The following is a 72089-nucleotide window of genomic DNA, read 5'->3' as shown; positions in this document are numbered from 1 at the left end:
AGTGTATAAACAAATCATGTTCTGCCAAACAGCGGCCAATCAGCTTTATTTTTTACACGAATAGGAGATGTTGATTGGTTTCTATTAATATAAAAACACAAACAGCAATTCCTTTAATGGTTTCATATACAGTATAAAGCTTCAAGTAAAAAAACATAAAGATTTCCCATATCCATTTCCTGTATATTTTGTAATATACTGTAATTTAAGTGTCATCGTGGAAGCATGTAAACTTGTCTTTATATTTGGTTATCAGCCTTTGCAGTGATATCACACTTCAAAAATAAAATATACCCCTCGTTATAACTTCAGTAAATTAGAACATAGATATTTGTACAATGCAAGGTCAGCATTCATACTAACGTTTATCAGTGAAGATAATACACGTCTAAGCTCATAAATGAAACATTTTATCAACCTGGAATTTGTATAATGTGAGAAATAATATGTCCATTCACTATAAACTAGAAATTATTTTTATAAGCTACAAAATGTCCTTTGATCACACAGTCACTCTGACACAATTTGCAGTAATATTGTCCAAAAAATATCTTTAGAAGTTTTAATATGTTAAACTAATGACAATAAGTATGCAGCAGACAAAAAAAGGTAACTTCTACTAAAAATAATTTATGTACACTCACTGTTGCCAGTTTTGCCAATTTTCCTCCCCTACTTGCAAAGTGTCGGTTTTATCCAGATGTTAGGAATACAAACTGGGTGGTCCTACATTCAATGTGGCATACTGAGATCTGACTGCAAGACAAAGCAACACATGTAAACAAATATAATTAAGTAATTAGGTGAATTGAATCAGGCTGTGGTCATTTTTACCTTTTGAAGAAGTTGGCAACACATGGGCAGGCATATTTTAAGAGATAGAACCCAAACAAATTAAATAGCCCTGAAAAAATGTATTAATAGCCAAAAACACTTACAGAAATTGTTCATTCATTAATATCTAGATCAAACAGGTAATTATAGTAAGTATTTTTCTCCAATTTGTCACTCTTACTTCATTTAGTGTACTGTACTATATAAGTTATTGCAAAATGACTAAGAAGGCATTTTCTAAAGTATTTACTGAATTTTTGTTGACCAACTCCCACAGTTCATTTCACTAAGCTCCCCTCAGACGACCAGCTAGTTTATTTTCTTTTTCCACAATAATTTTTCATTTAAAAGTAAAAAAAAGAAAAGGAAACCCTTATTTCTATTGACTCACCGAGTACAAGGTTTGGTATTCCCATAAGCAAAAAGGCCTCCTGCTATGGTAATACATCATATGCCCTTCAGCACAATGCAAGTACCTCAAGCAGGTGTCAGGAATTGTTCTCCTCCTTTCTCAAATAACTAAGCACATTTCTTTACCTGGTTATTTCCAAAATCTGTTAGCCATGAAGGATAGGGGGAAGTCCAGTGGACCCCTTTAAGTCATATATGCTTTGACCCTCTCTTCCCTCCTCCATTGTTCAGCAAATAAAAATAAGAAACAAAACCTGGTATCTCTGGGTACATGTTAGGACTCAGTTCCCTTCCTACCATACAATACTGCTAGTACTTGATAACTGGCTGCTCAGACATCCAGCTCTGTAACAGGGAATGGGCCAACAATCCATAGTCCCGAATAAGCTCCAATTCACAAATAGAAATTTACATGTGATTCCTCTGGAAATGGGACGTTAAACAGTTGATGGAGTACTCCTAGAATGAACCTACTGCTTTAGTCTGCAAAGACAAGGCACAGATTCAATGTAAAAGAGACGTGTGGCCAAAGTTTTTTTGGCCATACTTCCCATGCAGAGATGTATAGTAACGAAGTAGAACTACTTAAGTACTGTACTTAAGTACCGAAATGCGGTATCTGTACTTTCCTAGAGTATAATTTTTTTCTGCTACTTCTACTTTTACTTCACTACATTTTTTCGATGATTTCGATACTTCTACTCAAGTATTTTTTTTTGTGCTGCATAGTTACTCGTTACTTTTAAAAAAAATACCACTGCCAGAACAGTAGATGGCAGGTAAAATGTGTATAATGTCATTTGTAAATCAGCGCATACAAAAATAAAGGCTGTGTATAATAAAAGCTGCTATACCAAATCTTTCCAATAAAAAGAAAATATGAAACAAACAAATAAATTGTGCTACAGCTCTTAAAGTGCATCAAGAAACTACTAACAAACACAACTTGGCTGTGCGAATAAAGTGCCTGTGCAATCGATATAATATCATTGTTGCCCCCAGTGCCCTGCCCACACTCCACACAGTATCAAAAATAAAGTGACATAAATGTGCTAAAGCCTAAATGCAGTGAAAATAATTATTCCCACAATGTAACAGTAAATTCAATTCATATAAAATATGACAATAAATCACAATAAAATAAGTTATGAAATAAGTTAGGTCAGGTGCGTGCAACAAGTTGAAGTGTGTAAACCTATCTATAACGAAAAGTCCATAAATTAATTCCAGTGTGCAAATCTAAAGTGTCACTTCACTTGTCAGATGCTTCCACCTCCTTCAGTGCTCGAGTGACCGACCAACACACTTAATGGTGGTGGCACTGGTGGATAGCGTCTGGGTGGCACTGTGGCACTGACTGCACTGGTTCAAAAAGCCATATATATTTAATTATTTCAATTCTCAATCCCATAGGTCCTCTCCTCATAAGATATTAATAACTTAAGATTAGGTGATGAACTTCTTGGCGGCCCTGGCAGGATGACGGGGACACCCGCCACTTCTGGAGCTGAGCCGCTGTGATTCCCCAACATGTGACAAAGTGACAGCCAGGAGATCTAGTGGCTAGTAGTGCTCAACAATACCGCTTTTATATATAAAAATGAAATAAAATATACTGACTCACAATTTAGTAGTAGGTAGCGTGTAGCAGTAGGCAGCACAACTCAATTCAATCAATCCCACAGCCTCGCTCTCGCCGCGGCCCGCGGAATCACTGTCATGATCATCAAGTTAAGACCGCACTGGAGGAGACATGCTGCCGTCTTCCCGCTCGAGGTCTCCGACTCTAAACGTTTTGTGTGTCACTCAGACTCCACCCCTTAGGGCCCTTACTGAGAGGAGTTGTGACGCGGGCGGCCGGACGTGGGAGCAGGACTCGGAGCATTTTCTTCGTCATCTCATCTTCTTCTCTATGAGGTGAGTAAGGTGGACTGTGGAGAGAGGGCCTAATCCTTGCCATGGCAATGTGCCATTTGAGAAACAAATAATCAATATAAAATATTAATATATTATATACACACGGGTCATGGGTGGCTTTTTTTGAACCAAGAAGAGTGAGACTGACGGCTATGATGATTATCCGACCATCCATGGTCCATGGACCATAAGTGTTGTGTTGTGGTGCGGCCTGTGCTTCCTGCGGCCTGCCTCTGCCTGTGCGGCTGTGCCTGCACTGCAGTGGCCACTGGCAGTGGCACTTGACTTGAGCAAAGCAAATGAGCACTACTAGTGTGAAGGACAGGTGGTGGAAGCATGTTCTGACAAGTTCTTATAATGAAAATAATATAGACAGCTTTTTGAACCAGTGCAGTGCCAGTGCTACTAAGGTGAGAGGCAGAGAGAGAGGCTATCCAGTCCACCACTTTACTTGAGCAGATCACAGAAGAAAGGTGGAAGCATCTGACAGCAAGTGACAAGCACTTCTTAGATTGCACACTGGAATTCAGTTATGGACTTTTCATTATAAAGTTTAGTTTACACGCTTAAACTTGCACCTAACTTATTCACAATCACAACTTATTTTATTGTGGTATTGTCATATATATTTTATATGAATTAAATTTACATTGTGGGAATAATTTGCACTGCATTTAGCACAGACATGTCACTTTATTTTTGATACTGTGGGCGATGATTTTGAATACAAGAAGAATATATATACATATATAAAAGTGCAGGCACTTTATTAGCATTTTTAGCACAGCCACTTTGTTAGTAGTTTTTGATGCATTTTTCACTTTAAGCGTTGTAGGTTTGATGAAGCTGGCCTGGCACATCATCATCAATTGAGCAAATCAAATCAAACCGCGATTAAGAAGACTGCGCATGCTCCTGTTCTGCCTTTTGATCAGCTGAAAAGATGGACGAACCAAAAACACCACCTTCCACCCCTGGCCCTTCAACTTCAAGTGATCTGCCTGGCTGTGAGAGTGAGGAAGCTCAGGAAGGAGACCACCCCTGGCTTTAAAAGGTGGATGCTTTAAAAGGGGAAGGGAGGGACATACTTTATCCGTTTTTTGTTTACAAAAAGTTACAGCCTAAGGAATTGTGATTGTCCTTTAGGTTAATCATTTGAATAAATCATTTGAAATAATAAAAAAACAATATGATGTTCAAACTTTTGACTTCTTTCTTTAATAACTACATAACACAGTACTTGTACTTCTACTTTCAGTACTTGAGTAGAAATTTTTTTTCAAAACTACTGGTACTTTTTACTTTTAGTACTTAAGTAGCAATTTTTTTGAAAAAACTACTTGCAATACTTAAGTAAAAAAAATGTTGAATACTTTAGTACTTCTACTTAAGTAACTTTTTCTGCGAGAACTTCCACTTCTACTCAAGTCACTTTTTGATCGGGCACTTGTACTTTTACTAAAGTAGAAATTTTGAATACTTTATACAAGTCTGTTCCCATGTGGGGCTCCTGTGACCCAGAATCAGCCAACAATGGGCTAAATTCTGCTGTGAGCTGATGCCACATAGCCACTCCAGGCACTAGATTGACAAAAACGTCGGAATCCACCCAGATGCCTTACAGCCTCTGAGTGTGCCGCTGAGTCCAGCCACTCCTGCCCTCTCTCCAGCCTGGGGGCAGAGCAGGGAGCGGTGACAGTCATTGCGCTATGCTCAGAGCGGACCCGAGAACTGAGCGATCAGTGGTATTGTGATCACTCAGTTTTCAGGCTTAGAGCAGGCAGAGAAAAGCTTGTAGCATCAGACCAATGCTGCAGCAGGAACTACTTCTAAGTTTAGTAGGGAAGGACCATGCAAGTTGATTGCAACCACACTTTTTAAGCATCACTGGTGTGAAAGAGATAATTATGTGTTGTTACGAGGAAGGAGTTTTGAGAAAGGGTTTCAAGTTTTTGGGGGTCACCAAACAGCTTTTTTGCAGAGTGTAAATCATGAATCAATAAAGCCACCTTTAGTGTCTGTTCACCAGGTAAAATTTCTCATGTGCTTTATTATTAGTTTCCTTTAAAACTCTCTGCAGCCATTTTACTTACTATTATGGTCTCTGTTGCAGATAATCTTTGTTCTTATTAGGTGTTAGAATGGCAGTAAAATCTTCAGACGCCTGTGCTACGTGCCAGGTCTCCCCCAGGCCACTACATCACTAGGGTGTCCTTTGAGTGTGTCTGGCCCTACAAGAGAGAGAAAGTTCCATTCAGCTGATGTTGCACTAAGTTTATTTACATTTTTTTTTTAAGATTAAAATAGTTTTTTTCTACATTTGATTTGTAAAGTAAATGCGAATGTAAATTGAGAATAATAACACATTAATAAAAAACAAGCAGTGAAAGACATTTACTGGTAATATATATTATCAGTAAATGCCTTTCACTGCTTGTTTTTTATTAATGTGTTATTATTCTCAATTTATTAAACATTTCATAACTGCATGCGTAGCACAGTAAGGGTTAAATGTTTTTAGATCTAGGGAGAGCTGAAGAGGCTGCATTAATTACCGTACCCCTGGGGGCTCGGACACTGTTCTCCTCTCTCTCTCTACGATGTTTCAGGCTGTGTGCGGTCTTTCAATGTCATCACATACAACACAGTGCTTATAACCCCTAAGAGGCTTCCTGGGACCCTCTGTAATGCTGGAGGGACCCAGCTGGAGTGAGAAGTAGGTTAAGCTTTAACCCTTGTTCCTCCACCTATAGGCTGAACGAGCAGCCTATAAGAAGACTATCGTATACGGTATATGCAGACTGACCCTTCAAAACTATTTAAGACTTCAGTCCAGTTTGGAGAGATTATGCACATCAACACCATAGAGCAAGGCAAGAGCCCTGTAGTGTTGCAAAACCACTTAGTAACTCCAGAAGTGTGGAAATATCCCATAGTTTAGATAGGTCAAAGAAATCTGATTAGCTTTTCATCTTGTCAAAGTGAAAGTATATATTTTTAACATATTCATATTTTAGCCAACTCAGTATAACAAAATGTTTGCATGTGTGGCACTACTTAGAGGCCTATCATTGTGTTCTCAATAAAGGAAGCAAGACATCGTATGGTTATGTAAAAGTTAGTGTAATGTTCACATACGCTGAGATGAATAAATATCACTAATAGCCATGTATAAGATACATTGTTTTCTTACATAAACTTTAATACGTGTTCTGAGTGAACCATGGTGAAGAGAAGGGTCATTGTCACAAATTAAAAAACACATTTGAGTTGTTTTATACAATGATTGTTCTAACAAGCTAGTATGATTTTTTTAATACTTATGTTGAACTTTACAAATATGCTTACTTTGATTTCTGTTTTATAGTTTTGATACAATTCTCTAGTGTAGCCCAAAAAAAAGTATTTCCCTCGATATGATGTGTCCTCACGTTTCAATTCCAAACAATTGCCTTCTGAAACATAAACTTCATTTATTAACCACCCCTTAGGACATATTTTTTACTTGCACTTTAAGGCCTTCCTCTCTCAAGAGTACTTTCCCGTGTGATTTAAACAATCCCCTGATGCATTCATCCTAAATGATTTCCCCAAAGCTGTATGCCTTCTATGAATTCAAGCCCTAAAGGAGATCCAGTCATCACTGGGCAGCTACAAAAATCTGAATATTCAGTTTTAACTTCTTAAACCTGGCACACTTACTTAGACGGATTTATGATTGTCTAAATTCAACTAGATTTAAATTGCTTGAATCTGGCATGTCATAAAGAATAATGAGATCTTTGCTGCCAACAGGAGGGCAAGCGGTGATCCATTGAAGTTGTCTCCAGTCCGCAGCAGCAGGAGGAGTTTGGGGCTAGTGATTCCTACCTGGTGACATCCATATCAGTATTTTGGGCGTTTAATGACCCTGGTGGGTCTGATCAGTTGGTAAGAGTATTTAGTTACTCTGCTTGGTGGTGGATCCTCCTCTTTCTACACCTCTTTGGACTGATTTGGACTATAGCTGCACTTGGGACTTATGTTGCTAACTATATTTGGATGCTGTGATTAGCGCGACACCTTTATCTATTTCTAATGTCATAAAGAGCATCTGGGGTCAGAAGTCACCTGAAGTCTGACAATTGGTGCCTTAGTAACTGGTTGACTTCTTACATAATCTTGCTTGTGATTGTACAAAACAATATCACATAATGTAGGCCCAGTACTACTTATATTACTCCTAACTATGGGGCCTTATTATTTAATACTCTAAGTCATGCCTAAAAGATGGCAGTAGCAGTAGGCAAAGTAGTTACAAAGTATAACTACGCATTCACACTGAAGCGGCACGACTTCGGGGGTGACCTGTGAAGTCGCGTGCACCACGACTTCGCTGCGACTTGCACGGACTTCATATAATGAATGTCTATGCAAGTCGCCCCAAAGTACTACAGGACCCTTTTTCTAAGTCGGAGCGACTTGTGTCGCTCCTATTAGAACGGGTCCTGTAGCACTGCATGGACCGCGACTTGTCAGGCTGACAAGTCGCCTGACAAGTCGCGGTAGTGTGAATGGAGACTTAGACCCTCTAGGTGTGCCAGTTACAATAACTTTAGTTGGAATACTGTATGTGGATTTTTCCATAGAATATGTAGATGCTTTAAGGACTGCATTTTCCCTCTCCTTGGTTTCTCTTGTTGACCTCCAGGTCACTAGAGTAGACAATGAGGGGTGTGGAGGTCAGCAAGGGTGAGAGCTCTGGGGGACCCCAGAGATCAATACTCCAAAAAGTATTAGGCAGGCCATAGATGGTACGATTTTCTTGCCTGCATCCACAGTCAGTGCTGATGAGGGAATCCCTCCCGTGGAGCTATTGTGTTCTCCCAGTGGGAGGGGGGTGCGGGAAGCTGTCCCTGCACACTGTAATTATTGCTAGCATTAATTGCATCCTAAAATTTCAACATGCTGGTTGTGCCCAAGTCGATCATCATCATCTTCCATGTCATCAACATCAAAATCAGCCTGCCCACACAAGATTCAGCAGGGATCGGCCAAAATTCAAACTGTCTATAGCTTTAGTTTCCCAGTAGACTTCAGGGGACTATTTCTCATGAATGGATCGGTGTTTGGTGGCATGGACAGGAAGTAAGGCAAGTATACACATTGTTCTTTTACACGCTAAGCTTTGCTGTAAAATTTTACAACAGGGTTTGTTTATTAATTCTCCCATATGAAAAACTTTAAAAAAGTTTTAATTTTACATCACATTATTTTTGGGAATATGTAAATACTTGAATATCTATAGAACTACCACAGGTTCACTGTAAGATATTAGCAGCCAGCAATTATTATGAGATGCTAATCCATTGAAGTAGATGTAAACCCGATAACTAAAATTGTGCATAAACTTTAACATGTTAATTTAATTTCAAAACAAGGTGTTTTCAGTCTGAAGCTTTTAATAAAAATATCCCTGATGATCTTGCTATTAGGGACTTTTTGCAGGCACCTCCTATTATGAGGTGACAACTATCTCAAATTTCTTCACCTACATTTTCACACTGTCTCATGTACCAATTGAAGGGACTATCGGTGGCTGTGACAACACACATTGTGTAGGCATGGACCATTGTTGTCACAAGAGTTGGGCCAAACAGGCCCCTGTTCAGTTCGCACCAGAACTCTCAAACATGTAAAAGGTTCGAACCAGAGCCACAAACTCTTAAAGTCTATAGGCCCGTACACACGTACCGATCGTCGGCCGACGGAACGTCCTACAAATGTTCGCGGCTGGTGTGTTTGTTGTTTGTCTGTTGAAAAGTGCTCCAAACTTGCCCAGGACATTTGTCTTCCGACAGAAAATGACGTCACTACGTTCCACGCACGTTCGCCGCTACAAAAGAGGAAGTGAGTGTTTGGCCGTGACCCTTCTGGGCATCTCGCGCTGATTTCGGTAGCATTTGTTTGGTTGACGACATTTCGCTATTTTCCGAGACATCGTTCGAGAATTTATTATGGCGACCGTGAATTCGTCCGTTGCTGTCGTTAGTGTTGGAGTTTTGGCTCTGAGACGACGTACGAGCAATAGGAAGAAGAAGCGGACCTCCTGGACGAAAAATTGGTTGCTTAACCGTGATCAATTTTCTCATATGTCCTTGCTGAGGGAGCTCCAGGAAAATAATCCTGATGACTTCAGGAATTATTTGAGGATGACGGATCCCATCTTTTACCGTCTTCTTGCCCTGGTGTCCCCCTATATTCTGAAGCAGGATACTTGTATGCGGCTTGCAATTACTCCTGAGCAAAGGTTAATTGCGACGTTGAGGTATCTTGCAACAGGGAGAAGCCTGCAGGATCTGAAGTTCACCACAGGCATCTCCCCCCAAGCTCTTGGAGTCATCATCCCTGAGACCTGCTCTGCCATCATCAAGGTCTTGCAGAAGGACTATATCAAGGTATGTTTAATTTTTTACATTACATTACATGTATTACTAGTTTCACCTGAATTATGATGTTTTTGGATGTACAGCAATTGACACAGGCCATTATTTGTAAACTACCCTCTGTCCGCATGCACATAGTAGTAAAGATGTAGATTATCTTTAACCATTTGTAAAATTACCCACTAACCACCCCACCATTCTCTCCTATGTGTCCCTAAACGCATTGCCTGTTAACAGTATTTTGAATTTGGGTCATTTTATTGCTTTCCCTCAAACAATTATTCCTTGGCCAATGTTTTAGTACCTAGTTAATGATTTATCTAAAATACATCAGTCCATCCATTCCCACCTATGATTCTGTATGTTTATGTAATGATGTTAAAACCTTCACTGACCACAAGCCCTAATTGATGTATAAATGCCCAGTTTTACTTACCCATCCCCCCACCCACATGCTAAATCTCAAAGTCAGCATATACCAAAGCTCAAGTTCAGAGGTCTTCAAACTATGGGCCACCAGTTGTTCACGAACTTCAATTTCCATCATGCCTAGTCATGTCTGTGAATGTCAGAGAATTACAAGGCCTCATGGGATGTGTAGTTCTGCAACAGCTGGATGGCCGTAGTTTGTAAATCTCAGCTCTAGCTGGTGAGTATAATGGGCCATACACACTAGAAGATTGTCAGAACAATTTATCCTTCCGATTTACCAAAACCAAATAATATGAGGTCCAACAAACACTTTCAAATCCTATGCAATCTGGTAGGCCCTTGCACTACATAGAAAAGGTAAATCTGCACGAAAAAGTCTTCAGAGAATCTTCTAGTGTGTATGGCCCTTTACAATATAAGAACAATAGGAGGTTGAAAATAAATGTATGTAGATGTTACATCCCCATATCCAAACCTTTGCCTTCCTGTTGTATATTTTTTTAGCAAGTTGCATAAGCATTTAACAGACAACTGTGTGTGTAATTAATAATGTGATGTGCTCAAGCACTAATTTTATTTTTTTTATTTTTTCCCCACAGTTTCCTTCAAACGCAGAGCAATGGCTGGAGATTTCTGATCAATTTCTGGAGAAGTGGAATTTTCCCAATTGTGGGGGTGCTATTGATGGGAAGCACGTCCGCATTGTCCCCCCTCCGAATTCCGGCACATTTTATTATAATTATAAAGGTTTTTTTAGTATAGTCATGCTAGCCATAGTTAATGCAAACTATGAGTTTATTTTTTTGGATATTGGCAAAAATGGCCGCAATTCGGATGGGGGAGTTATTGATCAGACGGAGTTCGCTCGTCGTCTAAAGAACGGCACTCTGAACCTGCCATCCAGGGAGCAAACTGTTGAGGGTATGAGCTTTGTGTTTATCGCAGATGAGGCTTTTGCGCTTGGGGAGCATCTCATGAAGCCCTACCCTCAGAGGAACCTCACCCCAGACCAAAGGATTTACAACTACCGGTTGTCCAGAGCTCGCAGAGTTGTGGAGAATGCCTTCGGGATAATGGCCAACCGGTTCCGGATATTCCTGACGTCCATAAACCTGGCACTGTACAAAGTGGATAATGTGGTCTTGTGTTGCTGCATTTTGCACAACTTCCTACGCAGGAATGCACAAAATTATGTCTTGCAGCAACTGGATACTGACCCTGCTATGCCAGGTACAAGTGGAGAGGCCCAACCTTCTAACCAAGTGGAGTCCATGACGTCAATGGAAGTTGGACGGTCAGCATTGGCATCACACAGGGCCCGTCAGATCCGCCAGGAATATCTGGACTATTTCGTGGGGAGAGGAGCTGTGTCCTGGCAGCAATCACTGTCACACACCCATTAATCTTGTTAAAGACACACAAGATAAATGTCAGAGATATATTATTTTTCAACACATTAAACAAAAATTGCAATGATTCTGTATTGTGGATTATAATCATTTGGGCACATATGCCAAACACAATTATTTGGGTTAATCATGTGTTATATATGTGTGACTTTGGAAGGGTTAATACATTCATCAGTGTGTTTCTTGACTGTAGTCTCTCACCAGCTGATCCAAAGTGATGATGGCCATGTGTTATTTTTTAGCCAGTGGTGTAAATACAAGGGCCTTCTGCACCCCACAAAATGTACACAAACCCTGTCACATTGAGAACTAGGTCACACCCAAGGTTCATCTAATGTCACCTTACATTGGTGTTCATTGTCCAGAAGTTGCCCATACTATATATTTCATATAATACATTAGGGTATTAACAAAGTACCTACACCTGTTATGTTGTGTTCATTTATGACATCCTTCTCACTGCCCACCAATGTTAGGATATGTCAGTGTTATGTGAAACTTGATCATTGTTCATCTCAAAGTGTTATATATATAGGTAATGGAAAGTGAACTAGAGCAACGAACAAGCAATACACTATAGATTACACTGATCTCCCTACACTGATTGCTACTGGCAATATCAATGCCATATTGAATCCTAGGACTGCTAGTACCTTGAGTGTTGAGTCACACTTATGCGATGCGGGAAGTCTGCGACTTTGCAGCCTTCCAGCATTGCATAAGGGTGACCCGCCACTTACTTTTTCCACAGGATTGTATTCCACAAGTGTTAAGCACTGTGCGATCCAATCCAGATACATCAGAAATAAAGGGTCATGTGCGACTTGTATGCGTGTTCAGTGCGAATGTAGCCATACAAAGTGTATGTCTCAATTCACACTGCACATCTGATGGCATGTAATATCGTAGCGCACTGCTCCTTTATTACATGCGATCAGATGTTCATGCGAAAATCAGCTATACAGTTTGTATGGCTCAATTCGCACTGCACTCGCACAAAAGTCGCACATGATGCATTTATTCAGCCGCATCAGGATAGGATCGCACAATCGTTCAAACTTGTGTGATCCGATCCTGTGTGAAATGTCAGATCGCACTGTGATATGCGTTAAAACTGGGGGTATCTTTAACATTTCATTGACACCTCCAGCAACTCGCATATGGCAGTGACCAAAATGCTTTCATTAACATGTAAATATGGGAATAGGACAGCAATCATACATTTAGTGCTTCTTTACACAGCTTTAGACCTCGACCCCCCAACGAAAGTCTAATAAAGAATTGAACACACATTGTTGAATGTAAAAACGTTTTAGTATCAAACATTCACAGGGTTAGGGTTAGGGTTAGGGTTAGGGTTAGGGTTAGGGTTAGGGTTAGGGTGTTGTAAAGTGCTTTTCCCAAACTTGGGTACACTCTTTAACATCTGAGTGTAATTAAAATGCCCTAAAACATTATAAAAAAATTGTAACATCAGGAACATCCCAATACAAACATTAAAAACGTAGGAAAATTGTGGCTTAAAATTTGCCAATCATGTCCACAAAATTGCGCATTTTGATTTGTAATGCCGTTGCAGTCTCCTTTATTTGTTCCAGGTCTGCGCAGCATTGGAGAGCCTCACGGGTCAATTTGGCTAATGTGCAACTATGTAAAACATGGTCTGTAAAAATTAAAAAAAAATGAGTCAATGTGAATCACCTACATGAGGTCATAATAATAGAGAAACATTTGGTGTCCAGGTAATCTTAAATTCCTCTCGAGTTAATACCTACCCTGTTCTTATGCTCTTTTGCCCTAGGCTCTTCTTCTTCCTCCTGTCCTCCTCCGATGCTGTTGCTGATGATTCTGCCGGTCTCCTGAGCTTACTATATATTCATCATGAACGCATGATGACGTCATTGTGAGGGCATGGTTGTAATGTATATATATTAAGATGCAGAGACCAGAGACGGGCAGAATGCACGGCAACAGCATTGGAGGAGGACAGGAGGAAGAAGAAGAGCCTAGGGCAAAAGAGCAGACAACATAAGAGCAGAAGATTGGACAGCAGAAGAGTGGAGAGGAGAAGATCCAAAGAGCAGAGTGGAGAAGACCGGATGAAGATATTTAAGAACATTTCATAAACGTCTCCTGTCGTTATTCACATACACTTCCATTTATGTGGTTAATGTGTAGGGGTACTATGTACCCCATACCCATTCACATAGTGATTGGGGTCTGGGATCTGGGGGCCACCCTTTGTTAAAGGTTGCTTCCAAAGTCCTAGGAACCCCCTGGCCGCATGACCCCCCAAAACCACCAGACAGAGTTGTGGGGATGAGGCTCTTGTCCTCCTCTACATGGGAGTAAGGTGCTTTTGGGTGTGCGGTGCAGAGGCCCCCTGGCCCAAAGCAACAAAACCCCCCCATGTTGAGGGCATGTGTCCTGCTGTGGTCCAGGGGGTGTTTGGTCCGCTTGCTCGTTCTCTTTCCTGGCCTGACAAGCTGCATGCTTGTATAAGGGTCTGGTAGGGGTTTTGGGGGTAACCCACGCTGTCTTTTTGTTGTGGGCATACCCTCAAACTCAATACCACACACAAAAGGCCTGGTTGTGAACTTGGGGGGACACCCACGGTGGGTTGTTCAATTTTTGGGTGTAGTTCCCCCTCAAAAATCTTCACAACGCAAGTGGCCCCGCAAGTCAGAGCATCCTGATCCGACTTATGGTGCGACTTCCATTCAAATAAAGAGGCTCCCATAGGGAACTAGTGTTGTAAATTGGAGGCTAAAAATAACACTGATAAAAATCATTCTGAAAAAACCTACGTGGGCACACAATTGGCTCTTGGACACTTGGTCCTGGTTCCTCCACAGTTTCGGAACTGGCTTCCATGCTGCTTGGCAAGTTGCCAGGAGATCGGGCTTCTGACCTGGCTGGGGATGCCACATCCTGGCATGATGCAACATCTGCAATGTAAATTTGTAAGGGAATACAAGAATATAAGGTTAAACAATCATTGCAAATACACATATTTCTATGATCCCACTACACAAAAATCTGTGACTACCAACCTTCTTGTTGCTCTGGTGTCTCATCACTTGTTGGCTCCACCAGGATTATTTCCGGAATAAGGTCTTCATCTACATAATACAAAACATTGGCCATATCATAAAAGTCACAAGAGGTACATTTGTTAGGACATGGTGCCCTGCTTGATAGCTCTTTTAGTAACAAATATGAAGACATGTACATGGTTATCTACGAAAAATATGGTACATTAATGTTTGACAGTGCATAGGAACCAATTACCTTTAGTGGAATCTGTGCCACCTTCTGTGCCCATGTCCTCATCTTGTTCGGCAACTGCCGATGGAGCTGCCAGACCTCTCCTCCTCCTTTCCCATAGTTTGGCACGGAGTTTACGTTTTTCTCCTATTTAAAGGTTTGAATAATAATCTGTGATTAATAGGAATGTTTGCTGAGAAGATTCGTGCAGGAAAGAACGTTCGTTGCAACACAATACATATATTTTTAACTATGGCTTCCTGACTTTTAATGTCATATACTAAAACATCAACAATAGATCGATCAAATCACGACATGACAACTAAAATGAGTAATCTAACTTTTTACATAGACATTATAATCTAGACATGTTAATACAACATACACAAAATTATAAAAAACATATTGCATGATTAAAAAAATAAAGAAAAAATAAAACTTACTTTTTTTCAAAATCCGATGGATTTGGGAAAGCTGATCCTGCTCACGGTGTTTGAGGTCAGACCACCGTTTCCGAATCTGATCTTTCGATCGCTCGACACCGAATTTTTTGACCAAACAGGCCACCACCTTGTCCATGATGCCATCTTTCCTGGCATTGGGCCGATCGTAATTTGCCAACTTTCCATCGTAATCCATTTTTTCTAAAATGGAGACCATCTCCACCATTTCTGGCTTTGACATGGGTGTAGCCCTTGATTTTCGGGTGGCCCAATCACTTCGGCCCCCACTAATTGAGCTCCCAGATTGTTGAGACATGGTTCCTAATTAAACAATGATTATTCCACTGCCTCAGGTGTGAGTGTCGCATGTAGGCCTGATCTTCGGCACGTACACACCCCTGCACAAGCCCGCCACTGGAGGAGGAGTTGACGCCTGCGCTGTATTTAAAGGACGCCAGATCGTTCGGCCGACGATTCGCTAGCGGACATATCGAGAGTTGGAGCACGATCGAGCGGCGAATCACGACTTTTCCCCACAAACAAAGGTACGACTCTTTTAATAGAAAGTGTGTGTTTTGGGCCCTATACAGCTTTTATTAGGAATATCTTTATTATGTGCCAAAATACATGCTATTTTAATATGTTTTGTGTTGTTTTGTGTCTTGCAGGCATATACTGTCCTGCAATATGGTGGACAATTTCACCACCCACAACTTTTTAATAAGTTTTATTGATGAGTTCAGGCAACTGCCCTGTTTGTGGCAAGTCAAGTCCGCAGATTATAAAAATCGAAAACTCAGAAAACAGGCCATGGAACATTTGGTGGCCTTCTACAAGCCCGTCTGTCCTGGGGCAAATTTTGATTATATCCGCAAAAAAATAAACAGTATTCGCACTGCCTACAGGCGGGAGTTAAAAAAAATAGAAGATTCCACCCAGTCTGGAGCAGGGGCACGGAATGTATATGTACCACGGCTGTGGTACTATGATAACATGCGGTTCCTGGCAGACACCATGGAATCCAGGCCGTCAATTTCTACACTGCCTTCTACTTCGGCAGAGGGCTCAGTGTCGGTAGATCCAAGCCAGGATGAGGATTTCCTGGAGGAGAGTTTTACTCAGGTATGGCATTTCACAATATATTGTCTGCTAAAATGTAATCATGTAACAAAATTATAAGCTAAACCATAATTGACCCTTTAGGTAAACGGGCATAGCAAGGGGTTGGCATGACAGGCAACCGCCAGGGGCGCAGGCCAAGGGGGGTGGGTCACAAAAACATTGGCATTGTTTTATTGTTTATTTTAACAATCCACTCAGCCTGCACACCCCAGAACCCCCAGTTTGCAGGCGGATTCATGCAGGTGTAAAACATTGAGAGCAGCTTCATGCAGGTGTAAAACATTGAGAGCAGCTTCATGCAGGTGTAAAACATTGAGAGCTGCTTCATGCAGGTGTAAAACATTGAGAGCAGCTGAGCCAAAAGACCAGGAGACTGAGACTGCCTCTCACTGCATCCCCAGCACCCCTCCGGTCTTACAAACACTGCTGCATCCCCAGCACACCTCTGGTCCTAAGAAACACTGCTGTAGCCTCAGCATTCCTCTGGCTCAACCTTTTTTAATACAAAACTAACAGCTCCTGCAAATGATCCATCCATCCTTGCTTCCATGTCTCTGGTCTCTCACTCTGGGTCAGCAAGGCAGGTGGCTTCCTTATTCATGTTTCCCTGCACTGCTTCACCCTCAATGCCCTACATCAAGTCCTCTGCAAGTTCAGGCCCCTCTCTCTCTGCAACCCCCTCCTCTCTCTCTCACACCCCCTCTTTCTCTCCCTCTCTCTATCTCTCAACCCTCTCTTTCTTTTTCACACCTGAGACAATGATTGCCCACTAGAGAGCTCTACACTGGGCAAACAAGGGGCAAATTAGAAACTTTTAATGCCCTTTAATTTTTTTTGGGGGGGGTGGGTTACAGTTTTACATTGATCTTGGGGGGGGGGTTGTTGCCAAATACAGCTCCTCAACAAGGGCACTGGAGACCCTAGATATGCCACTGTATGTAAAGTCTGCTATTTGTTCACAATAATATAACAAACATGCATTTTTATATACACTATAACATTCTAATCAATTGTTCATTTCATCAACAGGGAAGTGTCACTGAGGAGGAGCCAGGTTGCAGCCAGGAGCCTGGGGAGCCTGTGGAGCCTGAGGAGCCTGCGGAACTCTTTCCACCACCACCTCCTCCTGCCAAACGGAGGCAAAAGAGGAAGCACGTGGATGACATCACCGACGAGTTTATCCAGGAGGCCACCATAGCCCTACGTCGGAAACCGGAGGCCAATGAGTCCTTCGGGAATATGACTGCCAAAATCCTGGATAAGGTGGACCTCAGGCAGTGTCAGTATGCCAGAAAAATTATTCTGGATGTGCTGCAAAACGCAGAAAACGGCATACTTACTGAGCACAGCCACGCATGCCAGGAGCACCCGTGCCCTCCACCTCCACCTCCACCTCCACCTCCACAACACCCACCACCTCGCCAAATGCCACATGGCCAGTGGCAATATGGCCAGCAGGATCCAAACCTGCCCTCATGGCAACCTGATTACAGTTACCAGCAACTTTAATTTGTGTAACCCCCTATTATTTATTTTACCCCTGTTTGCCAGTTTCTAGTTTAATTTTGTCCAAATGGACCTTTTTTATGTTTAGTTTATTATACGGAAAGTATTGATGTTTGCTTTGTTTTTTTTTTGCTGAGATCCAAAAAATAAAGAAAATTTAAAATAAAAAATGGCCTATCTGAATTTGTTAACATGTTTAATATTGTGCATAACCTGAAAAATATGTTTTAGACATTAATTCATACAAGAATAAAGGGTCATATCAATAGTTAGATCTTTGGTGTGAAAATACAAAAATAATGGTGAAGAGTTCAAATTATTTAATTCTAAAATTTGATAGAACAGATAGAATAGACAAACATTATCTTCATCATAACAGAACACATGCCTTTTTATTAGAAAAGTATGGCATTATGAGCAGCATCTTCCTTCTTCTCACATTTATCAAGATGAGCATGTGCTCCGCATTTCACCTATTTCTTGGACTTCCGCGAGCCGAAAGTTCTTTCTGAATAAAATGTTGAGTTTACTAGAGAAAATTCTTCCGGGAACTCATTTGGTTTGATCATGCGTGTTGGGATTTGTAGCTGTGTGTCGGCAGAATTGTGTACTGACAGGCGAACAATCGTCCGTTCTGGTGTCGGCATACAAATATTTTCATGTTTGCAAGAAAGACTTTTGTCCGCGGATTGTGCGCAGACATCTGTCGGAGGCACCATACTAACACGCGTACAATCGGCAGATCCTTCGTCCACCGACGTTTGTATGCCGACGATCGGTACGTGTGTACGGGCCTTATGGGACCTGAACTTGAAAAAACGTACAACCCCATTTTGAAGGCTTATATGCAAAGTACTGGCCATAAAAAGAGTATGGGGTCCAGGTACTGCCCTGGGGGACATGCATCAATGCTTTTTTTTTTTTTTGAAAGATCGTTTTTACAGGAGCAGTGATTTTAATAATGCTTAAAGTGAAATTAAAAAAAAGAAATTCCTTTAAACATAGTGCCTGGGGGTCCCCTTAGTCTTCTTTTAAAGTGACGCATTTGTACCATGTAGAGAAACTGCTGCAGCAAAACTGACAATTATAAAGAAAATAAATTACATTTAAATGTTGCCAGCAATACAAAAATGTTTAAAAAAAAGGTGTGGTGGTCCCCCCCAATCCATACCAGGCCCTTTCGGTCTGGTATGGATTTTAATTGGAACCACATGCCGAAATTTAAAAAAAAAATAAAAATGGAGTGAGCGCCCCCCAAAATCTATACCAGACCCTTAACCGAGCATGACATGACATTTAAATGTTACCAGCAATACAAAAATGTTTTAAAAATGCTGCCCCCAATCCATACCAGGCCCTTATCCAAATATGCATCCTAGCAGGTCAGGCCTTACTGAACCATACCAGGTCACATGCCCTTAATATGGGGGGGGGGTGCTTTGTTGATGAGGACAAGGGCCTCTTCCCGACAACCCTGGGCTTTGGTTGTGGGAGTCTGCGGGCAGGGGGCTTATCGGAATCTGGAAGCCACTTTTAACAAGGTGGCCCCAAATCCCAGCCCCCCCTTAATAAATGAGTATGGGGTACTTAGTACCCCTACCCATTCACCTAAAAAGTGTCAAAAAGAAATAAAAACAAACACACACACAGTTTTTGACAATGTCCCCCGATGTAGATCCATTGTTAATTACGACGCCTGCGGCCACCACCCAAAAAAATACTCTGCCCAGGACAAAGGCGAACCACCAACTACCTGCTCCACTGCTTTATAGTTCTTATATAGGTAAGGGGCGGGGCCAGCCGGCAACATCACCTGGTGGCACTGCCCCATGTGACGTCAATGACCAGTGCGTGTTGGGTCAGGGACATCACAAAGGGGCCTTGCCACCAGGTGACATCATAAAGTGGCCCCACCCCTTATCCATACTGTATAAGAGCTGTCAAACGGCAGGGCAAGTAGTCAGCAGTTAGCCTTCATTGCAAGCAGAGCATTTTTTTTTTCTTTTTTCAGGTCCAGCAGTGCAGTGGGCGTCGTGATTGATGATGGATATACATCAGGAGACATTGCTTTTATTTTTATAAAGGAATTGTCAAAAACTGTGCGTTTTTAGTTCTTTTTGATACTTTTTTGGGTGAATGAGTAGGGGTACAATGTACTCCATACTCACTCACATAGGGGGAGGCCAGGATCTTCCAGATTTTGAGAAGTCCCCTGCCTGCAGACTCCCACAACCACAGCCCAGTGTTGTGGGGAAGAGGCCCCCAGGTGCTTTCGGGTGGGGGGGCAGAGGTCAGGTCTGGTTTAGTGGGGGGGCACTCGCTTGTCCCCCCTTTCCTGGCCTGCGAGGCTGCATGCTCGGATAAGGGTCTGGTATGGATTTTGGGGGGACCCCACACCATTTTTTTTTAAATTTAGGCATGGTATTCCCCTTAAAATCCCTACCAGACCCGAAAGGCCTAGTATGGATTGGGGGGACACCAACACTGTTTTTTTAAACATTTTTCTGTTGGGCAATGTTTACTGTACTAATAATACCTGAAAATCACAACTGAATAGATATACATATTTATTTATTACAGGTATTTATAGAGCATCAACAATTTATTCAGCACTTTTATATATATGAGGGATCTTCAAAAAGTTTCCACACTTTTTTATATTTAATAGCGTTAAAAAAAGTGCGGAAACTTTTTGAAGAACCCTTGTATATTGTCCATTCACATCAGTCCCTGCGCTCAAGAAGCTTACAACCCAAGGTCTCTAACTCACATTCATGCATACACATACTAGGGCCAATTTAGACAGGAGCCAATTAACCTACCAGCATGTCTATAAAGTGTGGGAGGAAACCGGAGTACCCAAAGGAAACCCACACAGGCATAGGGAGAAGATGAAAACTCCATGCAAGTACAGGCAAACAATTTACATAGCTCAAAATAAATAAGGGAACACTTTGAAAACACATCAGATCTCAATGAGGAAAAAATACTGCTGAATATCTATTCTGATATGGACAGGGTAATGTGTTAGGAATGAAAGGAAGTCACATCATTTGATGGAAATTAAAATTATCACCCTACAGAGGACTGAATTCAAAGACACCCCGGAAATCAAAGTAAAAAAAGGATGCAGTAGATTAATTAATTTTGCTGAAATTTCATTGCAGCAACTCAGAATGGTACTCAGTAGTTTGGCCCCCACGTGCTTGTATACATGTCTGACAACATCAGGGCGTGCTCCTAATGAGATGACGAATGGTGTCCTGGGAAATTTTCTCTCAGATCTGGATCAGAGCATCACTGAGTTCCTGAACAGACTGAGGTGCAACCTGGCGGTGTCAGATGGACTGAAACATAATGTCCCAGAGGTGTTCTATTGGATTTAGGTCAGTGAGCATGGGGACCATTCAATGGTATCAATTCCTTCATCCTCCAGGAACTGGCTTCATACTCTCTCCACATGAGGCCAGGCATTGTTGTGCACCAGGAGGAACCCAGGACCCACTGCACAAGCATAGGGCCTGACAATGGGTCCAAGGATTTTATCCCAATAACTAATGGCAGTCAGGATGCCATTGGCTAGCCTGTAGAGGTCTGTGCGTTCCTCCATGGATATGCCTCCCCAGACCATCACTGACCCACCACCAAACCAGTCATGCTTAACGATGTTACAGGCAGCATAACGTTCTCCATGGCTTCTCCAGACCCTTTCACATCTGTCACATGTGCTTAGGGTTATCTGTGAAAAGCACAGGGTGCCATTGGCAGACCTGCCAATTCTGGTGTTCAATGGTAAATGGCAATTGAGCGCCACAGTGTTGGGCAGTGAGCACAGGGCCCACTAGAGGACGTCGGGCCCTCAGGCCACCCTCATGAAGTCTGTTTCTGATTGTTTGGTCAGAGACATTCACACCAGTGGCTTGCTAGATTGGTAGTTTTGTTGGGCTCTGGTAGTGCTCATCCTGTTCCTCCTTGCACAAAGGAGCAGATACCAGTCCTGCTGAAGGGTTAAGGAATTTATTTGGCCCCGTCCAGCTCTCCTAGAGTAACTGCCTGTCTCCTGGAATCTCCTCCATGTTCTTGAGACTGTCCTGGGAGACACAGTAATCCTATTGGCAATGGTATGTATTGATGTGCCATCCTGGAGGAGTTGGACAGCCTGTGCAACCTCTATAGGGTCCAGTTATCAGCTCATGCTAACAGTAGTGACACTGCCCCTAGCCAAATGCAAAACTAGTGAAAAAAAGACAGAAAAAACGAGCAGGGAAAAAAAATTGTCAGTGACCATTACCTGTAAAACCATTCTTGTTTGGGGGGTCATCTCATTGTTGCTCATCTAGTGCACTTGTTAATTTCATTAACACCAAAGTAGCTGAAACTGATTAACAACCCCTCTGCTACTTAACTGACCAGATCAATATTCCAGGAGTTTAATTGACTTGATGATATACTCTGATTAAATAGTGTTCCTTTAATTTTTTTGAGCACTGCATATATATATATATATATATTATAACATTATGCACCAGCTCTAGAATGATACAGATGAGAGCATCTGTCTACTAGCAAAGATTTACTTGCCTTGTTAAGGAACTGTTATTCTAAGCCTGCTTATTTCATGACTTCTTCACATAGCAATGCTAACATTTTGGCAGCAGGCCAACAGAAGAGGATGTGGTCTACCAAAGCTCTGACTTGAGACGGTTTGGACCACGTATGATGGCATGACAGGACCAATGTTTTATTTTAGAATCACGCCCTCTGCCATGCCCAATTTCCTGACCTTCTTGGAAACACCTATGTGGTTTCCCTCAGACCAAGGCAAGGCCACTGCTAATCTGGGTGGTAGGGTCTTGTTAAAGAAACTTGCATCAGAAGAGTGACTTCATCTACAAGAATTGGAAACAGAATATTTTAAGGCGTTGACACTTCCGAGGTTATATTTGCTTTTACATCAAAAAAGGGGCTACAGTATGTACTTTTTTATTAATAAACTAGAATTTATTTTGTTCACTTTGGACAAATAAAGGGCTTATGATCCTTACACATCAGTGTTTTTTTTTTCAGCTTTTGATTGGTAAATGCCTCTGAACATTTTGCATTTGTAGTTTCTAGACCCCACAGCTGGGACATTTTTCTGACTCAGTGGAGCAACATAATAAAGAAGGAATGGAACAGTCTATATTCATTTAGGCAGATTATGCATATGTGAGAGAATAGTAACCAAGGCTTTAATCTGAAGCTCTTCTGCAGTGCCTAGTACTGCTTTGGCCTAAAACTCGTAATAAAAGCAGGTCAAAATAGAAACATGGGTGCTGCCTTGTGTATGCTTAAAGGTGGTCCCATTTGCCTCTAGCTACTTGGTAAGCGACTAGCCACGAACAAGAATGCACATTTCAGGTATTATGTTTACATGAGTGATGCACTAGGTGGTAAAGTTGGAATACAGGTAACACCACCAGAGCACATACTCTCAAAAACAAGTCAGTAATGGCAGCTTCTATATTTCTGCCAAAAAAGATTAACTTTATTAAAAAATATAGAGGTTGTCATGATATTGAAAGAAAGTTCCTTCTACTGTGCAACAATCTGACACCTCATAGGTGCAAATGCTTGTAAAATACAGTATTACTTGGTAAAACAATCATCTGGTAGCCTGCAGTTTTCTTCTTGTTCCTCATGGTTCTCTACTGCTGGGATGGCACACAGTGAACAGTGAATATACTTGTTACATAAATAAAGGTTCTTGCGAGAGTTCAATAATTCACTGATATCAGAACCCCTTGTGATATTAAATTCCCCTGGCTTTAAAACAACATCTTTAAGTGGAACACCCATCAAACAGCTAGGTATAAGATAAATATATGTTTGAAATAATTTATGTTTACTGTTTCACTGCCAAAGGATTTGTATTGTTTGCCAGCCATTCCTGGGATAAACACATTCAATTAGGGGTTGATTACCTAAAGGCAAATGCAGCTGCTCCAGAGCTTAGCAAATGAGCAGAAGCTCTGCTGACTTCCATCATCCAATCATGTGGGAGCAAAAATGCTGTTTTTTGGGGGGGTTTTTTTTCATTTTCCTTGCATTCTATTGGGTAATCTTTACAAAGCGAAGCTTTACCTCATTTACTAAGTTTTGGAGCAACTGCTTTTGCAGCGTGCAACTGCACTTTGCAAAGTGCACAGTCTATTTGCTTTTAGTAAATCAACCCCTTAGTGTACTTTAGATAGGAGGGGGAATTGACAATGAGTTGTGCAAGCACAAGCCTGCACAACTCTTCTAAATTTAGAACATGGAGCAGATGCTGCTCCTACCATGTTTCCCCGAAAGTAAGACCTACCCTGAAAGTAAGATCTTGTGTTATTTTCAGGGAGGGCTGTAATGTAAGCCCTACTCCGAAAATTAGCCCTAGTTTAGTGTATGTAAAATCCTTACATCCACTTTATTAGTGTTTTATATAATGTCCAGTGTGTGTTTTTTAATCTAATAGTGTGAAATACCTTCAGTACATCGGCGCTCTGCGCTGATTCCCCGCTCTGCTGTCTTTCTCCTCTCAAAGCTGTCAGACGAGGATCTCAGCCGCTCCCCTCTACAGTGTTCACAGAAGCGCTGGGTATTTGATTAGAATTGTGGGAAATACCTTTATTACATTGCCGCTCAGCCCTTCCGTGACCCCCATCTGTCAGCGGGGGGAGAAGAGAAGGACAGCAGAGCGGGAGATTAGCTGAGCCCAGAGCGGAGATGTAATGAAGGTATTTCACAGAATTCTAATCTAATACCTGGCACTTCTGTGTACACTGCAGAGGGGAGGGACTGAGATCCCCCTCTGACAGCTACCAGTATGAGAAGAGAAAGACAGGAGAGCGGGAGATTAGCTAATTCCGGAGCAGCGATGTAATGAAGGTATTTCCCAGAGAAGAGAAAGACAGGAGAGCGGGAGATTAGCTAATTCCGGAGCAGCGATGTAATGAAGGTATTTCCCACTATTCTATTACCGAAAAACACACACTGGATGTTATATAAAACACTAATAAATTTGATTCTAAGATTGTAATTACACTAAACTAGGTTCACACGGGATTCCTGGCAGGCAGGGAGGGAAGGGAAGACAACACATTACAGCTAAGGCCTACCCAGAAATTAAGCTCTATTGTGTCTTTTGGTGCCAAAATTAATATAATACCCAAGCTTATTTTTGGGGAGACATGGTAATTAACAAAAGGGAAGGAAATTCCTTTGTGAATTAGGAGTGATCAGTTCTCTGTTCTGTTGCTGTGACAGGCACAAAAACAGCACAGAGAAAGGAGAGCTGGAGTTGCATGCTCCACATCTGTTTTTAATCTCTGTCCCCTGCTCATCTCAGAGTGGGAGGAAGGAGGAGTGTGTAAATCCTGTGCAGTCTCTTATCATGTAGTGTGATTGCTGCATGGGCAGAAACAGAGATGTGAGCTGTATGCCCACAATGTTGCACCTGATAAACTGCCATATTCCGTTTAGTAAATAGGTGTAGACCTACTCTAGTTTCTATTGCATTCTGAAATAGAAAGTGGCACAGGTGGTGCATATAGACCTAAAACAGGTCTATCTGCTCTGTTAATGTGGTGCACGTCACTTCTTACAGGTTCATTAGCCATTATAATGATGCAGAAAGCTTAGTTAATTCCCTAGAGTGCATCTAAAACCAACATTTTTGTGGTGATGGGTTAAGCCTCAGTTCTTAAGTTTTTATTGCTGTGTGCCCCCCCCCCCCCCCCAACTCCCTGTCCCACGCTCCATGTCTCCCTGGCTAAATGTCCTTATCATGAGACTGGAAGTGATGAAAAATCGAAAATATTTAGTTGAATAGAGGAATAATTTGCCAATGGGAACACTTGTTATGATTACATCTATCTAGGGCTTTATATGTACACTACAGATCCTAAACATGAGTTTAGGAGCTTTTGCCGTTTTTTTCCAAAGCTCCTAAACTCAACCCCATAAAAGCCTATGTGTCAATGTACACATAGGCTTTTGGGATCATTTAGGAGCTGCTGCGGTTAGGGGAGGTTCAACCTCCCTCAACCTCCTGCTCCTGAACGCTGAAGGATCACGTTTAGAATAGGAACGTTTTGACCACTAGCCGCAAAACGCGAAAAAATTTGCGGCACGATTTTGCATTCTCAATGCATTTCCTTGCATTTTTTGGTATACATGAAGCCTAAGGCTGGCCAATACACTACAGATTTTTTTCATTCAGCCTGCATGCTGAACTAAAAAAATCTAAAAGCTTCCTAGTTCCACACTATACAGTGCAGATGGATGAATCTCCCACTGTGGCTATTGCATTTTGACAGCCTGAACATCAGCTGTATCAGAGTGCATGCAGCTGTTCTTTAGGCAACATATTTCTTCTTAGCTCTTTTTTTTTTTTTTTTTTTTAATCAAAGAATGTCCGGCCGGAGGGAGCCAACAAGGCCACCCACAGAGAGAATTTCGACTGGTTCCTGGTGTATATTGCATGGACAACTTAAAGGGGTTTTTCCTTACTTTGGAGAGATTTCCTCTCACTTCCTGTTGTGAAGTGTGCTGAGATGAGAAGTGAAGAAAAATCTTCCCAGAAAAAAAGTTGTCAAGGCTTTAAAACATTCTCTATTTAAAAAAAAAATGTCATCTGGTTTAGTTTCCTGTTCACTGGAGAGAGCTGATGCTGCTGATGTTATGTCCAATGAAGAAACTGGAGGTGGAGAAGTCGTTTCTGAACTAGGTAGATGAACTGGTGCCTATTTCCAAAGTAATATCTCTCTAAAGATTCTGCAAGTACAGAAAAATATATCTATTGATCTGCCAACAATGCACTCAGCTGCTAAGTTCTTTTGGTGGCCGACAACACACCCACTTGTATTATGTTAAACTACTCGAAGCCTGCCACTCTACTATCAGACAGTTATTATTCTGTTCTGTAGTCCAAGATAAGAACTAGAAGAGCTAGAGTCCTTTAGATAACACAGTAGGCAAGCACTGGACAGAGGAAAGCTTTGAATGTCTGACTTGATTAAAAGGTCATCTTTTATCAAACAGATATTACAAACACAGAGTCCTTCAGACCACAAGGTAGCAAATAGAGGCGATCATTGTTAGGATTTACATACACTTTAATCAATAGTTACATATGTCAATTCTTTCTGTTGTACAATGTAGAAAATGTGTGTAAGTAACAAGATTGTCTGTACAGAATAACAAAGCCTTTGGTAAGTAAAACAAAACACATACATATGCTAATAAACCCAGGTCTGGTGGGAAGAAAGGGGAGGGGAAATAGAGGGGAAGAAGGAAAAAAGGGGGGGAAGGAAGCAGGGGGAAAAGAATGCCAGCAAATCCTGGAAATGGGGATTTTAATGTGCACCAAACATATAAAACAGAATCAAATTAAAAGAAAGTTTTGAACATATTTATTCAAAAGTACAAAGAGATAAAATGGCCTTTACAATTAGTGTGTCACAAAAAATGTATATAATTTATAATAATTTATACATTTAAATCCCCTTTTCCAGGATTTGCTGGCATTCTTCTCCTCCTGCACCCTCCCCCCCCCCCACCCTCTTCCCCTTTCTTCCTGCCTGACCTGGGTTTATTCACACAATTTTTCCCTAAGGGACGGTGCCAGGATTGCATAGACAGAATTTCACTCTCCACCAAATTTCCAAAACACATACATGTATTTAATAATTGTGTATTTAGCTTTTTGACTGGAACTTTGCTTTAAAGGCCAAGTTCACCTTTAGAGAAAAAATAATAAATGCATAGATTTTTGCAGGTAGAAAAAATGTGCATGAATTTTTTTTTTCCCCCCAGGAGCCTGAAAAGCATTGCACACACCATCAGTGGATAGCAGGAGCAATGTCAGGCTCCTGCAGACAAGTCATCCAGCTTTCTATTCATACCTCTGTAGGGCTTTCTGTTAAGCTGCAGGATTAGTGAATGGACAATGAGGACGCTCATCAGCACGCTCACTGTCCATTGAAAACTACTAGTATCTGCCACGGTGGCAGAAGGGACTTGTAGTTTAATGATACACAGATTCCTGTAAATGAATCACATGACTGAGTGGGCAAAGCCCCACACAGCAATTCTACTTTTGAATGTGACAACGGCTGTAGAGGAGAGGAACCTCCATCCACTGCCAAGGTGGGAAGGGGGGGACATGTGCTTGAACATGTTACACCCTAAATATGGGTGTAACATGTAAAATGTTCTAAAAGGTAAACGTATGCTTTAACAAAATTACTGCTAGTGACTTTAATTTTACATACGGTAGCTACTTTTACAACTTACTTTTTTATTTGCCCACTGAAAGTATACCATGTAAACCATGTAAAAGGATCATTTGTCGCTCAAGTTAAAATTACAAATTTTACATACATTGATTTGTCATTATTCTTCCTAATTTATATTCATAGTCCCTGTAAATAAGAGCACATGTACCTCTTTTTTTCCAGCCCCAGAATTCTCCCATTTTTACTGCTAGTACAGGTTAAGAATAAAATGTGATGCTTATCATTTTTATGTAGACTGATCCTCTAAACCTGGAAACAAGAATATAAGCATATAAGTGGCATTGTTGTCCATGGCAACCAATCAGCTTTGTTCAACTTCTTTACAAATGAAAAGTTAAAACTGATTGATTGTTATGGTGACAACCACACTTTAGTTGTGGTTTTCTTTTCTCTGGTGTCAATTAATTGTCTTCCTATTTCTACAAATAAAATTTTCATTGTTTTTATTGTAAAAGAACAAAAGCTCTGTACAGTTTTGTTTTCTGTTTTTTTTTTTTTTTTTGTACAAAGCCACCGAAAACAAAGAATACAGAGATAGAAAGAAGCCATAAACAGCATGTAACCTATACAGTATAAGCCTATACAACAGAGATAGCAACACAAAGTGTAGTCATTAATTACCGTATATATAGTATATCTTATATATGGAAATACATTTTATAGACGCTTACTAGACAACGTTAACTATTTGTTTCCGGTTGGAAAACTCTACGACTTAAGGTCTACAGATATAATTGAATATACAGATGTTATACAGAGTGGCTTAGTGCTTAGCACCAGTGCCGGGACAAGGTCATCCAGCGCCAAGGGCAAGGATGCTAAACTGCGCCCCCCTTCTCTTAGGGTTAGGGTCAAGGCACTCCCCCATCCCTGCAATAAACCCTTGCGCCCAGGGCAACGGCCCCTCCTGCCCAACCCTTGTCCCGGCCCTGCTTAGTACTCCTGCTTTGAAGCACCATGGTCCCTGGTTTGAGTGGATACTACCTGCATGTAGTTTGCATGTTTTCCCTGTGCTTGTGTGGGTTTTCTCCCACAGTCCAAAGACACACAGGTAGCTTAATTGTCTCCTGTCTAATGCCTCGTACACACGATCAGATAATCGTACAAAAAAAAAATCACTTTCGGATTGATCGCACAATAATGTGATCGTTAGTACACAACTTTCGACAGCTGATCATGACATTTCGTCCAACAAAATCCAAAGGGACCAACATGAAAACCTTTGTCGTACGATAGCCTTGCAAACGACAATCGTTTAATCAGTACAGTATGCGTTCGCTAAAAATCGATAGACAAAGACCACCCATGATTAGAAACACCAAATAACCTGGAAAAAGCCTGGCTACCATTGTTTTTATTTTTGCACTATCCAATATGTAGCTTTTCCAGAATCGTACGAAAAAAAAAATCATAGTACACATTGTTGAATTCTATACTAGTAACATGCAACAAAATGCGAATGATAAGTCGTCCGATAATCTGATCGTGTGTACGAGGCATTAAACTGGCCCTTGTATGATAGTCTAATGAGTGTGTCCAAGATGGCTGCTCCAACAGTAAACAAAGCAATTAATATAGAAAAGCACATAATATATTAGTTTAAAAAATGAATGCAGTTGTAACACTTATTTAGTTACAATATGTTCCTTTTTTCTTAAATCATCTGTTTAGGTTTAGTTACAATATGTTTCTTTTTCCTAAATCGTCTGTTGGTCTTTTTTCCACGTTTAAATACCCTATAATAAACAATTTCCTACTTCTCATTGTCCAACTCTCCATTAACTGTTTTACTCGTCTCATCCAATGGCATCAGTTTTAACTTTCATTTTCATTTTTTTCCTTCTCTCTTCACTCTGCAAGTGTGAAAGAGTTAAAGCCAATCAAGAGAAATAATATCCCAAGTGCAATTATATGTATCTAAGTAACACTTCTCCCTGAAGAGTAAGATGGTACCTGCTAGAATGATGTCATTATCCTTCTCCAGAACTATGTGATCACTGTTACACTGATCTCATGACCCTAAAGCTCTCTCTCATTGCCACAAATGGAAGTAAATGCAGTGTACTTTACTTCATTGCAAGTGTCTCTGCAAAAACCGAACAGACTGAAGCTGATTCAGATACCCGAAAAGAAATGCCCAGGAGAATTTCAATTTGGAAAGTTGTATATCTTGTTCCTATGATGTCTATCTTATATGTCTGTCAAAAAAAAAAAGAAGAGATTTAGTGAAGTAAGAACAATAAAAATGAAAGCATTTATTGACCTAGCTTCACACTAGTGTTGCGGTAAAATTAGGTACTTTTGAGTGCATTTTTGTAGCGTGATTTTGTGCGTTTCTACACACATTTTTTTTTTTATGCTTATGCTTCAAGCATTTGTTTTAGTAGGCGTCTGGTTGTTAAACACCTTAATGTAGATATTCACCAGCATGCCAAGTATCTTTAATTTTGTCCAAATGGTTATAAATATTGATAAGGAAAGATCACATCACAAAACAGTGTAGTGCAACATTTTGAAAACACGCAGGACCCCTTTGTCAGGCACGTCATCATATGACTGACAAAGGGGTCCTGCGTGGCTCCGTAACATTGCACTACACTGTTTTGTTATGTGATTTTTCTTTTTAATAAAAAAGGTTTGGATAAAATTGAAGTGCCTTGGTGTGCTGGCGAATTTCTACATTATTGTGCATGTTCCAGTATCCAGCTGGCAGTCGCTACAGCACCCCGTACCCTAAGAGCTCATTCCAGGAATATGTGCGATGGGAATGTGGATTGTAGTTGCTAAGAGCTTCCGGGCTGCCTACTGCATATATACAGTGTCAGGGCAGCCTGGCTGTGCACAAGGTTTGGAGCGCAGGTGCGCGCCACCGGAGACCTGCTCCTGCTGTGATTGGATCAGCCGATCATTCAGGAGAGGCAGAGGGGTGGTCTGCCTATGTAAACTAGGAAAATAACCATTCTGTAAGGGAGGAAAATAGAGATCTTGTGTTTCTGCTAAGCAAAAACACATATCTCTGTTTTCCTCCAGTCACAGCATTACCCCCAAAGTTAGAAAGCACTCCCTTTGATCGCCCCTTATGTTAATCCCTTCCCTGCCAGTGTCATTTATACAGCGACAGTGCATTTTGTTTAGCACTGATCACTGTATTGGTGTCACTGGTCCCCAAAAAGTGTCACTTAAAAAAAAGATTTGTCCACCGCAATGTCACAGTCTCACAAAAAATCACTGATCGCCACCCTTACTAGTGAAAAAAATGTAAAAAACACTTTACCTATCACTTATAAAAACACTTAGCATAGAAAATAGGTACAACATATTGCGTTAACATGCAAAACAGTTAAACCTTTCTCAACCTGGGCTCTGTGGAACCTTAGGGTTCCATCAGAGGTTGCTAGGTGTTTCTTCAGCAATTAGCAATTTCTGCCTCTCAGTTAAGGAATCATTGCGTCTAATAATCTTTTTAGCTTTGTGTAGGGGGAATTCTTTCTACTGAGCACTGATGTAAAAGGGCCCTTCTTCAAACAACTACCAATATTAGAGTTCTGTATCAGTTGTGAATATTTTTGAACTGATTCATGAAAAATGTTCCCATACATGTGTAATAATATCGCTCACCCACAGGTGGTTTAGTGAGCTTTGACGTTGTGTAATAAAGATGGCTGCATATCCGATTGATCATGTGGTTTTGGGGGAAGTGCAACCATGGTCAAAAGGAATGGCCACGTCTCGTGGGTGGTCTCTGGTATACAGGACTATAATCAGAGTCACTAGGATAGGGGAGATAGGTTAGTTTGTTGGAGCTGTGGAAGGAAAGCATTCAGCAAAAAAACTCCTCACTGTCCTGTTCCAGATATCGAGTGCAAACTGTTGCCAGGATTTTATTTGACTTTTCTTTGGTATATTGGGTATAGGAGTGTATGTTTGAGTCTTGGTAATGTTAATGGTACCTTTTATGTGTAAGAAGCTTTATGTACTTTGATGTCCAGTAAAGTTTTGTTTTGTGCTTTTTATCAAAACTGCTCTTGGTGTGTCTGTTCATTTTAAATATTCATTAGATATTTCAGCGGGTGTCCAGTATACCTTCATTATAAATTCTGTTGTTCCCACCTTTGATACAAGTGCTCTTCTCAACTGACCACCAATGAAAGGGGGCATTTCTTCACTGATCACCAATGTAAAGGAACACTACAATTTTCACTGTCATTTTATGAACATTATTATTATGTCATTCATAATGTCATTATTATTACTGAAAATATAATATTACCAGGGGTTCCTTGAGACCTAAAAATGTTTTATATCAACATTTTTATATCAAATGTGGGTATAAAAAAGTAAACCTGTATTTGTTGACACAAATAAAAACCCAGGGTAGAGATAAATAAGGTGATACAACATAACTTTTAGTTTGTCCCCTGTAATCCTCGAGAACTTGCTGGAAAATCAGAATTTTTAAGAATAGAGAATATTGCCACAGCTCCTCACTGCCCCCATGGGCAACCTATGACCAGGCACTCTGGTAGAGTTGAAGAAGGAACAGATGCCAAACTAAAGGAATGCTTTGACATCTTATGTTGTCACAGTGCTTGTGATAGTGCTTGGAAAAAGTGCTTACAACAGTGCTAGTTATTTAAGAAATGTGCAGGAGGTATAGCATGAGTTAATGGAACTTGGGGTTGAGAGGAATTGTAAGGAGGCACCTGCTATTTAAAACCTAACTCCACTTTCTTTCACTTGAAACAGTTTGTTTGGGCAAAGCTGACTCAAATAAACTTTTTCCTTAACTAACTGCTGTAGTTGTGTCAGCCCTGCATAAACTGTATGTAGCATCTGCGACATATAGTATGTGGCACTGTGTTCTGGCAGTGGTACAGGGACTTACTGTCTGAGCTGACGAAAAAAATTGAATTGGTCTGAGAGCTTCTCAGCCATTCAGAGGAATCCTTGTATTTTTATCAATGAATAAAAGCCTTCCTCAGATTGGCTTGAGGTGGAAAGGCAGACAGATGAGACCATGATCTATAGATTATTTATTCATTCATTGAAAAAAATACAAAGCTACCTATGAAAGGTTGTGAAGCTCTCCCCCCAACTTGATTATCTTTCGGCAGCAGGCAGAAGGTCCCTATACCACTGCCAGAATGAAAAGAAATATTCATCCGAAGTGTCTCGTGCTTATAGCAGAGGAAGAAGGCAGTGGACAGAAATGACACTTAGTGCTCCGGATTGAGGCAAGTAAACAGTATAGAGGGATATGCTTTGTTCATATTTTATGTCTGAGGTTTACATTAAAGGGGTTGAAAAGGTTCAGATTTTTAAAATAAAAAAAACAAACATGTTATATTTACCTGCTCTGAGCCAGTGTTAATTTTGGCAGCAAATTTCAATTTAGTTTTAGTCTTAGTCTTAGGACTAAAATGGCATTTTAGTTTTAGTCCCATTTTAGTCTTCTGGAGGTGTTTTAGTTTTTGTCGTATTTAGTCGACTAAAACTCCAGTACATTTTAGTCGACTAAAACATCTTACATTTTAGTCGACTAAAACGTCCTACATTTTAGTCGACTAAAACTCATTTTAGTCATCTAAATGGTCATGGTCAGATCAGAGAGGAGGCCTGTAATGCTGCTGCCTGCAGTCAGTGCAGTGAGTGCACACAGTGCTGCTCAGAGTGCTGGATGGGGGTCTCAGGTTTAAGGGTGGTCTCTGGTCTGACTCTGAACTGAAGTTGTTGAACAGGATGGGCCGGGCGGGCCTCAGCGGCCTATATGCAGTCTGAGCAAGGGTTTTGCACAGAGCAGCCCTAAACCTCCTCTTCCTGGGTGCCCCACCAGTGCTCCTGCTCCCTCCTTCATCGAGTGCACCCACAGAAAGCCGCACCCACTCGGGTATGCTCCAGAGTCCCACTGCTGCGTCCATTGACAGACAGCGAGATTCCGCCCCCCCCCCCCCCCGCTTCCTTGCCACTGGATTTGATTGCCAGCAGTGGGAGCCAATGAGGACAGAGACAGCAGCTGGAGCCACTAGGCTCGAGCACACTGCTGGAACGGATGGGTTCAGGTAAGAAAAAGGGGGGGGGTGAGCCTCTGGGGGCAGCTGCAACAAAGAAGGTTTTTCACCCTAATGCATAGAATGCATTAAGATGAAAAACCTTGAGACTTTACAATCGCTTTAAGCTTTGACAAAAAAAAAATGGAAGCTAATTGGTTTCTATGCAGAGCTGTGCCAGATTTTGTACTCTACAGTTTTAGTAACCCAGATGGGTTAAATCAACCCTGGTATCCCAGATAGCAAGCAACTGTGCTGCACGTTTGAAAATGATTTGCCAGTCTTCACAAGTTTGTTGCACAATTGAAGCAAGTCCATATTGCTTGACTCCAGATCAACTTTCTTTGCAAACATTCTGCAAGTCTTCTTCAAGTTCTGTTTCAGTTATGTTGTGCAATAGTCATCCCACCACAGGGGTCACTGTGGCGAATTTTCATACTGTAGACTTGGAAGGCGCTTGCTGTAGACTCATCACTGCAACTTTGCTAGAGACATTTCCATGCAAATATGCTACACATTGTCAAATAGAGCTTGTACTTCAAGTGTTTGCAAGTGTATAACTAGCCAGTGAAAATGTGCAGTAAGTTAACAGAGTAAGGCTGGCCATACACTTTACAATTTTCTTATTCAATTTTCTTTAGATTTACCTCCAACTATGTGGTGCAAATGCCTGTCTGACTGCATACACATTGAAAGTGTTTAGGTTTGACCTCATATTATATGGTTTTGGTAAATCTAAAGGAAAATTGGATAAGAAAATTGTATAATGTATGGCCAGCCTTACAATTCAACGCTTGCTATCTGGGATGTAACAGATGCTACATACAGTTTTTACAGCTTGACAGTGGCACCAGCATTTAATAAAAATAATAGTATGTTTGGGCCAGCTTGGCCCAAATTTACATAAATTACATAAATAAATGAACAATTTAAGGAAAGATGGTGTTAGGGTTAAATGACAGGTAAGCCCCGAGTAAAGATGGATTCAACTACCATAAAAAAGTGTGCACTTTGCACAAGAAACGTTCATTGGCTGGATGTGTTTTAATTGTTTTTAGCCTTTAGAATTTATGATTAAATAAAGAAGAGTGATTTTCCACGTGTACTCTGGATTTCGTTTTCTTAGATTGCTATGTTTCATTTCTATAAGAGGTAGATATTTTTAGCATATCTTTTTCTTTAATACCCTGTCATTTTTGGAAAAAAAACTCAACATTGTAAGGATCAGGACTGCTGTACCAAAATAGTTACAGCTGGGAGGTCTCCACATTTTAGTAAAGTAAGAGACTATAGTATGCGTTATATATGATAAATATGGTCTGTCATTAGGGGCTCAGGAGCCATAAGGGGGTCATTTTGTCTGAGATAATAGCCCCTAGGGGGCAGCTGGGAGTCATTGAATCTCCCTGTCACTCTTCACCCACTGAAGGAATACGGGAATAGCTATTTTCTGCACTCAATCCATTCCTTGCCATAGCAACATCAGCAGTTTCAAACTGAGCAGCACTTCATTTGATTTGCACTACTTATGTTTGAGTACATGGAAGAACATGTCAGGGGACTGCAGGGGTAAGCTGACAACAGGTCTTTGTCATCAGCCCTGAATAAATAAGCCATGTTCTTTATATAGAAACCTTGGTAAGTGTGGACTTACATTCCAAGATTTATTTAATAAGGCACCACTAAGAGCAATGATGTGCAATAATTCACACCAACCAATCAAATATTACTTTAACCCAATTTAGAGCTGTCCAATCAATGCATGGATATGGATTCTAACACGTTACACATCACGTTTTTATTTATGAAATGCAATCTTAGCCAGCAAACTCTACAGCCGATCACTAGAAATAGATGGTGTTTGCACAAAATGATCTGACCTGTAAAGATCTTTTCTTCCCAACAGTATTCAGATACATACCTGTATATGTACTTATCCCTTAGAATATTTATTACAGAGTACTTAAAGCGGAGTTCCGGGCACAGAAAAAAATTTTCAGTGAACATACCCCCGGGACAGTCAGGGCTAGTACATTCCACAATGGCTAGCCTCTGATCTGTCCCAGTTCGCACTTACCTGCAAGAAGAAATACTCACTTATAACATTTCTTCCACAGCGTTGCCATCTCTCTTGTGGGCAGCTGAAGCCGGCGCGATCCTCTTCTGCGTCTTCTTCCGCGTCCTCTTCTCCCAGAATGCGCCTGCACCAACCCCTCTCGTCACTTCCGGTGCAGCGCCGCATTCCCTGCTAAACAGCTTCTGGGCATGCCCAGAAGCTGTGGAGGAATGCGGCGCTGCACCGGAAGTGACAAGCGGGGCTGGTGCCGTCGCATTGATTCCTGGGAGCGATGACGTTCAGCTCCCAGGAATCATTGCAAGCCAGGAAGTGACGGCGGAGCCGCGACGCAGAGGGAGGAAGTGAAGAAAAGGGGAGTATATTCGATCTTCAATTACAAGGTGAGTAAAAAAAAAAAACCTAACTATCCAATTCCTTTTCAGGTGAAGGAGAACAAGCGGATGGGCACAAAAAAAAAAGATTGATTTTGTGCCCGGAACTCCGCTTTAAGGTCACTTCCTGCTCCCCACTGGAGTCCACTGACTGTGGGAGTGCATACGTTATGTATGCAGAGACACAGATATATAATACGTAGCGCACACATCCCTAAAGCTGCTATACCTTTACTCTTCAATAACTCTAGTTAACACCGTCCTCTTATTTTATATTAACCCTTTACTATGTATTTAACTTACTGTACATTGATCTTGCATTTTCCTGAATATGTTTAGCCACTTGACATTTTATTGTGCCCCTTCCTTTCAGCGATACTTTAACTGTCCTGTTCCAGATATCGAGTGGAAGCTGTTGCCAGAGTTAAGTTTTTTTTGGCCTTTCTTTGGGATATTGGGAATAGGAGTGTATGTTTGAGTCTTGTTAACCACTTTACCACTGGTCACTGTGCTGCTACTGTGGCAAAGTGGCTCGTTAAGGTCTGGCGACATAGACCTACGTCACCAGACTCTCCCCTGTCTCGGCGGCGTGAGTTTGCCGCCAAAGGCTCGCTCCCGCTGTATTCAGACACAGCGGAGTCGGGCCAGGGGAGGAGAGGCGGTGATTACCGCTGCTCTTCCCCGATCGTCGGGGATCGAGTGAGGAAATCCGCCCGCTTGTGTAAACAAAGCAGGCGGATCTCCTATGTGACAGACAGTGACAGATTACAGGATTCAGCATAGCTGACCCTGCGCTCTGTGTCTCTGTCACACAACCCCCTCCCCCCACACACGTCAGTAAGCATGAGGCATACATTTAACCCCTTGATCACCAATAAAGTTAACTCTTTCCCTGCCAGTGTCATTATTACAGTAACAGTGCATATTTATAGCACTGATTACTGTAGTAATGTCACTGGTACCCCCAAAAGTGTCAAAAATGTCAGTTGGGGGTCCGATCTGTCCGCCACAATGTCGCAGTCCCGCAAAAAAAAATTACAGATCACCGCCATTACTAGTAAAAAAAAATAAATAAAAATGACAAATCTTTCCCGTAGTTAGTAAACGCAATAACTTTCGCGCAAACCAATCAAAATACGCTTATTGTGATTTTTTTTACCAAAAATATGTAGCAGAAAACAAATTGGCCTAAAATGTTAAAAATTTTGATTTTTTAATTTTTTTGGGGAATGTTATATATCAGAATGTAAAAAATATTGTTTTTTTTTTTTTTTTTTTTAAATTGTCGCTCTTTTTTTCAAAAATTAAAAATTGCACAGGTGATCAAATACCACCAAAAGAAAGCTCTATTTGTGGGAGAAAAAAAGGACATACATTTAATTTGGGTACAGTGTCTCGCGACCACGCAATTGTCCATTAAAGTAACGCAGTGCCGTATCGCAAAATATAGCCTGGTCAGGAATGGGGTAAAATCTTCCGGTCTTAAAGTGGTTAAAAATACGCTCATTGAGAATTTTTTTTGTCAAAGACATGTAGCTAAATACATTTTGGCCTAAATATATGACAAAAATGTAATATATTGGATATTTTTTAACTGTCAAAGTAGAAAATGTCAATTTTTTCGCAAAATTTTTGCTATTTTTTTATTAATATCGCAAAAAATGAAAAGCGCAGAGGTGATCAAATACCACCAAAAGAAAGCTCTGTTTGTGGGAAAAAAAGGACGTCAATTTTGTTTGGGTACGGCGTTGCATGGCCGCGCAATTGTCAGTTAAATTCGCGCAGTGCCAAGTTGCAAAAAGTGGCCTGGACGTTAGGCAGGAAAATCCTCCGGGGCTAAAGTGGTTAATGTTCACTCCTATCCCTCTTCCCTCACTGTATCTTAACCCCTTAATGTGCGACCCCCTAGTCACAGCACATAACCTATTCAATCTTCATTTTCTTGTGACTATATTAATCATTTGTTGTGTTCTTCCAGCCCAATGTACATTAGCCCTTTACTGTGCAAATCCCTTGTAATATATCATAACTCTTTATTATGTAACCCTCAGACCTTTCAACCTTAAACACTGTGCCACATGTTATATGTTTCCTCTGCTCAGCTGATATAATTTGATGTACCCCATACTGTTCTACCCCATAAACTGTTCCATTAGTGAACTGCTCATTAAGACCTGGCTATATATACTGTGCTGTCCATAATACATTAAATACCATACTGTTTAGCTGTATAAATTGTGCTGCATGTTATATAACCTTCAGTGCTTTTCTGTATACACTGTGCTGTACATAATATATGTTATACTGTTCAGCTCCTGTATATCTACTGAGCTGTACACTATGGGGTTGATTTACTAAAACTGGGGAGTGCAAAATCTGGTGCAGCTCTGCATAGAAACCAATCAACTTCCAGGTTTTATTGTCAAAGCATCATTGAACAAGCTTAAGCAAGAAGATGATTGGCTACCATGCACAGCTGCACCAGATTTTTCACTCTCCAGTTTTAGAACATCATCCCCTACATGTTAGAAAGTTGTATACACTAAGCTGCATTCTATACTCAGTGTTGTTCTGCTGTACAGGCTATGCTGTGCATCATATACCCTGCCACTGCAATATACTGGTTATATACTTGTGGTATACATAATACTTCCAATGGGTCAAGGGTATGTGCAGTGACCATGAGTTGTTTTATTTATCAAGTAAGCACAACACCATAGCTATCAAGCTTAAAAAATTGTTGTGACATTTCATTTCATTTACTTTCAAAAAAGATACAGAGGGAATATCTATTGTGGTCCTGCTATCTTTAAAAAGTAGTCATATACAGAGTTGTGTTGATTGTAAGGCTCAGTTCACACTACGTCGCTCCGACTTAGGGGGCGACCTGTGAAGTCGCGTGCAGCGTGACTTCGGCACGACTTGCACCGACTTCATAAAATGAACGTCTATGCAAGTCGCCTCCAGGTCGCCCCGAAGTAGTACAGGACCCTTTTTCTAAGTCGGAGCGACTTGTGTCGCTCCTATTACAACGGCTCCTGTACCGCACAATGGGAGCGTGACGGACCGCGACTTGTCAAGCTGACAAGTCGCGGTCCAAGTCGGATCAGTGTGAATGGACACTAAGATTCCACTCAATACACCAAACACATGTAATTTGATAAAAATCCAAAAGTGACCGCTATACTATTACCACCATGGATAAAGTGCTCACTTAGCAGCTCGCACAGACCTCCTATCACAGAAGGTCAGTGACACTTGTGGCCCTATACCCAACCAGGGCCTTTACACCATCCAAGGATCCTCTTTAGACATGCAGACCCAAAGTCCAGGAGGCATTGCCAAATGTGATCCCCAAAATATAAAAGGCTCACCATAGCATAAAGTCCTTAAAACTTTATTCCAAATATTCCAAAATATTGCACTTACAACAAGGAAAGTGAATTTCTACCTTTAAAAGCAAATACTCCGGCTGGTAGATTAACAGCAGCCCGTCCTTCCGGGACTCGAGGACCATGATGATGTCAGCACGTCCCTCCGCCCTACACGTTTTATCATATAGTGACAACGTCATCTGGGGCACGGAATATTTGAGTTTAGTAAATGATTAGAAGCGCTGCTGACTTTCATCATCCAATCATGTTCAAGCAAAAATTCTGTTTTGTTTTTTGTTTTTTTCCTTGCATGTGATTGGATATTATTTGCAAAGTGAAGCTTTACCTCATTTACTAAGCTTTGAAGCAAATGGACTTCTACTGCTTTTTGCGTTTGTGTTATAGGGCAAAATACAATATTCAATCCCTTCTAATTGTTAAACATTTGGTTCTTTTATTGGTCAGCTACATTTTTTTTATTTTTTTAAATCTTACAAAAAGGGAATAATGATACAATACTCCATACAATCAGAGCAGAATTAGTCACAGCACACTGTAAGTACAGAAACTGTAAATTAGAACAACGTTTTTCCAGCATGTTATACAATTGTAGCAACTAGACCAAAAATATCTACCAATTGGGGGGAGGAACCCCTTTAATGTAAATGCCTGTCTCAGCAGTATGCTGTGTAGACATAAGATGTCAATACCTCTTAAACAGGACCTTGCTAATGTACTTAGTATTTTCCAGGATAGAACTTAAAATGTATAAGAAGAAAATTTAAAAAAAGAAAGGAAAAGCTCAACAAACAACACAAGTCTGCATAACTCCAATAGCGCTCCGAATTTTTATCAGAATTGTTGTCAACTGACACATATCAATTAGCGTGTCCTACATTATATGAGTAAACATTAGTCAGTAGGAAGAACAGAATAGGGAAAAAGAGAGAAAAAAAACTGATAAAATATATAAATACATAATACAGCTGGGACACCAGAGGCCAGAACATCGCTCCCATACCCATGCTTTCCACTCCACCATCACTATTGACGCTCGTTGTCCAGTAAAATAATCTAAGTAAGCGCAGAGGACACATAGGTGTTGTAGTCGTGGGAATATTGGAAATAATGCCAGTAATATCATGTTTTGCAGTGCCGCTCCTCCTTCCGTCTCATGGCTGCCGTTAAACCTTCCATTTCGGCTATTTTGTTCACCACAGTAAGCCACTGGCCCGTCAGGGGATCTGAGCTTTTCAATTTTTGAGGAATGCAGATTTTTGCTGCATTCAGTAGGTGTATCAAGAGAGATCTCTTGTATCGACGTCGTGAGAGCAGAGTTTAGTAAAGTAGACATGTTTCTAGCCTGTCAACATGAAGGCTAGATGACATATTGAGTGCAGATATGAGGGCATGTCCAGAAAATATGTAGCATGGTACCCCTATCTTGTTGGCAATGCCAACATGTCAATGAGACTGTAGGGTAGATTCTCTGCAAAAGGGTAAATACCCTGTACCCTCGCGTCAGCACTTAATAGCCCGATTCTTGAAGCCTACTAGCTAAAGAGGAGCTATGGGCAAAGTACAGAATACGGGGTCAGTTATATTTTTAACATTAAACCTATGCAAACTTAAGCAGCAATACGCATCAACCCAGTCCAAAACGATTATACAGCAAAGGATTAATGGGAAAAGTATTTATGGCCCCCTGTAGATTTTTGGGAGCATTTAGCAGAAGGATTTTCTATCAGCTTGGCCTATTTTTGTGTAACACATGTATAAACAGACATGTATCATATATATGAAATGATCGCACACATTCTGGCAACCAACAGTTATGAAACATTGTCTCAAACCCAGATCAGAAAGTCACATTGTCAGGCTTTACCGCAGAGTACAATATATTGCAATCCCCTCTGGCGCTTAAGAGTTCAATTGTGTCTAAGGTCTACTTAAAATATAAAACACTGAATTCCAGAATAGCTTTACATCAGTCTAGAAAAAAAAAAAGATGTATTTATACAAGCAGACAGCTTTTGGTCTGCCATGAATGATATGTATAACGTCAGGGTAATCAGGCTAAAAAAGCAGAGTTCACAGCGGTGTGCTCAGGCTTAGCTTGCACAGTGTAAACACCTGCATTAAAAGAAGCATTCATTATATGCACTGAGCTTTTAATATAGCAGACATGTGGGGGACATATTCTTATAGCATGTCCACAGTAATTCATGTTAGGCCATTTTGTATTACATAAACATATTCATAAAAATAATGTTATAAAAAAAAAAAAAATCCTGAATCACCACAGGGATTAAAATATGAAAGTGGGTCAGTGTGACTTGGCAGCCAGACAGTCAGTAATCCCATCTGCATTGCATTTTCAATGAGCTGAAAAAAAAATGGGGAAAAAAGGAGAGCAAGAGACAGAGATAGAGAGAGGAAAAGAGAGAGTGATGGGAAAAAAAAGACCCTGGCGCTGAATTTCATCACCGTATTACAAAATGTCATCTACATCTTCACTGCGCATTGACACAGTAACCCAGTCAAGTAATAATAGGTCTCTGCATTCGCCGGTATGTGGTTTCCCAAAGCCGGCATTACTGAAATAAGCAATGTATTATCTGTAGCACAACAGGGGTATTTGCAAACAAGCGTGAAAATTATTCAAGACACACTATAAGGGCCTGCATATCTACGCTTGTCATTAGGTGCCCCGAGGATCCAAAAATATGCACATAATTTCTTCCAAGTTTCTTGCGAGGAGATTAAAAAAGAAAAAAAATTGCCATTATCACAGTACCATACTGGTAAAGTCTTATCCTAGGTCTTTCTGCAAAAGTATGCACGTTTTTATTTGATATTTTAAGAGGTATACCCACTATAGGAAAAGCCACAACGTAATCCCTATAAAAATATCCTTAACGCACCACTGCTGTATCTATAGTATAACAAGGCCCTATTACAGCAAAGTATCTAATAACAAGCCCAAGGCTAATACTTTCATCTGACCGGCTATGAAAAGAAAAAGATAAGGCTGTATACAATTCCCTTTCACTGTTTATTTCACCTTATATGACTCGTGTATTCATGACAGATTGCGTGAGTGCTGTTCATCCAGTTTTTGCCTTGAGCAGATATTTTACACACAGAACCATTTAATAATAAGTGTGGGACAGTTTTAGGGTCCATGCACTCTGGGCTTAAAAAAAATGCCAGCTCTTTTTTCTGGCTCTAAAGGCTGAGCTTAAATATAATTAAACATCCTAATATTCATGGACACATAGGATCAAAGATAGCAAGCAATTGTGCTGCAAGTTTGAAAATGAATTGGTAAGCTATTGCTAGACTTGCCAGGCTTCACAAGTTTGTTGCACAATTGCAGCAAGTTGGCATTGCATGACTCCAGATCAAATTTCTATACAAACATTCTGCAAGTCTGCTGCAAGTTCTGGTTCAGTTATGTTGTGCAATACTCATCCCACCACAGGGGTCACTGTGGCTGAATTTTCATGCTGTAGACTTGCAGAGCTCTTGCTGTAGACTCACCATTGCAACTTTGCACAGTTAATAGCTCTGCATTGTATATGATGACACAGAGGCTCTGCCCACAGGAAGAGGAGGAGAGCATCAAAGTTTGGTGGAACAAGGAGAAGGTAAGTGATGCAGCCCCTTCTGCAACCTCCCAGAGTTGGGCTTTAATCAACTCAGTTACCTACTAAAGGATTTCAATGAATATGTTTGCCATTGCGTATTGAATTGTAAGTCTGTGTAACTTGCTGAAAATTTTAACTGGCAAGTTGTACACTTGCAGAGCACCTAAAGCACAGGTTCTAGTTGACACTTTTCCAATTTGTAGCAAATTTGCACGCTCTTGGTAGAAGAATTGGTGGTGGTCGAAGGTGCCCAGAACCACTATCAATTCGAAAGCCAGAAGGTGGCAGAAGGACGGTGTAGGGAATGGGGAGTGAGGGGAAGGGGAAATTTGTGACAAGTTATCCTTGCTATCTGGGATAACACTGAGCTGCTTCTACAAGCAAAACACAAAACTCCTGTAGAGGCAGCATTTTTTTTTTTTTTTAACCAAGTTTTTATTGAGATTTTGCAAGAAAATTAAGTACAAACAGTTGGTGTGTCAAAATTGCATATTTGTTACATAAGTGGGAAAGAGAACCTAAACATTACGTCAGTTTGAAAAAAAAGTCAAAACACTAGTAATGAGCATAGCGATTAGGCCCTGCCGGCAATACGTGGAGAATAGATTCCCTACACGTAAATTCCAAGAGAATACAATACCTCGGGAGCAGGCTACCCCTCATGGGAACCAACTGTAGCCGGACCCAGGGATTCTTATAGCACGGAATTCTCACTGTTTACATAGAGATAGTCAGATAGGAAGGGGGGTCAATTTGGGTGTTTTCCAGTTGCCGGCAAGGTATAACAAAACATAGCAGAATTGGAGTGGTTCGAGTAACCAGATTGGTGGAAAAAACAAAACAAAAAAAAAAAAAGGTAACAAAGAAGATTGAATAGAACCTCCAAACGGTTGTATCAGGTTGGTAGAGGGTATGACTAAGTTAACAATAGAGGCAGCATTTCTTTAAGCCAGTGTGCATGGACCCTAAGGATAGGGAAAGGACAGTGAGCAAGACTGACCAGTAATCCTGATGCATTGCAATTACTCACGTTTGGTGACTGATAAGATTTCTTCAATATCTTACCTTAACTATATCAACCATAGAACCTGAGCTATACATGGGTGACAATAACAATCCCAGATAGCAAGGATCATTTGGAAATATGTGGCAGTGTTGAATTGTAAGTCTGTTAACTTGCTGAACATTTCTACTGGCAAGTTGTACACTTGCAGAGCACTTGAAGCACAAATTCTAGTTGATACTTTTCCAATTTGTTGCAAATTTGCGTGGCAATGTCTCTAGCAAGAGCAAAGTTGCAGAGCTCTGCAAGTCTACAGTCGAACAATTCAGCCACAGTGACCCCTGTGGTGGGATGACTATTGGACAACATAACTGAACAAGAACTTGCAGCAGACTTGCAAAGAAAGTTGATCTGGAGTCATGCAATGTGCAATGCGAACTTGCTGCAATTGTACAACAAACATGTGAAGCTTGGCAAGTCTAGCAATAGCTTAGCAAGTCATTTTCAAACTTGCAGCTCAATTGCTTGCTATCTGGGAGTATAACCCTAGTGGTATGTAATGGAAAAGGGTATGAACATTGGTGTTACATGCACCCTCCCAAGAAAAAAAAGAAACTCTCTAGCAATACACACCAAACTGAGCACTTGCAGTTGGTCCCCTAGCCTCTGTACTATTCGGAGGTGGTTTGAGGACTGTGGAAGAAAGGGACGATCAGAGAAGACAGTATAAAACAGCATTTTTACACAATGCAGAGGATTAACCCCTTAGGTTCCACAGTAAGTATAACAATCATGCTTTACTGCATATGCAGACTGATTTTACTGTTGTGGGTTTAGTATCACTTTAAGCTTAAGATTTGGAGAATACCTAAACGACAGACTAATGCTGGCCATACACGTATAGATTTTCGTCCGGAAATTTTCGTTTCAAGAAAATTCGTTTGATTTTCTAATCGTTAGTGGGGTTAAATCGATGTCCTTTTTCGACTGCAGCAACGGGAAAATTCGTAGGGGCAGAAGCGAAAATTTTTCTCGATCAACGAATTTTCGGGCAGTGTATGTGGTAATCGTTCAGAAATTACATTCATTTTAAAATGAAATGTTAAAAGCAAAAGACAATTTTCGAACGACATTCGTCTATTCAAAGAATGTTCAAAGAATGTTCAAAGAATGTTCAAAGAATTTTCAAAGAATATTCCCGGCCGAAATTCTGTGCGTGTATGGCTAGCATAAGGTAGCAGCAGAGTGTAAATTGATGCAATGCTGTATTCTAAACTAGTCAGATTGTGGACAGCCAGATATTTCAATTGTGTCAGACACCCTACCCCCACACAAAAAAAGATTGATGGATAGGGGAATCAAGTGAATTCCTTCATTCAGCCCACAAGGCAGAACAAGGAAAATCGCAAAAAGATCCCATCTACACCAAACAGTATGGACAAATCTGCAGTGCTGACTATTGTATTCTACAGCTGTCAGAATACCCAAAGAGTGCTGCATTTTGATTGGATGCAGGTTCTGTCTAGCCAGGTGGGGCTGAAAAAGGGCCACCTATGGAACACATTTTGGCCGATTTAGCAGTAATCAGCTAAAAGTCAGTCTGTTTATGGGCAGCTTTAGTAAGTGCTGACAGTAGAATAATAAATTAACATTAGCCAGTAAACCATATTGTCCTAATAACTATGATATGTTATCTGGCTGTGTTCCTGATCTACTATATTAAACCACAGTAAACTAACATATGGAATCATCTTCAGGTCTGTGTTCTTCATTTGTTAACAGCACCAACAAGTGTGTAAAAACTTTTTTCTTCCAAATGTTTTGGACAAACTCCATCAGGATAGTCCCACTATTATGAGTCAAACCCAACAAACGAACTTAAAGCCGAAGTTTTATCTGCTTATATTTTGCCATTCCTGGTTCCTTCTTTCCCTTTATGAACATGCTGATGACACTTTTAACTATAGCATTTCTGTTTTTATTACATACATTATTGTAAACTCAGTGATGTCTTCACTGAATCTTTGTGCTCAATTTACAATGGAAGCATATCGTGATTGGTGGAAAGAACCAGCGGGTACTGTGCATAGCTCCCTAAAAATATTTCAGCACCCTCTCTCAGTATTCCTGTTAGGAGAATGCAAGCAGTGGGCTGGCTTTATGGAGAGGTTATGTAAATATGAAAATTCCTTGATACCAGTCCCGAGTAGTGGATGGACCTAGGAGGGTTGCCAATGCAGACATTACTGAAAAAAATGAAATCAAAATGAATGAAAGGGATATGCCAGGAACAGTAATGCTGGGGAGGAAAGAGATACATGTTGCTAGGCATGCTAAAGCCAGGAACTGAGGCAGGCTCTATCTAAATTGCTGAAGCTTTAAAAGAGAGGTATGGGAATCAGAAAAAAACAAAAAGTACACTCACCTAGAAGCCGATCCAAGCTGCAGCTGTCCCCTGCTGCCTTTAAGACTGAGAACTGAGCAATCAAACACTGCTCGGTTCTCGGTCCTCAGCCTACAGAGAGCTGGTGACTGTCAGTCACCAGCTCTCTGCCCTGCCCCTCCAGTGCTGGAGCGCTGGGCTGTGGAATGGGCAGGAGCGGATGGCTGAGGCTCCCAGCAGCTCGCTGAGATGCTGAGCCAGGTGCCAGTCCCAAGCCTGGACTGGCTGACTAATGTCAGCCGACAGCGGACTTTAGCCCGCTGTTGGCTGATAATGGGTCACAGGAGTGCAGAACTAACTGTGCTTCTGTGACTCACAGGCAAAGTATAGATGAAAACCTTTGACCATACTTCTCCTTTAAATGTGCAATGTGAGAAGCTCACAATGTGCAGTGAATTCAATGTAAGCAATTTCAGTACGGGTGAGAAGCCTACAACTATGCAAAACTGAAGATAAGACTGAAGTCCATACCAAGATTGCCCATTTGTTGGGTGAAAGGTGTCAAAGCTAAAGTAGATGTATGGGTTACTAAAAAAATAACCATATATACTCTGCATATGCTACACATAGAGGTGAGTATGTTGGGATTCTTCTAGAGCCAGGAGCAGTTCTGCGATGTCAGCAGACAGTGAGCTTTAGAATGCCCTCAGCTGATTTTGAGTCACAGGAGAGCAATAGTAAGTCCATACCTGCTGTGACCCCCAAGGTAAGTATGGCCAATAGAGCTTTCGTCATACTTCTCTTTTAAAGAATGTGGGTGGGATCTGTTCAAATCATATGGAGAAATATTGATATTTGAAATCCTGAATACACTTAAAAGAAAAGGATTGAAATAGTTTTTTTTTCTTAAACATAACTATCTAGGGGAATGCAGCATTGATCCGATGCTGCATCTGTCCCCTGCCAGCTCTAAGGCTGAGAACTGAGCAATCAAACACCATTGATCGCTCAGTTCTCCCTGCTAATCTGAGCAGGTCACCGCCCACTGCTCTGTCACCCCCCTCCCCAGCTCTCACTGGAGCCAGGGCTTGAGCGGGCAGGTGCCTGGGTGGATACTGACCATATGGTTGCTATCTTTCCCCTGCCTGGACTGGCTTTATGAAGTCAGCTATTGGCAGGCTGTAGCTTGCTGTCGGCTGAAATCGGGTCACAGGAGTGTAGAATGAACTGCACTCCTGTGATCCACAGGAGAAGTACGGTGCAAAACAGTTAATGACTAGAGTTGAGCGGACACCTGGATGTCCGTGTTCGGCGGGTTCGGCCGAACTTGAAAAAAAAGTCTGGGTCCTTGACCCGAACTTTTTCTGAACTTTACCCGGACACCGAACCCCATTGAAGTCAATGGGGACCCGAACTTTTAGGCACTAAAATGGCTCTAAAAAACCAATGGAAAGGGCTAGAGTGCTGCAAATGGCAGCAAAATGTAGTTAAGAGCATGGCAAGTGCTCTTAAAAAAATTCCCCTTTAAATTTGTAATTTTTAAATAGCAGATTAGAACTGCGCTCTGTAGTAAAATATAGCTGAATGCTGCACACAACAGACTGATAAAAATATTTTTTTTTCTCCCTCCTCCTCAGTGGTCTCAAGTGAGGGCAAAAAGATTGTTCACTGCACCACCCCCCACGCAGCAAAAACGATGTAGATCGCTAACGGACGATTGTTCTGTCCTGTGTCTCCTAATCTCTCCCTGCCTAATCTCTCCAGCCTGTCCCTAAAATGCTCAAATATCTTTCCCTGCCTACACTCCGACCTGTCCCTGCATTCTTTTCGGGTTAAATGTTGTTTTTCCCTGTCTGTCCCTAATCAGCAGCAGCCAGCACCGTTAGGATGTGTGCTCTCTCCCTACACTACAGCAGACTGGCCAGCACCGTTAGGATGTGTGCTCTCTCCCTACACTACAGCAGACTGACGCACCGCGCTGTGTCTCTCGAGCTTATAAAGACCTGGGTCACATGCTTCAGCTGGCCAATCACAGCTACTAATACATTAGTAGGCATGGCTGGGATGGCTTAAGGCACACCAGTTAAACGCTTGTTGATTGGCTGTTGAAAGCCTGCCATTAAAACCGTGCCATTACATACAGGAAATAAAATTACCGAACACAGATTTTAAACCCGAACATAGAGTAAAGTTTTCGGGTCCGTGTCCAGGTAACAAAAATCCAGTTATCCGGTACGGACCCGAACAATACAGTCGGTGTTCGCTCAACACTATTAATGGCATGTAATTGGTTATATGCAATGTCCATTATGTCAGGTGTTTTGGTATGGCCATTTACTTTGTACATAAAAAAGTCCAATAGTTCCATTATTTGGTCACAAAAAAAACTGCAGTGAATACTAAGAATGTACATTCAGAAAATGTCCAAGCATATCCTCAGCTATGAATAGTATAAAAGTCAAACTTCTGAACTCCTTGTCAACGTTTGCAATATATTCACCCAAAACACATCCTGTTGTTTTAAACACTTATGTTAGCCACCTCTTTTTTTGGACATTTTACCACTTCTAAAATAAAATCTGACTTGCGGTATGACCAAAATCTTTTTAAGTGTTTTCCAATTGCTAAGTGTAACATTTTTTTTTTTTTTTGTGGCTTGGTGCAGAAGTAAAAAAATCCAGCCCTTCTATTTTAGATAGGCTCTCCCACATATTCTATTTGAACGGATGTTGTAATGACAACATATGATGAAAAGAAGTCAAGACATGCCTTCATGGGATTTATTCCCTCTGTTTGAGATACACATGAGCCTATAAATATATCACTCAAAAAAAATCACACAAGATCACACAACAGACACAAAATGATATTCTAATTCTCAGAAATGAAATAACCAATGAAAAAACACCTTTGCTAACATCATTTAAAGGGTAACTCCACTTTCGTTGGGGAAAAAAATCAGCAAATAAAGAAAAAATAATATAGTGTATACAATTGCGACAGAAATCATATTGTAATTGAATGTTAATAAAAATGAACTTTCCTTTTTAATTTGCAGCTGTTGTAATGTTCTGAAAATACTATGCAATATGGCTGCCTTGAGCTGTTCTGTACACAGAATGTGTACTGACCACACCCCAGAAACATCATTTCCTGCTTGTGTGATTGGCTCACCAATTTTCCCAGAAGTCTGCCTAAGATACAAGTCAGATTTCTGGCATCCCCTGCAACAAAAATGTAATTTTTGATGAGATACTCCCTATAGGAACACGTCTAAAGAGATGCAGGCCCAGCAGATTTCCTCATTAGAGCCCTGCAGCTGCCACAGCTAATAGATAATTATGAAACCATTCCCATTTGACTCACTAAGCACAGAGGCACAGAGGAACAAACAATGATTTCTTCAGAATAACAAAAGGTAGGAATCTGCAACAAAGTTTGTTAAAATCCTTGCAATGTACAGAGATCACCCAGAGGGGAATGTTTTTTTCTCAACAAAAGTGGAGTTACGCTTTAACTATCCCACTATATGGTATATCCACTGTTAAAAGATACTCAATATTAAACTTTAAAAACTGACAAATCTATATTTTTCTCTTTAAAGCAGAGCTCCACCCAAAAGGAGACGCTCCGCTTGTTTGTACCCTTCCCCCTCCACTACCACAATTGGCACTCTTTGGGAGGGGGAGTGGGTATTTGATTCTGACAGGTACCTGCTCCCACTTCAGGCTCAGATCGACACAGCAAACTGTGCCAGATGTTCGCAACCCACTGCTGTCTCCCTCGTCATTGGACAGATTGATAGCAGTGGGAACCATTGGCTCCCACTGCTGTCAATCAAAAGCTGTGATTCGGGAACAGGCTGAATCCCGCTGTCTATGCCAATGGACGCAGCAGCGGGACTCAGGAGTGAGCACACACAGGTGACCCCATGGTAAGTGGCATTCCGTGGGAGCATCCATTAAGGAGGAGGGGCCTGGAGCAATGGCAGGGGACCCCAGAAGAAGAGGTTCAGGGCTGCTCTTTGCAAAACAATAGTATAGGCATGTTTATTTTTTAAATTTAAAAACAAATGAGGCTTTAGTAACACTTTAGCCTCGGTTCACATTTATGCGATGCGGGAAGGCTGCGCAGCCTGTTCCCGCATCACACACGCACCCCCGGCAGTTCACACTGCCATATGCGATATGCTGGGGGTGTCAATGTAATGTTAACGACACCCCCAGTTTGATCGCATATCGCAGTGCGATCGTGCAGTTCGCACAGGATCGGGTCGCACAAGTGTGAACCGCTGTGCGATCCGATCCTGATGCGGCTGCCAAAAAGGGTCCCTGTGCGTGTTTGCTGCGGCTGCGGTGCGAATTTAGCCATACAAACTGTATGGCTAAACTCGCACCGCACAGCCGATCGCATGTAATGTCGGAGCAGTGCGCTCCGACATTACATGCGAACCCCGCACACGCACAAGTGTGAACCGGGGCTTAAGGTCACAACAAATTATCCCAACATATTTAGTTAATCTATTAAAGCCTATTTACATTTGCAGTCAGTGAAGTGCCCTATTACAACTGTGATCACTGTAGAATGCCCTACTATATTGGGGGTCAGTCTAAATTTCTCTTTCGTGTTTTGATTAGTGTATACGCTCTAATTACATTGCTTGTCAGTATAGAATCAATCTTTATATTTGTGGTCAGGGTAAATACTCGATTACATTAGTAGTCAGTGGGCGAAGTGACCTCTTATATTGGTGGTCAGTTGGGAATTGGCCCCCTTGAACTGGTGGTCTGAGTAGTTTTTCCTTACCCTATTTCCCATATTGGTGTTCTGTGGTTGCTAACTGAATCAGGAGCATTGGTGTCACCTCCTTCTCTTGCAGCCAGACTATGTAGGCACCTTAAAGTGGGGATCAAGCCATCCACTGAGTATGTCCACAGCCTGCCAGCATTCGACCTCTAAGATCCTATGAGCCTGTTTGGATGAGCTTTTCTTCACCTTAGAACTGCTTCTCTCCCAATATAAGTCAGCGGGACTGAAAATGCAGCTTGAAACAGATTGATGCAGCTTAGAAAGAGGTCAAATGCAGGACAAAAGGAGATACGCTGCAAGTCAAATGCACCAGTCAGTGAGCTCCGAATGATCTCAAACTGATCCCAAATGTAGGATGTGCCAAAAAGCAATCTAAATTTGGCCATCGTCAAAAATTCAAAGCCAGCTGACACAGGCCATAAGGCCCCCTACAAGTCGGGGTGGCCCCAGCTTGAAAAGGGGCCGAGGGACTTCATAGACACCTTCAAAGATGCGTGGCCAGATCCTCTTTACAGGCCCTAGGTGCCTGTTAAAAGCCACAACAACCTGATCAGCCATTCCCTTTTCATAAATATAAAGACTATTCTTACATGCAAAACAGCCATAAACATTTATGCAATTTCTCTACTTATCTAGCCCTAATAAATGCTTTTCAATATATTTCAATCTATTTGTAATAAAAAAAAATAGCAGTAAAACATAAGTGATTACAGCCTTTTGAAAACCATCTTGCTTATAAAACCTGTCCTTCCTTGATTACTATAGGGCTTCCATTCAGGGAATAGACTGTACAGCCATTTATTTCTGACCACAGGGAAACAAGATTGTAAATTTTAACAATTGTAAAAGCCCCTCCTGAAAAGCAATGGTTGATTGTGGATGGACTGAATACACATTAAATCCCACTTGACAAAATAAGGGAAAATCATTTGTAAGCCTAATTCCTGATTCCCAGGGAAGTAAAGCAAAAAAACATTCTGCTAATTCAAATGATGAAGTTATTAGAACAGTAGGTCTGCTCCAACCTTTGCTGAAAATTAAAAAGCAGGGCAAAATACTTCAATAAAAGGTGTTATAAAACTTCTTGACATTATTGCTTAAGCAAAAAATTATTACTGTTGTAGTTATTATTATTATTATTATATTGGATTTATATAGCGCCAACAATTTACACAACGCTTTACAACTTGAGGGTAGACAGTACAAGTACAATACACTTTAATACAGTATGAATCAGCAGGCCCTGCTCATTAGAGCTTACAATCTAAGAGCTGTAGCAGTTGCTATTTTAGGTTTACGACCACATTATACATATATGCAGCATCAAGGAAGTGCACTTTAATTCTAGATATGCATGTTCCCCTTTTTTGTGCTAGAAGTGCTCCCAATTGTGCATTCCCAACCCTGAGACCAGGCTGTCGGTGATGGCCCTGGGTTTTCTACTAAATCAGTATCTGGGGGAACTGTATTCTGAGTGGATCACTGTAATAGCCTCTGATTGGCTGTCACAGATACCAATTACGCTGTAACTCATACTAGTAAAAAAATAAATAAATAAATAAAAATTACATAAATCTTTCCCCTAGTTTGTAGACCTGATAAGTTTTGTGCAAACTAATCAATTTAGACTTATTGGGATTTTACATATTGGCCTAAAATGATGAAAAAATTAGATTTTTAAACTTTTTTCATTGGGAATGTTTTAGGGTAGAAAGTAAAAAATATTGTTGTTGTTTTTTTTTCAGAATTGTCGCATTTTTTTGTTTATAGCACAAAAAATAAAAATTGTACAGATGATCAAATACCACCAAAAGAAAGCTCTATTTGTGGGGAAAGAAAGAATATCAATTCTATTAGGGCACAGTGTCTCACGACCACGTTATTGTCATTTAAAGTAGTGCAGTGCCGTATCGCAAAAAATGGCCCTGGTCATTAACCACTTGCCGACTGCCGCACAACTATATACGGCGGCAGTCAGCCCCTCACAGGCAAAGTGACGTATGGGCACGTCACTAGCCTGTGAGGCTCTAGGGAATGAACGCACCGACGGAGGCGCGCTCCCGCTCGCTCACGGCCCCCCCCCCCCCGCGCGTGTGAGCAGCGGACCCGATGTCTGCCGCTCACTCGCGATCGTCGGTTACACAGGGAGAAAGGCAGGTGGCTAATGTAAACAAAGCCTCCTGTCATTCACCCCTGTGTAACAGCAGAGATCATACGGTCCTGCTATGTAGGACCGTTGATCTCTGCTGTTACATCACAAGCCACATCCAATCACAGTAAGAAGCACGCCCCTAGAGACACACTTAACCCATCCTTCTCAAAAAAAAGTTAACCCCTTCACTGCCAGTGTCATTTTTACAGCAACAGTGCATATTTATAGGACTGATTACTGTAGTAATGTCACTGGTACCCCCAAAAGTGTCAAAAATGTCAGTCAAGGGTCCGATCTGTCCGCTGCAATGTCGCAGTCCCGCAAAAAAAAATCGCAGATCGCCGCCATTACTCATTAAAAAAAAAACAATAAAAATGACAAAAATCTTTCTCTTAGTTAGTAAACGCAATAACTTTTGCGCAAACCAATCAAAATACGCTTTTTGCGATTTTTTTTACCAAACATATGTAGCAGAAAACAAATTGGCCTAAAATGTTAAGAAATTTTGATTTTTACATTTTTTTTGCGGGGGGAATTTCATATAAAAAAATTTGAAAAATATTGTTATTTTTGCAAAATTGTCGCTCTTTTTTTGTTTATAGCGCATGATCAAAAAATCGCACAGGTGATCAAATACCACCAAACGAAAGCTTTGTTTGTGGGAAAAAAAAGACGTCAATTTAATTTGGGTACAGCATCGCACGACCGCGCAATTGTCCGTTAAAATCACGCAGTGCCGAATCGCAAAATAGGCCCTGGTCAGGAAGGGGGTAAAATCTTCCGGGGCTTAAGTTGTTATGGTGGTAAAACCTTCCAGTTGAGAAGTGTTTCAGTTGCCTGCATTAGCTTGCTTTTCAGGCTTTCTTCTTTTATGCTTACCTAGTCATTCTGCCAATAATACATTTTCTGTCCCAACGGGACAATAAGCACTCAGTAACTGTACTAGAGCTATGGATGAGCAGTATTGTCACCAAAGGGCAGTAAGTGTGTTAGGACTATGAAACACTTCCAGTTCTCTTCATCTCCATGATCTAGGGGGTGTTCTGTAGCCCACAGAGAGAACTAGGAATAATAATAACTAATAACAGTTAGCAGAAGCAGAGTCACAGGAAATTATCAGCTCACTACGTTTCTGCCAAGATCAACAGGTATTTATTTCATTTATTGTACAGATACAATAAAACACTTTAAATTGTTTATATAGGAGAACTAAAAGGAGCAAAAAAAAAGTTCAGTGTTAGATGTAAGGAACTAGGAATAAATAACATTATGCTATTTCCTAGACATAATTCTCAACCTTGTTCTATTTGTTTGAGAATACAATGCATATATTTTCTAATGATGGTAACAACACTTGTGACATTTCCCAAATTGCTAAATCCTGCAAAGCACGCACATTTCCTTTCCACTGCCAAAACAGTGACCCAAAGGATAACAATGACACACATATGGTGGAGCTTCCAATATCATCAGATATGATAGAATTAGAAAGTATTGTGCTTACTCATCTTCACAGAGTTGCTAATCTGCAGTTATTTTATACATATAAATTGCCAAGGGCTGAACATAAGCCAAGAATCTACATTCTAGCCACCAAGGTATACTATTTCATCTGTGAGTCTTTCCATGCTCCTTTCTTGCTCCTATGTCATGGCAATAGTTGGATGGTGATCTCTTACTCCTGTTTGACACACAACATGGGATTTATATCAGCACTTTTCAGTATAAATTCTGAGCAGCCTAGCATCTTTTTCTACAGGGTCATTTATTTCAGAGGTGAGACTTTCTGAACAATACGCCTTAAACACACAATATGCCCTGTAAGCTCTTGTCTTTTGTTCAGGTGCTGGATGCATTGAGAGTTGAATTTGTTATAAAAAGATAGTGCCAATTTGGTAATGACCTAAGTAGCACTTTCACCCAACACTTTAGTACATTGAAAGAGTAATGACTGCTCATAAAATGATACATCATATCTTTCTTGGAATAAAACAAAACTATGAATTTTTACTGAAATGATTAAAGTCATTTAAAACAGTTCAGCACAATAATTAACGGCCGTGTGTGTACATTCATAGAAAACAATATAAAATTTCCTTTCTATCAAAACTAAAATAGATGCTGACAAGAGGGGAATTCATGAAAATCTTTGCCAGAGGGGAATTCAGTCTTTGCTACTTTGATCATCAGTGTGCATAGTAATATAAGCTTTTGTATTCCCAGGGCCGGGACAAGAGGTGGGCAGAAGGAGCGGCTGCCATTGGCGCAATGGTTTATTGGAGAGATTTGGGTGCCTTGACCCTAACTGTAAGGGAAGGAGGGGGCGCAGTTCAGCATCTTTGCCCTGGGCGCTGGATGGCCTTGTCCCAGGACTGTGTATTCCTCTACACATTTGACAACAAACATAGAGCACATAAAGAGAGACATAATAAAATGGTAGATGATAGTTTTTCATTAACTCATGCAAACACAGGAGGATGTAAATATACGTAGTTGAGCTGTGGATAGGTAGCAGGTACAAAGCTCCCTGAGTTGAAAACACTTTCAGGCACAGATACCACTCCAGTGCTATAGTGACAAATTGTACAGTGCTTATTGGTGCTATTTACAAGTCTATGTACTGGTGCTGTACATTGCCCGCGAAAATAAACAGGGAAAAATCTCCAAAACAAAATCCTAGCTGTTTCCCAGCACTAACTATAAAAATCTATGTTCTAATTAACAGGCCGAACAAGCATAATGCATGTCAGTCTCCACATATCCAGTTTTGCAGCTTTCATCAACCTTGCAGCTCTCACAGACACAGCTTGTCTGTTCCCCCAGGCTCAAGATCACGGACTGTGAGTTCTGGGTGAGCCTAAAGTGCCAAAAGGGAGAGGTGCAAAACCCAAACTGGATATAAAATCGGAGGTCTCTAAAAGTGTAGGAAAAGAGCCTGGGATATGTGTAAAACGCAGACCAGGATACATATATACTGTATATATATATATATACAGTATATATGAAACATAAAAAACATGTATGAATTAATGCAAAAAAATTGACATTTTTGTATTGTTATGTTATTTGAATGGAAACATGAATGTCTTAGCCAATCCTACGGTATCATACCTATGACTCCTCCTGCCCCTTTCTTACATTCCTCCTAATATAAGATAAGTAAAAAGTTCAACAAGAATTTTGGGACTTATTCATAATGTCCATAGTAGCGGAACAGACATACCAACTTCAGAGAATGTTACCATATAAAAGTTTTAAAGATGTCTACAGTTTCCAAGTTTTAACCAGAATGCACAATTTTAGTTTCCCTTTGTAGTTGTTGGTAAAACCATTCTGTTTTGACACCACTCTCATCCTAAAATCTAGATTATAGGATACACATGAAACCTCACTTCAGGTTAAAAAAATATAATGCATTGCCCTGCAGAAGATTACATTTTTAAAAGCAGCTTTCGTGGGATGAATGAATCAGGATCATTTAACCCCCTTTCTATTATCCCAGGGCATCGACTCTGTGGTGTGGTGACATCAAACCTCCTGGGCTCATGGGAGAATTCTGCAAGGAACTGCACTCACATCCTTACTTGGCACCATTCTTGGTGGCATTTAAGACTACCAACTGCCAAAGGAAGAACAGTAAGAGGATGCACGACTTTACATGACCGAAGGCCTCAGTAAAAAAGTAGTATAGATTTAAAAGCCTAAGCTTACCTAAAAAAATGTCAAGTGTTCCTTTTGCTTCCATGATTTAGTTCAACAGTAATCTATATGCTCCAATTAACCCCCCGCTGCCATAATCCGGTGCGGCAAAGGTTATTAGAACTGAGGTTGTCACAGGCACTCACCAAGAATTCTTGACTATGCCCACCCTGGGGTTGGACTTTACATTTTCCCTTTTATAATTATTCATTGACAACACCATCAAGTCCCAAATGTTCACTTCCCATAGCTTTATTTTGTGGAGCAGTTTGAAAGTATGTGTATTATCTCCATGCAATTATAATATGCGTGAATAGCATTTGGAATTATTATTTGCTAATATTTAATAAATTAAAAGTCAAAACGACAGTAAGAGGTAAATGATAAGAAGTGACACATTGAACTAAGAACAATATTTAACAACTTAAATGTTAATCTTTGATAACTGAATATTACACATACAGTAGGTTAATGTACCATGCTAATGTTTTTGGCAGTCAATGAATATCCCTGGAAAAAATATTTTGTAATGAAGTATTTCTTCTCATGGGCTAACAGTAAGGGGACTTGACATTTTGGCTCACGTTCCTTTACAGAGTTATACAACTAATCCAATTTCCAATCCATCAGTTACTCACACATCGGTGCCCAGCAGTTTGCACACAAATATCCATAACTATTGCCTTCCTGATTTTATTTCTGGCCCTGGGCTTGAGGTAAGCTCTATGCTGTATCTGAAGCACTCTTTTCAAGCCTGATGGTTCTGTTTGCATTAGTGAAAAAATGTAGCTACCATGACACGTTTATGTCTTCAGTGTGTATGCTGCATGATCCAGTAGTTCTTGTCTCCATTTATGTTCCTAAAATTCTCATTTAGAAATAGAACCATTAAACTGTATCTTCAACCAAAATGTTTTTTTTTTTTTTTTTGTTTTTTGGTATTTGATAGAGAGGAAAAAGATTAGAACTCTAGCCAGATGTTTGCTTATATCCGGGCCCCAGTACAGATATTTCTTCTTACTTATTGTTCTGTTGAATAAAATTTCACCAAGACAACAGTAACACAGACAGAAAAGAAATACTTTGTTGAATAAATTAAGTGAATGCTAGAATCACTGTCAGATTTTATTTGCTGTCAAAGTCCCTGGTGCAGATCTTCCCTTACAGGTTCCAGGTAGCAGTAAAACCATACCAGGGGGTTCTAATCCTTCCCTACTCTATAAAAATCTAAAAGGCTGTTTTGGCTGGATATACACTTTTTATTCAATCTAAAGGCTCAGTTCACACAAAAGTGATATATCAGTTTTTTGTATTTACTTTATTAAAGCGGAGTTCCGGCCACAAAATCATGCTTTTCGATTTTATGGCATCCGCTTCCTTATCCTTACCTGAGCAAGAATTGGATATTCCTGGCTTTTTTTTTTTACTTACCTTATTACAGAGGATAATATACTCACCTTTACATCCACTTCCTCCTTTCTCGGCCGCGGCCCGCGCCGTCACTTCCTGTCCCGCAATGCGTCCTGGGAGCTCTTACTCGTCGCTCCCAGGATGCAATGGGCAGTGACGTAGGCGGCCAGCCGCTCCTCTCATCGCGTTATTTCCAAACAGGAAATAACGCGATGATAGGCATCCCTATACTATGCCGATCGCATAGTACTGCGCATGCACGAGATTTCGCGCTGCATTCACCGACCCCTCTCCTTCTCGAACCAGGAAGCAGGGCATTCATTAACACAGCTGCTTCAGGGGAACCCGGACAAAGATGGCGGCGCTCAGGAGACTTTTTATAAAGTAAGATTTTCTAATTGCCAATCGATTATTATGCTGTATAAAACAGGATTAGTTGATGTATGAAGGGGGGGTGACAGTTTGGGAGGTATTGATAAAATAAAAACGATTCTGTGGCCGGAACTCCGCTTTAAACACACACACAAACATTTTCTCTGATAACAAAATTACTGTCATTCAGTTCTTTGGCCTAAAAAAAAGCCCGTCATGGCTAATACAAAAGGGTTCAATTCTCTATACTGTGCTTTTAATTTTATTTATGTTATGGAGAATGTAGAAGGAAGAGCATAGACACCCAAGATGAACCAAAATTTGTTTAGGCATAATGGTGTGAGATATGGGGGCTGGAGTCATGCCTCTTATGTATCCCCATGACAATCTTAAATGGAAATCCCCATGAAAAAGATTATGAAAATGGTTGTGAAAACAAATGTGTACTAATGCATAAAATAAAGAACATGTATTGGTGGGCATTTTTGGTACGAGCAATCAAAATATTCCTTAAATAGAATAAGCACAGACAACAATCCAAGAAATATTTAGAGGTCTAAACACAGAAGAAAAAACAAATTGTACTGGAAAGTCATATAAAACAAAGGTGTCCATTTAAAAGTGACATCCATGAAAAATACCATTCCCTTATTTATTGGGGCCCTTTCACAAAACAATATGTAAAAATCTATACATTTTAGGAACGCATGGCAAACAACAATGGTGCCTGTTGAATTGTGTTTAGTGGACTGAATCCAATCAGAAAAAAGTAATCCCTAGAGCAGGGGTGTTGAACTCAATTTCATCGCGGGCCACATCAGCATTATGGTTGCTGTCAAAGGGTCAGTTATATCTGTAAGATTAGATGTCCAGAGCACCCCACGCCCCCTTACACCCTTACATGAGATGTCAAGAGCCCCCCACCATCAGAAGTCAAGAGTCACTTACCCTTCCTTACATCACAATGCATCCCTTACCTTGTGCTGCTGCCAGGAAGAGGATACAGGCGTATCTGGGAAAAACTAAAGTACAGGGTCTGGAGGAGGATCAGAGGAGGGTTGGAGTCAGCTTCCAGAGTCTGCTGAATGCTGAGACCATGGGGGGCAGAGACAAGGTGGTGTTGCAGCTGTACAGAGAGGTGCAGAATCTGTAGGAGTTCTGCCCTCCTCTCTGCTGCCAGCTGCTAAGAAAGGGGTGGGTAAAGATGAGCCTTTCTGCAGCTGCACAGAGAACCGCTGGATCTGGAAAAGGAGTTCTGTCCTTTCTACTGCCGACTACTGAGACAAGGTGAGTGCAGAGACAAGGGGGGGGGGTGCTACAGCTGCAGGAGAGGTGCGAGGGTCATATGAAATGGCCTAGGGGGCCACATTCGGCCTGCGGGCCTTGTGTTTGACACCTATGCCCTAAAGGATTTCTTTAAGCTACACCATAATAGCCAAATGGTAAGTCTGCAACTACACATTTTTTTTCCTGTAAAAACCCAAGGACCTACAAGGAGGAGATCCTTAACTTTAAAAATCAATGGAAAGTTCCTGAATCCTGGACAGGTGATTTAAGGCTATCCTGGAAATTACTTTTATTAACTACACCATATTTGTGCAAAACCAATTACACTGTCTTATGCCATGTTAAGAGTAGCACATATTAGGTGAAATGAAGGGCAGATACTGTATATTTTCCATAAAATCGAGTTCTTTGTAACATACACATGGTTGGGGCCAATGATGTTTTTAGCAGATCAACAGCTGAAATATCAAACATAAGCATAAACTTTATATACACGCACAGAAAATATTTTTCTGATGTTGTTTTATCCTTTCATGTAATCCTTTTATGACTCGGCATGTTTTTATTACTTTGCCTCCAGGAGTGATTTTTATTCTTCTCTCAATAGACATTTGGAAAAACACACATAGCCATAACTCTATCAGTTTAGATATGGATCACAGTGTCAATATGTTTTAAGTTCAGCAGTTTGGATTTCTGTACATTCCCCTTTTATGAACTGAACATATGAAGCAACACAAAAAAATAGAAAGGCAAAGAACCATTATAAAAGGAGTTGAACTTGACCTAATTAATTTAATGCTGTGCTGCACTCAGAACATCTGCAGTAACTCCCGCAAAGGGAAGGATATTTCAAACTTGTTTGATTTAGATATGTAATGTAGAAGTCAAGAAAAATGTCTCATCTGTAGCAACAGTTACTCAAATCCGGGGATTCCTCTCCAGAGGTATCCATATCCTTTGGGGGCATGGAAACCAATTTACAGGGGAATTGCACAAGATCATTGACTATAATAAAAAACAAGATTCTGTGTAATATTAAAACTGAAATCAAAGTGGAAAACTTGACATGATCTGTCAGATTAGAGGAGGAGAGATCTAAGAACTTAAGGGGTCAAAGGGGGAAATTGAGTTGAGGTTTATAGGGGTTAAGGGGAGGAGACTGATCTGAGAAAGGGTTAAGAGAGGGCTGATCTGAGGCCTACAGAGTTTAAAGAGGGTGTTGATCTGAGTTCCAAAGGGGTTAAAAAGGGATGCTGATCTGAGTTCTGGTACACATACATGCACCGCCACTGACCCTAACTTAGGGAAACTTTTTCTACCAGACCTTTTCTTTCTCAGACTAACGTTAGAACATTTTTTCCCACAACTAACTAAGTTTATTTCATACAACCTACGCACGCACAACATACGCATCTGGAGTATTCTGTCCAGTTCTGGTTGCCAGTCCTCAGGAGGGATGTGTTGGAGCTGGAGAGAGTCCAGAGAAGGGCAACTAAACTGATTAGGGGATTGGAGGACCTTAACTATGAAGAGCAGCTGCAATTGCTCGATTTATTCTCCCTGGAGAAGAGACGCCTGAGGGGGGAAATGATAGCAATTTATAAATATCTCAATAGGGATCTCAGCTTAGAAAAAAAGCTGTTCAGTCGAAGGGATTTCATGAGGACTCGAGGGCATACAATGCGATTAGAGGAGAAGCGTTTTAACCTCAGGCAACGAGGAGGGTTCTTTACTGTTAGGGGTACAAGATTGTGGAATTCTCTACCACAAGAGGTGGTTTCTGCGGGAAGTATGGTGGCTTTCAAAAGACTCTTAGACGTACATCTCAAGGATCAGGACATTAAGGGCTATGTGAGATGATTAGAGCCACACACACCTACACAGGTTGAACTGGATGGACTATTGTCTTTATTCAACCTCACCTACTATGTAACTATGTAACTATGTAACCATTGACCCCATGCCATTTTTCTGACCAATGACGCCAGAGCAATTTTTCCTCCCACTCATGCTGGGGTATATTCTCCAAAGGCTGATTATTGGCACCAGGCATTTTTTAGTGATCAATAACATTGGAATTTTTTTTCTTTTACTGGACAATGGTGCCAGGCATTATTTCTTCTACTGACCACCATCAATGGGGTATTTTTCCTCCAATGTTTACTTGACTAATGTTGTTTTACATTTTTCCCAATAACCATGAATGCTGGGGCATTTTTGTCTTCTTTTCATGGACGAGCATTGTAAGGGGTGATGTGTTATATAATCCTGTTACCTTGCCCAAGCAGAAAAAATGTGCAGTCTTTGGAGAGAGGCCCTCCAAAGGCCCTCCTTTGTCCTCTGCAGAGCACTGAAATTTTAGATGCCAGCAACTGTCACCCTCTCCTTCATGTGACAGTGCTTGGGCCTAGCCATTGACTTCTACACCTGAGCTACGTCACAGGAGAGGAGCTCACATGGTTCCTAATACCAGTACATTCTAGGTCTAGTGTCACCGGCTATAGAGCAGGAAGCAGAGGGAGCACTAGCAAAGGAAAAATAACTGGGCTGGGGGAAACCATTTGTAAGGTCACTATCAATTTGCCCCCTTATTAGCAAGGCATCAGTGGCTCTTTAAATGAGTGATAGCGATAGCATCCCTTAGCCCAGCAGCACTGGAAGTTCACAGAAGGATCTGACATCCATGAAGGAAGGATTTCTACAATAAGAAGCAGGCAGGATTTAGCACACCCATTATTAGTGGTAAGTTATATTTCTGGTGTAGTATTGCAAAAACAAATTTTAACTCAACCTCTGCTTTAATTCCATGTACATATTATATTAAGTTATTTTTTTTTTTTTAAGCACGTTATGCTTTATGACAATGGTAAAGGTGGAGCTTAGAAAGCAATGTATAGTGAAACAGTATTTTCAAGCACAGTTAGCTTTAAAGTGCAGTGAATGCTTTTAAATTGTGCTTTAACTCTCTTAGATTTGTGTATGGCTTTGTTGCCATAGATCAGCTTGTGAATTCTAAAGAACATTTTTGGGATCTTGGCACATACCTACACAAAGCAATACACACTGGCTTTTAGGAATGAGTTTCCTACTGGCTTCTAGGCAGTTCACTGTGCTTGAGCTTTGTCCTGGGAGTCGATGGGGCACATTATAAACCAAGACACCCAAGAGAGCGCGGGTTGGCCTGCTAATGTTTGAGTTGGATCCTATCAGTGTGGACTTCTGACACCTTCTCCATGACACTCAAAAATGAAATAATATTCAAATTATATCTAGATGCTTTATGGCTCTTGATCTGTTATGTTATTAAATGTTTCCTTTAAACGTATAAAGTAAGCATTTGCATTATCTCATCAATCATGTATTGGCATTGACAAATTATGTTTTCCAAGTCAGTATAGCTTAACTACATTCCTTCCCACATCTCACATTTTTAAAAATAACATACTGTCTGTAAACTTTTAGAGAATGCATCTAAACGTTTCATATTCAATTTAGTCTGGATGCAGACTGCTCAACAAAGCCTCCTCAATTCCAGTAGAACTTTGGAAAAGAAAAAAAGATTCAACTGCTCATGCAATAGGTGCAAGTAAGAAAGCAAACAGGTGAAAAAAAAGTGCAATATATGTTTTAAAACAAGCATACTTTATATAAATGCTGTAAATCCTGTAAATTCTATATGCTGATCAGCATGCGGTTCTCTGGTTATAAATGATTTTAAAACAATTGCATTAAGAAGAATGAAAAGTGGACTATTTCCAAAATGTACCATCTTTGTTTAGTAGTCATAATTTGTTTGCCTTTAGTTAGTGAGAACACATTAATTTCAGTACAGTTTCATCCCATGCAGACTAGATAGTTAATAATCTTTTATTTGCAAGGCTTCACTCATATATGATGTTATCAGGGACAGGAGAGTCAGTGGAATTTCAGACCCTGAAAAGGCAATTCCCACTTACTGTGCTAAGTTTGGGAATCCAGAAAAGTCTATTTTATAGGGATCTCCTCAATGAATTGCAACTTTATATTTATTATAAATTCTACCCATACCATTTTTGCGTTTTATGGGCCTCACCTACTACAGATTGTGTTTGAGTCATGCAAACTCAAAGTAACTTTAGGAGTGAGCCAAGGCATATGGATAATTTTATCTTATAGTATCTTTATCTTATCTTATATTTACATTTGGATATATTTATATATACACCTGAATCAAATAAACCAAAGTGCAAAAGCTTAGAGTTCATATATGACAGTAAGGATATATCTGAATTACATAAATGGTACATGGTTTGCTAGCTACTCTTTTAACCACTTAAGCCCCGGAAGATTTTACCCCCTTCCTGACCAGGGGGTATTTTGCGATTCGGCACTGCGTGACTTTAACGGACAATTGCGCGGTCGTGCGACGCTGTACCTAAACGAATTTGACGTCCTTTTTTTCCCACAAACAGAGCTTTCTTTTGGTGGTATTTGATCACCTGTGCGATTTTTTGATCACGCGCTATAAACAAAAAAAGAGCGTCAATTTTGCAAAAATAACAATATTTTTCACATTTTTTTATATGAAATTCCCCCCCAAAAAAAAGTAAAAATCAAAATTTTTTAAAATTTTCGGCCAATTTGTTTTATGCTACATATGTTTGGTAAAAAAAATCGCAAAAAGCGTATTTTGATTGGTTTGCGCAAAAGTTATCGCGTTTACTAACAAAGGGAAAGATTTTTGTCATTTTTGTTGTTTTTTTTTTAACGCGTAATGGCGGCGATCTGCGATTTTTTTTGCGGTACTGCGACATTGGGGCGGACAGATTGGACCCTTGACTGACATTTGTGACACTTTTGGGGTTACCAGTGACATTTCTACAGTAATCAGTGCTATATATATGCACTGTTACTGTAAAAATACACTGGTTGTGAAGGGGTTAACTTTATTTGGAAGGGAGGGGCTGTGTGTATCCCTAGGGGCGTGCTTTCTACTGTGATTGGCTGTGGCTTGAGCTGTAAGGACACTGATCAACGGATCTACATACTAGATCCGTTTTATCAGTGTCTTTACAGCGAGGAGAATGACAGGCAGCTTGTTTACACAAGCTGCCTGACATTCTCCCTCTCCCCCGCCGATCGCCGAGTGACCGGCGGACATCGGGTCCGCTGGTCACACGCGCGGGGGGGTCCGTGACCACGCGGGAGCGGGAGCGCGCCTCCGGGGGCGCGCGCTCCCTAGACCCTCACAAGCTAGTGACGTAGCCCTACGTCACTTTGCCTGTGAGGGGCTGACTGCCGACGTAGATCGGCGTTAGGCAGTCGGCAAGTGGTTAAGAACACCAAAGGAGAAGTCTCGCTACCTTGGATTAAAGCCAAGCCAGCTAGCACCAGCCCCAGTATGGGACAGGGCCCAGAATTCCACATGATTATTTCTGCTGCTGAGGTCTTAATATGTTTTACACTGCAATCAGTAATTTAACAACCAAACAGCCATATTTATTTTTATGGGCATAGATTTTTAAACAGTGTCCCCCGATGTAAATCCATCATAAATCACACCGCCCGCCACTTCACTTTTGTTCAATGCTTCCTGCGGTCTGCCTGCTCTGCGATTTGACAGTTCTTATATAGGGAAGGGGCAGAACCACACCAGTGATGTCACCTGGAGGCCCTGCCCCTCGTGACATCACAGACTGGTGCACGCTCGGTCGGCGAACAGCGGAACAGGCAAATGTTCGGCCCGAACAGTTAGCCCATCACTAGTATTAGCCTATAAGCTTTCTGCAGCTGATCTTTCCACTTATGTCATTACTGACTTACCATGCCTTGCTCGATATTGTGTCTCTGTGTGCAGACGGCCATCTTAGTAGAATTAAAGCTTAACTTCATCAAGTTAGAGCCTCTAGCTTGGGAGAAGAGTGAGAAGCACAGTAGTGACACCTCCAAATCTTACTCCAAATCAAAAAAGACTTGCAGTCAGATGAAGCATTGCCCTAAATCTCATGCTGCAGATACACAACTTTGAGGATGTGGGCGCAGAAGTACCTAGGCACTGTCACATACTAGAAAGTGCAATGATATTTCTCAGGAGGAATTGAAGGCAAATTATAGATTTTTTAAGGTACATCTATTACCTCTATATGTTTTCTATAATATAGCAAATCCTCACTTTTTGAGTTAAGTTCCACTTACTACTAACATTTTTTTTTTTTTTTTAAATTTATAGATACCTGCTTAGTTCATATTCATTATTATGCATTTCATGCACTGTCCTGACAGTTACTCTAGTAACTGAGATATTTACCAAATAAAATCTCCATTTACATTTTTTTATTAGCGAATAGCGATATAAACTTTAAATATTCGTAGTGTTTCAATTGTCTGTTTATTTTACAGTATGATACCAGTGCACAGGTCCTGAGTAATTTAGGAAGAAGGTATTCAACTGAGTAGTGCATAAATAAAGCAGCAAACAAAGATGCCTGTGTAAAGAGAGATGGGATTTTCAATGGAGCCTGGACCTTATTATCTCACTTTGTTTCTATACATATGAACTCACTAGCAGACAAGGACAACATTATGCATTTAGCTCAAAATAGATATTTAACCAATTATCAAGATTGAAAAATGAATGGGCCTTTTAGAGTCTAATGGTCAGTGCCATTGTTTGCAGTAATATATATGGCTGAAAATAGGCTCAGCTTAATGTTTAAAATCCTCCATATAATTGAGCTACTTTGAAAATCAATGTGGGGTTTTTAAATGAAAAATGCACAGTTTAAAATATGTCAATCTAATAGGCAAAAGTCAATCTTGAAATAAAGTATACAGTGCACATGCCAAAAATAGCTTCAGAACTGATAATTTAAAGGGAGGCAGGACAGTTGTTAATGACCACATCTGAAGTTTCCCTCCAAAGGCTGGAAGCTAAATCTGCTTGACTACCAGAAACAATGCCACTTCCAATGTAAGCACATAACAGACTGCTCTGCGTGGAAACTAGCGCCATTTCTGGAAGTTGGGCTTTGGCGGTCTCCAGTGCTGCTTCAGCAGCTTAAGTAGCTTCAAAGGTTACAGAGATCCTGACAGGTTTTCTAAACTACATACAATCTAGGGTTGTATGATTGCAAAATATTTTCATCTTGTTATATAAAATATTCGAAGTTGAGCCACACAACAATATGGTATAATAGATCTTGCATTTTTTTTTCAAATGTACAACAGAAATGTAAATCATTCTCCTAAACCAGAATTAAACTTTTGAAAAACATTGGCAGGTAGAGTCTCTATGGCAAAATAGACCCTAGTGGGGTCAGTCAGTGCAGATAAGAGTACATTTAGGGCACCATTCTACGCCATGATGAAGTGACTCTGGTGCACATGTGCAGGAGTGATGTCATTGAAGCCCAGCCATTCAAGAGGCGGAACAGCGTGAACCCAGAAGGAAGATGGGGAAAAGACCCTGGACCAGCTGGAGCGATCATCACGCAGCATTGGAGGACTTCAATTGACAGGTAAGCCAGTCATAATGTGCTAGTATGCTTTGCATACTAGCATATTATGGCATAATCCTCCCGAGGGGCCCATTAACAAAAAAACATATAGAGGAATTTAATTCCGCTTTAAAGAAGAACTCTATGAAAAAAAAAAAAAAAAACAGGTCATTGTATTAAAGTCCTAATTGTACTGCAAGTTTAAAGCAATTAAATACATTCCAAAACAAAAGCTGTGCAAAGTCTAACAGTTTATTTTCTTTACAAAGTAGCCACAGCCTGAGTGGAAATGTGTGTTCTTTGCCAGCATGTTGTAGAAAAAGACCCTTGCTCTCTGTCTGGAAGAAGTGGTCTATCTCTGCAGAGATCTGACACACCCTCTGCAGTTTCAGACCTATAGTTCTGTAATGAGGGCAGAATCCTGCTTCCTGCTATTGGAAATCTCTACCCAGTAGGGGACTCATTGGACCTAAAACATAGTCTGAAGTTGTAGATTCTACCATGCACAGGCATAAAAAACATACACTATATTTTCAAAAGAATTGGAACGCCTGTCTTTACACGCACATGAACTTTAATGGCATCACAGTCTTAGTCCGTAAGGTTCAATATTGAACTGGCCTACCCATTGCAGCTATAACAGCTTCAACGCTTCTGGGAAGGCTGTCCACAAGGTTTAGGAGTGTGTCTATGGGAATGTTTGACCATTCTTCCAGAAGCGCATTTGTGAGGTCAGGCACTGATTGTAGAGGAGAAGGCCTGGCTCACAGTCTCCACGCTAATTCATACCAAAGGTGTTCTATCGGGTTGAGGTCAGGACTCTGTGCAGGCCAGTCAAGTTCCTCCACCCGAAACATTCTCATCCATGTCTTTATGGACCTTGCTTTGTGCACTTGTCCAAATCATTTGGTGGAGGGAGGATTATGGTGCAGGATGGTTTTCCAGGGGTTGGGCTTGGCCCCTTAGTTCCAGTTAAGGGAACTCTTAAGATGCCAGCATACCAAGACATTTTGCACAATTTCATCCTCCCAACTTGGTGAGAACAGTTAGGAGAGTTGGCCCTTCCTGTTTAAACATAACTGTGCACCAGTGCTCAAAGCAAGGTTCATAACCAAACCTTGTGGAAAGCATTCCCTGAAGAGAGTTAAAGCTGCAAGGGTGGGCCAACTCAATATTGAACCCTACAGACTAAGACTGGGAAGCCATTAAAGTTCATGTGCGTGTAGAAGTAGGCATCCCAATACTTTTAATAATATAGTGTATGTAAATTGCTGCATAAATTGTTGGCACTATAAAAATACCTGTAATAAATAAACAAAAAAATAAGATGCTAAAACATTAAAAATCATCTAACCTTTACTTGATTATAAACCCTGACTTTTTTTTTAATAACAAACATTTCATACTACCTGCTCTGTGCAATGGTTTTGCACAGGGTAGCCCTAATCCTCCTCTTCTCAGGTCCTTCCAAACAAGTGCCCACCATAGCAGGCCACTTGCTATGGGGGGAACTTGTGCGGGCTTGCTCTGCAACTGGCTCTGGCTCTCACATCGCTGGATCAAGATCAGACTCAGGTAAGTATGTTGGGTGGGGGGGCTGCATTTAGAAGGGGTTTTTTTTTTACCTTAAAGCAGAGAATGCATTAAGGTAAAAAAAAAAAAAACTGATCAGAAGAATTTTAAACATTTTAAAATGAAGAATGCATACATATTTCACACACATTACTGGTACAACAAGGTTAGAAATATGGAAATTATTTATATCAAATTTCAAATACAATTGAGATAGATTCAATTAAAATAGTTGAGATAGTAAAATGTGCATCAGAGCTATTAGATTAAAATATATAGGCATTATTTTAACAAGCAAGAAAATCATATTTTTGTTGGAGAAAAAGCCAACATTTGTTTTCTCCAAAAAGTGCAAAGAAAGATTAGAACCCTTGTTAGGTATTGAAATGAAATGAAAGTGAGACACTGAAGACACATTTTTGGTAAATCAGTCAGATTATAACAGGGCACATTGGGCTTCAGTGAGGCAACTCTACACAAAATGGGACACCCCATCAGAAAGGACACTAATGGCTCGTTTCCACTGAGCTTTCTGGTACGGTTCGGTTCGGTATGGTACGCTATTTATGCCGTTTCCATTATGAATGGTACCCTAATTCCGAACCGTACCGTACCACTTTTTGGTACCCTTTCGTTGGGGTACCAAGCACATTAGTACCGTACCAACAGGGTGAAGCTACACTCTGCAGAACTTTGATTGGTTGACAGAGAATCGTCTATCACAGCTTTCCTGCTAAACCACGCCTATCATGAAAGGGTACTATTGGCAGTGGAAACGCAATGTGTACCGTTCCGAACCGTACCGTACTGAACCGAACCGTACCGTACCACTCAGTGGAAACGAGGCATAAAAATCAAGAATCCACTAGTATATAGTCTAATAAGAGTGACAAACAAAAGATAAGAGTTCAAAATCTTTTAGTAATGATATTGATTCACAGCAGGATAACATTAAAAAATCCAACCCATTTCAGGGGCCAACACACTCCCCCTTTTTAAAGTGTTACTAAACCCACAACAGTAAAATCAGTCTGTATATGCAATAAAGCGTGCTTGCTATACTCACTGTGGAACCTAAGGGGTTAATCTTTTGCATTTTGTAAAAAGGCTGGTTAATCCTCTCTTCTCTGATCCTCTCCTCCTTCCACTGTCCCCAATACATTTCCTGATAATATAGAGTCAGGGGGACAGGCCGCACATGCTCAGTTTGGTGTGTATTGCTAGAGACATTTTTTGCAGGGGCTGAATTATCAATATATTTAATAACGCTGTGTAATAAATAGGCACACTTGTGGTAATATAGCGATATGCTATATGTGCTTTTTTTTAGGTCATGCATAATTGGAAGTTAACCCTACCTTTAAAAGAAAAGATCCATCAATGCATATTTTTGGAGATTTTATAGGGTACAATACATAAAATTGAAATAATTTGCTATATAAGTTAGTTGTGATTTTAGTAGTCTTTTGAAAGCCATTTATATTGTATTTCTATTGCAAGAATATATCACTATCTAATGTTTACTTTTATGTCCAGCAGAATAAGAGTAGTGTTTGCATGGCACCTTTTAGCACACTGGGATTGTTCCACATCTACTTCGCTGGGGTCTAAGCACTCTCACTGCTATATATATTGGACTGAGTACTCATTGTAAGCATAAACAGAGTAAACTTAAATTACTTTTTTTCCAACAGCTTTTTGTATCTGCAGAAAAACCTACAAACTGTTCTTCAATTGTACCCTCTGCATGACACTGTTTTTAACCAATTAGGCTCTCACACCTGTAAACTCCTTATGAACCGAAGCTATGCTATGGGCCTACTGATTTGGAAAGACCTTTGCAATTATATAAGATAACAAAGTAATACATACATCTTTTCATTCCAAAAAGGCTTTCTTTTAACATTATTTTCTTGCAAACATTATTTCATTTTCTATGCATTCTAAAGACATAAATGTTGTAATGAAATTAAAAATTGGCTATTCCTCCACCTTGACTAGTGATAGTTTTGAAAAAACTACAGGCATGCCCCACTTTTAAGTACACAATGGGACCAGAGCATGTATGTAAATTGAAAATGTACTTAAAGGGGAGTTCCACCCAAAAATGGAACTTCCGCTCATTTGCTTCCTCCCCCCTCCAGTGCCACATTTGGCACCTTTCAGGGGGGAGGGGGAGACAGCGCCGCGGTGTTCCCCCCCCCCCCCCCCCGCGAGCCTATCCAAATATTCAGCCCGCTTTGCGCATTAGCATTAGGGACCCGACCGTGAGGCCAAACGGCTTCACTGCTGGGTTCTGTCGGGGTTATTGGGGGTTGATTAA

Source organism: Pelophylax lessonae, assembly GCF_965119305.1.
Source record: "Pelophylax lessonae genome assembly, chromosome: 5".
NCBI classification, from domain to species: Eukaryota; Metazoa; Chordata; class Amphibia; order Anura; family Ranidae; genus Pelophylax; species Pelophylax lessonae.
Note: the sequence above shows the minus strand (reverse complement) of the source record.